Genomic DNA, 72,089 nt, shown 5'->3' with positions numbered 1-72,089 from the left:
TATTTTCACTGACCTCCCATCTATTCCAAGCAACCTCCTACCCTATTTCCCACTCCTCACCCTCCTCCTACCTCTTGTGCACCCTCTCTCTCCTTTTTCCCTCTTTGGTTTCCAGAAAGAAAGTTCTTCAAAAGGTGAGTTTCTTTCAACAATGTAGGTTGTTTGTTTGTTAGCTTTGGTTTTGTGAGTGTTTCTACTTGTATTGCTAAAGTTTTAAACTAGTTTTCATGCTTGATTAGAAAGGATTCAAACAAAAAACGAAATTTCAAGAAAGAAAGAAAGAAACTCACCTCTTCTTCCTGTATTTCTCTTCCTTCTCTTCTCCTCAATCTCCTCCTTTCCTTGTCTCCTCAATCTTCTCTTTCCTTGTCTCCTTTCAAGAAGTTGCTTTTGTGATCTCCTCTTTCCACTAACATCTTATTTGAAAAAATGGGTTGTTTTCTCTCTTTTGTAGGGCCAGTCCACTACACCGAGCGGGACATAGTCTCTCTTTTGTGGGCCCAGTCCACTACACCGAGCGGGACATACTTTTACAGGTAAGTGCTTCCTCTTCTTTCCATTTAAGCTTTTTGTTATTTGCATTGGCCTGCAGCTAGCGCGTTAAGCGCTAGCTGCAGTGATGGGCGTAGGAACCCTCTCTTCCCCCTTCTCTTTTTCTCATTTTCCCCCTTCTCTTTTTTCCCTCTTCTCTTATTCTCTCTTTCCCCCTTCTCTCTTTCCCCCTCTCTCTTTTCCCTTCTCTCTTTCCTTTCCCCCTTATTCTCTATTTCCGCATCCCTCTTATTCTCTTATGCTTATGCTTCTCTCATTCCCCCTTCTCTATTTCCCCCTTCTCTCATTCGCATAAGCTTCTCTCATTCTCTTTTTCCGCATGACCATAAGCATGAGCTTATGCTTATGCTTATGCATAAGCATAAGCATAAGCATAAGCATAAGCATAAGCTCATGCTTATGCTCATTCATGAGCATGAGCTTATGCGTAAGTTTCCGCATAAGCTCTTTCTCTCATTCCGCATAAGCTCCTTCTCTATTTTCGCATGAGCATAAGCTCATGCTTATGCTCATTCATGAGCATGAGCTTATGCGTAAGTTTCCGCAAGAGCTTATGCGGAAATAGAGAATGAGAGAAGCATATGCTTCTCTCATTCTCTTTTTCCGCATAAGCTCCTTCTCTCATTCCGCATAAGCTCCTTCTCTATTTTCGCATGGGCATAAGCATGAGCTTATGCTTATGCTTATGCTTATGCATAAGCATAAGCATAAGCTCATGCTTATGCTCATTCATGAGCATGAGCTTATGCGTAAGTTTCCGCAAGAGCTTATGCGGAAATAGAGAATGAGAGAAGCATATGCTTCTCTCATTCTCTTTTTCCGCATAAGCTCCTTCTCTCATTCCGCATAAGCTCCTTCTCTATTTCCGCATGAGCATAAGCATGAGCATATGCTTAAGCTTATGCTTAAGCATAAGCATAAGCATAAGCTCATGCTTATGCTCATTCATGAGCATGAGCTTATGCGTAAGTTTCCGCATAAGCTTATGCGGAAATAGAGAATGAGAGAAGCTTATGCTTCTCTCATTCTCTTTTTCCGCATAAGCTCCTTCTCTCATTCCGCATAAGCTCCTTCTCTATTTCCGCATGAGCATAAGCATGAGCTTATGCTTATGCTTATGCATAAGCATAAGCATAAGCTCATGCTTATGCTCATTCATGAGCATGAGCTTATGCGGAAGTTTCCGCAAGAGCTTATGCGGAAATAGAGAATGAGAGAAGCATATGCTTCTCTCATTCTCTTTTTCCGCATAAGCTCCTTCTCTCATTCCGCATAAGCTCCTTCTCTATTTCCGCATGAGCATAAGCATGAGCTTATGCTTATGCTCATGCGGAAATAGAGAAGGAGCTTATGCGGAATGAGAGAAGGAGCTTGTCATGAGCTTATGCGCAAGTTTCCGCAAGAGCTTATGCGCAAGTTTCCGCAAGAGCTTATGCGCAAGTTTCCGCAAGTTTCCGCATAAGCATAAGCATAAGCTCATGCTTATGCTCATGCAAGTTTCCGCAAGTTTCCGCATGAGCTCCTTCTCTTATTCCGCATAAGCTCCTTCTCTTTTTCCGCATAAGCTCCTTCTCTATTTTCGCATGAACATAAGCATAAGCATAAGCTCATGCTTATGCTCATGCATGAGCATGAGCTTATGCGCAAGTTTCCGCAAGAGCTTATGCGCAAGTTTCCGCAAGTTTGCGCAAGTTTCCGCAAGCATAAGCATAAGCATAAGCATAAGCATAAGCTCATGCTTATGCTCATGCATGAGCATGAGCTTATGCGCAAGTTTCCGCAAGAGCTTATGCGCAAGTTTCTGCAAGTTTCTGCAAGTTTCCGCAAGCATAAGCATAAGCATAAGCATAAGCTCATGCTTATGCTCATGCATGAGCATGAGCTTATGCGCAAGTTTCCGCAAGAGCTTATCCGCAAGTTTCCGCAAGTGCTCCTTCTCTTTTTCCGCATAAGCTCCTTCTCTTTTTCCGCATGAGCATAAGCATGAGCTTATGCTTATGCTTATGCATAAGCATAAGCATAAGCTCATGCTTATGCTCATTCATGAGCATGAGCTTATGCGTAAGTTTCCGCAAGAGCTTATGCGGAAATAGAGAATGAGAGAAGCATATGCTTCTCTCATTCTCTTTTTTCGCATAAGCTCCTTCTCTCATTCCGCATAAGCTCCTTCTCTATTTCCGCATGAGCATAAGCATGAGCTTATGCTTATGCTTATGCTTAACCATAAGCATAAGCATAAGCATAAGCTCATGCGGAAATAGAGAAGGAGCTTATGCGGAATGAGAGAAGGAGCTTGTCATGAGCTTATGCGCAAGTTTCCGCAAGAGCTTATGCGCAAGTTTCCGCAAGTTTCCGCAAGCATAAGCATAAGCTCATGCTTATGCTCATGCAAGTTTCCGCAAGTTTCCGCATGAGCTCCTTCTCTTATTCCGCATAAGCTCCTTCTCTTTTTCCGCATAAGCTCCTTCTCTATTTTCGCATGAGCATAAGCATAAGCATAAGCATAAGCATAAGCTCATGCTTATGCTCATTCATGAGCATGAGCTTATGCGCAAGTTTCCGCAAGAGCTTATGCGGAAATAGAGAATGAGAGAAGCATATGCTTCTCTCATTCTCTTTTTTCGCATAAGCTCCTTCTCTCATTCCGCATAAGCTCCTTCTCTATTTCCGCATGAGCATAAGCATGAGCTTATGCTTATGCTTATGCATGAGCATGAGCTTATGCTCATGCATGAGCATGAGCTTATGCTCATGCTTATGCTCATGCATGAGCATGAGCTTATGCGCAAGTTTCCGCAAGAGCTTATGCGTAAGTTTCCGCAAGAGCATGAGCTTATGCTTCTCTCCTTCTCTATTTCCGCATATGCGGAAACATGAGCATAAGCTCATGCTCACCCATGAGCATCCGCATAAGCTCATGCGGAAAAAGAGAAGGAGCTTATGCGGAAATAGAGAATGAGAGAACGCATAAGCTCTTTCTCTTTTTCCGCATAAGCTCTTTCTCTTTCTCTTTTGCATGAGCATATGCGGAAATAGAGAATGAGAGAAGCTTATGCTTCTCTCCTCCTCTATTTTCGCATATGCGGAAACATGAGCATAAGCTCATGCTCACCCATGAGCATAAGCATAAGCTCATGCGGAAAAAGAGAAGGAGCTTATGCGGAAATAGAGAATGAGAGATGCTTCTCTCCTTCTCTTTTTCTGCATAAGCTCCTTCTCTTTTTCCGCATGAGCATAAGCATGCGGAAACTCATCCTTCTCATGCTTATGCTCATGCATGTGCATGAGCTTATGCTTAAGTTTCCACATAAGCTCATGCTTATGCGTGAGCTTATGCGGAAATAGATAATGAGAGAAGCATAAGCTCATTCTCTATTTCTGCATAAGCTCATTCTCTATTTCCCACTCTATTTCCCCCTTCTCTCATTTCCCCCTTCTCTCATTCTCTATTTTCCCTCATCTCTTTCCCTTTCTCTCATTCTCTATTTCCTCATTCTCATTCTTTTCTTTCCTTTACATCTTCTTTCCCTCTTATCTTTCCCTCTTCTTTCCCTCTTTCCTTTCCCTCTTCTTTCCTTTCCCTCTTCTTTCTTCTTGCCTATGCCTATGCCTATGAGAATGCTCATGTTTGTTTATTTGTTTTCTGTTTTTGTGTTTGTGTCTATGTTAGACATGGGATCACGTCGCTCATCGGACGAGTACGGATAGCCTCGCAAGAGGAGAGCTCACGATCTATATGCTCCAGAGGACTTTGATTCCTCTCAGGCGACTACCCCGAGGACTACCCCTGGTCTGACTCCTCTCGGTCCTAGCACTGTGACTACCCCTGGTCCGACCCCTCTTCCACGTAGCACTGCGACTACCCCTCAGGGGACTCCTTTGCTAGCCGCGCATGGCTTTGTTGGGACTCCCGACGAGTTTGTAGCACAGATGAGCGATGAGGAGGCAGCGAGATTCTTCTCTCTGCTCTCTCAGAGGACCTCCGCAATTCCTTCCCCTACACCGACGGGTGGACGTACAGCCCAGCCATCCCCTCACGCCCCTTCGACCGCGGGATCATCACCTGCGCATGCCTCCCGCAAGGGAAGGAAGAGTAGGATGGGCGGCTCATGTTGTGCTGACTCAGGAGATGTAGACGAGTCAGCACACTCACGCTCCTTTAGGTCTCCACTTGGTCTGGAGACACAGTATCAGTCAGGTCCCTTTCCCTCTCCTACTCCCATAGCTACTCCTCGATCCGGAAGCGGTCGCGCAGCTTCCACTCCTTCAGACTCTGCTACCGTCAGTCCCCCTTACTCATCAGGGGATCTCTCCTATCAAATCACATCTACCGGAGAGATAATAGAAGACAAAAAGGGCAAAGCAGTGATGGCCGCCATGAGGCGGTTGATGAGTCATCACTTCAAGAGCGGCATAAATATCGATTGGCAGTATCAAGATGGCCAAAAGAAGCAGGTGGTGATCGATGAGTTAAAACAAAGATATCCTAATCCACCAAATGTGGAGTTTAATAACAGTTATATGCTCGAGCGCATGGGTTTGGTCCTAAAGCATCGCAGATCAACCATGCGTACTTCCATTACAAAGGGGTTGGCTAAACCCAGCTGGGCAGACAAAGCTGATTGGAAGTACTTCAAGAAGCAACATAGGGACCATCCTGAAATGTTCGAGGGTCAGAGGAGGGCTGCGAAGAGATGGCTGGATGTCGTAGGTACTTCGCACTTTGGTGCAGGCGGACGGTATGCGTTCGAGGCAACCGTGGTAAGTTTACTTCTTTCCATTTAATGTATTGTTCTATTTGTTTTACTTACATATTACATGCACTTTAGCTAACTCTAACTCTCGTAAATTGGATCCACAGCAAGCTGCGATGGGTCGTCTTCCTACGGATGCAGAGACGCGGCGCGCATTTCGGATAGGAACCAAGCCGTGGTTCATTGAGCAAGAGGCAATGGGAGCGACAGTCGATTGGGCTGAGGTGGCTGCTCGCACGGTATAAGTTTACTCCTACTTGTAATCTCACTTTTTAATTTAAGTTCCAATCTAATTTTCGATTTATATGGTTCACTCTCAGGGTCAAAGCTCAAGCGTCCCATCATTAGAGACGAGCGATCAACAGGGGCAAGGATCGGATGCAGGTGCCGATGACGAGGGAGAAGACGCAGGTGTCGGGGACGAGGGAGAAGATGCAGGTGCCGAGGACCAGGGAACAGCCCAACAAGACGATTCGGATTCGGATTCGGATTAGTAGTGGTAGTAGCATTTTTCATATCCGCTCGTTAGAGCCATTTTGTATCGCCCTTTCACAGGGTAATTTTGTTTCAAACACAGTTGTATATGTATATGCATTTCTTCCTCATCGTTCACAAGAACAATTTTGTATCACCCTGCAAGCAAGGGAAATTTTGTTATAAAAAACTTTCTTTTGTAATTACACAAAAAAAAAAAGGGTTAGTGGGGCTAAACAGGGCCAAAAGGAAGCCCTGTTTAGCCCCACTAACCATTTTTTTTAACTTCTGTTAATCATCGCTATATAGCAACGTTTACCAGTGTCGCTATATAGCGACGATTAACAGAGTCGCTATATAGCGACGTTTTTATCGTCGCTATATAGCGACGTTTACATCGTCGCTATATAGCGACGATTAACAGCGTCGCTATATAGCGACGGTTTATAGCGACGCTCCTTTTCCGACGATTTTAACGACTTTTATAGCGACCTTTGCGCCCGTGAAAAAAAGAAAATTTAATGTAAAAAGCGTCGGTATTTCCGTCGGAAAATGGCCTATGCCTTGTAGTGTTCATTCAAGAAAAGGGTATTTATCTTATTGTGGGGTTATGTTACCTTAGTTTCCTTACATTGACTACATGTATCGATATGCTTGTCTAGAAAAGACATGAGTTAAAATGAAAACTACCAGATAACGATGTTGAAAAAATGATAGACATAAGAGAAAGAAATAAAAATATATGGAAATAATAAAAGAACTTTTGAAAAGAAAGGCTGCACATTTCAATATGGAGTTCACTGACTCAACATTTTCTGCAATTGAGCTCAAGAGATGGTTCAAGATTTACACTTGGTCCTTTACAATAGAGTGACATGCTCTTCAAAGACAAGCTCCCACCAATGGGCATCCACAATATGTGATGATGCTAGGCATTCAAGCCTATTGACAACTAAGGCCTCGAATGGCAGCTACATTAACTGCCTAACTATTCCTACTTATAATGGTAATGCCATTCAAGGACTATCAGAGGTAAGTGTCGACTCGATGTTAGATATGGCCAAGTAGAAGTCGGCTAGGCTAGAGGTCTCACCTGCTATACTTTGGAACTTCCATGGATGAATGAAAATACATCAAACCAATAATGACTTGAATGATGCTCGTTTGAAGAAAGAATGCATTTAATGATGCTAACGTCATGCTAAAGATAATTAATAGGCCATATCTTCTAGGCAAAGATAGTAGCCCATTGGTATGGCGACTAATGGAGTCAAACGCATGAGTGTATCTGAGTGCCAACTTTGACTCCTGACTAGCTTGCTTCTCATAAGTGGTTTTGCAAATTTTGGAGGAAGAGGAGGAATTTCCTCCCACATGTATTAGAAGGTGTAATGGAGGGCTTGCTAGGCTAGGGCAATAGAGAACATTAATAGCTTGACTGATCATGCTTTCTAAAGATTGTAGTTGGAGGCAAAATCATGTTACCTATTATGGGATTACAAGAGATCTATAGGAGAAATTATGAGTACCCTAAAATCACTATTCATCTAGAGTTTTTGGTGCCCATGGATGATTTTTTCACATTAGTTTTGTTAAAAGACAAACTTTTAAATTGGCATCGAAAGTTTATATGCCCTAATAAAAATAAAATTTTGAAACATTCGCCAAGATTTGAAACTTTAATGCTAAAATTTTAAAAGTTTAATTAAGATTTACATATTTTACATAGAAATTCAAAATAAATAATATAAAATTGTACTATGTTTTGTCAATATTGTGAAACTTAAACAATTAGCTTGATAAACTTTTGCCAAGAACACCTATTTCATTAATTTTGTGTTGTTTCTCGACGAAGCCCAAAAATCCTTCCCAAATGAAAACTTTACTTTGTGAAAATATCCTTCCCAAATCAAAATTTTATGTTCTGAAAATATTCTTCCCAAATCAAAAGTTTACTTTTTGGTACTATCATATTCACATAGAAATATTGTTTTTTCAATCTATACTTTTGCACCAACATGCAAGAATTTGAAATAATCCTATATTAGAAATTCTAGCTATATCTAAGTGATAAATTTATAAATTCTCCTTGATGTGATAAATTTATAAATCCATGAAAGGAGACTTAAATATTTCATGAAAATAACATTGTCACTCGCAATATGCACAAAATTTTTAAAACTTTTAATAAATAGAAAAAAGACATGATGCCATAAGACCCAAGTTTTGTATTGAACCAAAGAGGTATAATACCAATTATAGCTATTATTATATGATTACATTGAGAGATGCTCTCAGCTAGAGTCTTTATATCCAAAATGATATAGATTGAACATATGTTTACAATTTAAATTGTTGCTCTTAAAGAGCTTCAATTCGTGCCATCTGCATAATTTGTCTCCCCATTGTCTTATTGCTCAATGTCATGACAGTCCCTTGCCAGGTGCCATCTGCATAATTTGACTCCCACTTGTCTTGCCAAGCCTTACCCCTTGGGTGCATTGACTCCATATTGTCTTATTGCTCAATACGATAGTCCCTTGCCAGGTGCCATCTGCATTAACTCCCTATTGTCTTACCAAGCCTTGACCCTTGGGTGACATCCAGTGCAAAATACAGGTGCCCTCTGCATTAACTCCCACAAGTTGTCTTGCCAAGCCTTGCCCCTTGGGTGCATTGACTCCCCATTGTCTTATTGCTCAATGTGATAGTCCCTTGCCAGGTGCCATTTGCATTAACTCCCTATTGTCTTGGCAAGCCTTGACCCTTGAGTGACATCCGGTGCATATTTTGACTCTCATTTGACATAGGAGGTGATGACTCTGATTATAATTGTCTTGGATTGGCTTCTTGCCTAGTATCCAAATAAAATCCTTCAATGGACTTCAATACAAAGATTTAATCATGGACATTCTTCATTTGCGCTATCTCCTTCTACTTCCTCCATGGCGAGCATCCTTAAAAATTCGTGTATATGCAAAATAGTTTGACGTGGTATTTTTATTTTTCCTTCTACCTCATATCCCATGCGCTTCCTTGATTTCTTTGCCCTTGAATGCCAAGACACTATGATTGTCTCGGTCGAAACTTGAGAGACCGCTTCATCATTTGGGACCCACTCCTTCATTATACAATTAGTTTACAATGTGTTGTTATCCATATTCTCCTTCCTGCCCTTTGGCTCATACCATACCGCTCTAAATGTTGCAGCTCTCCCTTGGTCATCTCTTTGCACATCAGCTACTTTTGCAACCCAAAACTTCACATTCTCATATTCATCATCCGATGGCCGAACCACAATAAAACAATCGACCTCTATATCTACTTGTGGCATAAACTCTCTCTTCTTCGGTCCACAATATGGACGTGGGAGTAATGATACAAATTCATTTCAAAGACTGGAGCTGGGCACAAATCGTTATGAACATTTGGCCAAAACATATTGCATTCTTCCTTGACATCCTTTGAGCCTCGCATTCTCTCAAGGTCCTTTATTAAATTTCGTGTCTTGTTAATTATAGTGGTAGTGTGTTCTCTCCAAGTAGGCTTCGAATCAGGATATCTCCAGAGCATTTCCTCTTTGTATGTAATAAATGCTTTTAATCCTTGTATTTCACAGTTAGACTTCTCATTGAATTCTTGTATAGGAGCCCATGTTGGATACCTTTCCTTGCTGGGAATTAAAGTTAAGAGACTGTAAGGTTCTTCAAGTTTCCATTTTGTATCATGAGAATACTGTTGCCATTGCATTACAGGTTTTTCATCTTTAAAAAAAAATGAAAGTAGTGTGGATTTGTATGACTTGTCAATGCATCACCACCCATTTGTATGAAAGGTAGAATGAAGCTCTTCCAATCATACATTCTTTTGAGCCTCTCACATACTGTACTTTTCTTACAACCACCAACTTGCCTGCCACATCTTCTTACCAAGTCATCTATTGTCTCCACATCCTTGCATTTACGCTCCCTCGAGACTGTGCTAAAAACCTGATCGATATCCTCATGTGTATGCCCAACATACAAAAATCAACATTCGACCTCATTGAAGATTCGATGAGCAACTAGCATGGAGCAGAATGCAAACATGAGTACATTCTTATTTTCTCACCAGCAATTATCAGCTTGTATTCTCAAAGTCGGTGGTAGGCGACCTTTTTCTGCATGTATATTGCGAATTGCCTTCATGATAGATGTTACAACTTGATTGCTATCATGTAGATGCAAGGAATCAATCCATATATCTGCAAAGAACGTAATTCCATGCACTAACACTCCACATAAATGTGTCTTTAGAAAGTTCTTTCCTTGTAATTTAGGTGGAGTGGCAACAAAACGAGGCAATGTTGTTGTATTCTCATCCATGCCATCTACAATAAGGCACATGTAGTCATCGGGATGCAAAATAGCTTGCTCCTTCCAAAATGCATATTTTTGTTTGGAATGTCGAATAAGGTCATGATGAAATTTTTGGTTTTTTTTGTATAATTTCCTTTGATTTGGACATGTTGCACTCTCAATCGATCGCTTTAAATCATCATAGACATTGCACTTTGACATTTTTTGCCCCCTTGGGATTTTAACATATCCAAAGTTCTTCTTCCAAAGAGTATACAAAGTATGAGAAGAAGCTACAGCATCCCCTCTTTGCCTTTGCTTTTCTGCAATAGAGTCAAATACTTCGAGCTTTGTCAAGCCCATTGGAAGGTGCATTTCAGTGATCACGTCACCGTTAGGGAGTTTGGTAGATATATGGGTTGAGGTAAAGCATTTTCATGTCTGAAGTCTTGCAAAATTGCTGCTGCCCTGACAGTTGAGATTCTTGATTTGGACCTTCCTCTATTATCGTGAATGCTAAATTTGTTACCACCCTTCGCTTGGTGACTGAATCCCAATATGTACCATGGGATAATCCAGTAATATTGCGATATGCCTTATTGCAAATCCTTTTTCCATTTATGAGACGTTTTACCTTTTGTCTTGAACTTAGCCTTTTATTGCCATTCTGAAGAAAGCAAGAGAGACTTGTGAGAAGGTATTCATTTCTTTCGCTTCCTCTTCTTTGCCACACGTGTCCTCTACATTCCCTGATGTCTGCAAGATCAATGAAGCGTATACATCTTTGCTTGCAACATAGATATCCCAATGCATTTAACATGTTCTCCTCCTTCATTACTCTCTTCCTCTTTGGTTGCTTTTGTGGATCTGCCTAGATTCGCTTTCTCTTCATGCATATGTATGACCGTTTTCGTTCCTCGTGTACGTCGTTATCTATATTTATGCACTTCTTCTCCTCACATTTGTTTGTAACCAAGCATCCATGATTGGTCGTTGACATCCTTGTCCATATCACAATCAAAGTTAAATATTGAATAATCCTCTGTTGATCTCATCCTCGTTTTTAACATACTCTTAGGACCATTCAATGAATTCAATATTCTACGTGAGTATTGAGAACCTTGAAACTCTTCCACTCCTAAGAGAACATTACTCATTGGGACATCTTGCATGGCTTTCACAAATCCACAAGCTTGATTGACACCAGGTTTGTTAATATGCATGAACTCATCCACTATTGAAACCTTTGCCCTTCTCACTGTGTAAGAATTCATCCACCCTAGATAAGGCTTCGCTTCTAAAATCATTTTGTTTCTCAGAACCAATGAACTCATCCACTCCAGATAAGATATTGAAATCATCCACATTTGAACTGATAGAGCCTGGCACATGGGCACACTTTTTAGGTCCTTTGATATTGTAGTATACCTTGTCTTTATCATTGAAAACCATGTGCCTCTTTCTCATGTTTAAAAATTGCATGCTCCATCTCATATTCTTGCCTACCTCATAGTAGGGATCACATAAGGATGTTATGTTATCAACCATACCATCATCAGTGACTTTTAGAATCCTCATATGTGCAAATGACCATTGCTCCACTTGTTCAAATCCCAATACTTCACCTTCTGCTACAGTCTTATTTGCAAATGATCTCATTTGTAAAATGTCCCCTATAGTAAAATCCAAGGTGGTGCACTTTGTATTCTTGATAATGTCTGTTGCATAAGTCTCATCTTTGTCCCATGCTATAAATGATTTGTTGGATGTATTGTAGGGCATAACATCTTCAAGTGTTTCCATATCTCCACATTTATACTTTAGCTCAACATGTGCGCTAAGAATCTTTGATACAGTAACTGCCACCTTATCTTCGCCAAGTCTTCGAAAGTGGCAAAGTGAATTGGAATCACTATCATGGATTGTAGCAAATGCAACTACTTCTCTTTTGCTACATAAAATCACATCCATCCCTAGAACAAAACCTATAGCCATCTCCTTTGTGAGAGTCCTTCGCAAGCAAGCTGCAGTAGCAACAATTACATAAATATTAGTCTCTTTTTAATAATCTACTCATTTATTATAATTTTTAATTAGTACTTAATTTATTGGTGGGAGAAGTTATCCGATCAAGTACTCATCAGATGGACACACCAAGTTATCCTTTGCATGGTCGATCGAGCATTAAATACTATTTTTGCTCTAGTGTCATGCACATCCGTAAAAAAACACGAGCCTACTAGGTATGTTATCCAATCAAGCACTTATGGGATGGGTGTGCCACTTTGCATGTAAGTCAATTCCACCTAGTTGAAGGTGTGTGCAAAGTATTGTGCCCATCGGATATGCTTTGCATTGTCAATCAAGCATAAAACACTGTTTTTGCCTTAGTGTCATGCACAACCATGAAAAAACATGGTCCTAAGTGTGTTAATCAAACAAGTACTTATTGGATGGGGGCTCCACTTTTCACGCAAGTCCGTTTAAACTAGGTTGAGATGCGTGCAAAGTATTGTCACCATCGGATATGCTTTGCATGGTCGATTATGCATTATACAACGTTCTTCTCGTAGTGATATGCACATCTGCAAAAAAACATGTCCTTAGGTATGTTATCTGACCAAGTACTTATCGGATGGGTGTACCTCTTTGACAAAATTTCAATACCACCTAGGTTAAGGCGTAGGAAAAGTATTATTCCCATCAGATATGCTTTGCATGGTCGATCGAGCATTAAATACTATTTTTGCTCTAGTGTCATGCACATCCATAAAAGAAATACGCTGCTAGGTGTGTTATCTGATCCAGTACTTATGTGATGGGAATGCCACTTTGCATGTAAGTCGATTCCACCTAGTTGAAGGTGTGTGCAAAGTATTGTGCCGATTGGATATGCTTTGCATTGTGGATCAAAAATAAAACACCGTTTTTGCCTCAATGTCATGCACAACCATATAAAAACACAGCCCTACGTGTGTTATTTAAACAAGTACTTATTGGATGGGGGCTCCACTTTGCATGCAAGTCCACTTCAACTATGTTGAGGTGCGTGCAAATTATTGTCACCATCGGATATGCTTTGCATGGTCGATCATGCATTATACACCATTTTTTCCCAAGTGGTATGCACATCCGCAAAAAAACACGCTATTAGGTGTGTTATCTAACCAAGTACTTATCGGATGGGTGTGCCTCTTTGAGAACATTCCAATACCACCTAGGTTGATGTGTACGAAAAGTGTTATGCCCATCGGATATCCTTTGCATGATCGATCGAGCAATAAATACTATTTTTGCTCGTGTCATGCACATCCGTAAAAAAACACGCTGCTAGGTATGTTATCCGATCAAGCACTTATGGGATGGGAGTGCCACTTTGCATGTAAGTCAAATCCACCTAGTTGAAGGTGTGTGCAAAGTATTGTGCCCATCGGATATGCTTTGCATTGTCGATCAAGCATAAAACAACGTTTTTGCCTTAGCGTCATGCACAACCATGAAAAAACACGGTCCTAGGTGTGTTAATCAAACAAGTACTTATCGGATGGGGGCTCCACTTTGCACTCAAGTCTGTTTCAACTATAAAAAGGTTTGTGCCCATTAGATATCCTTTGCATGGTCGATCAAGCATTAAATACTATTTTTACTCTAGTGTCATGCACATCCGTAAAAAAACACGCTGCTAGGTATGTTATCCGATCAAGCACTTATGGGATGGGCGTGCCACTTTGCATGTAAGTCAATTCCACCTAGCTGAAGGTGTGTGTAAAGTATTGTGCCCATCGGATATGCTTTGCATTGTCGATCAAGCATAAAACACCGTTTTTGCCTTAGTGTCATGCACAACCATGAAAAAACACGGTCCTAAGTGTGTTAATCAAACAAGTACTTATTGGATGGGGGCTCCACTTTTCACGCAAGTCCGTTTCAACTAGGTTGAGATGCGTGCAAAGTATTTTCACCATCGGATATGCTTTGCATGGTCGATTATGCATTATACAACGTTCTTCCCGTAGTGATATGCACATCTGCAAAAAAACATGCCCTTAGGTATGTTATCTGACCAAGTACTTATCGGATGGGTGTGCCTCTTTGACAAAATTTCAATACCACCTAGGTTAAGGCGTAGGAAAAGTATTATTCCCATCAGATATGCTTTGCATGGTCGATCGAGCATTAAATACTATTTTTGCTCTAGTGTCATGCACATCCGTAAAAAAAACACGCTGCTAGGTATGTTATCCGATCATGCACTTATGGGATGGGTGTGCCACTTTGCATGTAAGTCAATTCCACCTATTTGAAGGTGTGTGCAAAGTATTGTGTCCATCGAATATGCTTTGAATTGTCGATCAAGCATAAAACACCGTTTTTGCCTTACTGTCATGCACAAGCATGAAAAAACACGGTTCTAAGTGTGTTAATCAAACAAGTACTTATCGGATGGGGGCTCCACTTTGCACGCAAGTCCATTTAAGCTACAATGAGATGCATGCAAAGTATTGTCACCATCGGATATGCTCTGCATGGTCGATTACGCATTATACAACGTTTTTCCCGTAGTGATATGCACATCCATAAAAAAACATGCCCTTAGGTATGTTATCTGACCAAGTACTTATCGGATGGGTGTGCCTCTTTGAGAACATTTCAATACCACCTATGTTAAGGCATAGGAAAAGTATTTTGCCCATCGGATATGCTTTGCATGGTCGATCGAGCATTAAATACCATTTTTGCCTTAGTGTCATGCACATCCGTAAAAAAACATGTTGTAAGGTGTGTTATCCGATCAAGTACTTATGCGATAGGAATGCCACTTTGCATGTAAGTCAATTCCACCTAGTTGAAGGTGTGTGCAAAGTATTGTGCCCATCGAATATGCTTTGCATTGCCGATCAAGCATAAAACACTGTTTTTGCCTTAGTGTCATGCACAACCATATAAAAACACGGTCCTAGGTGTGTTATTCAAACAAGGATGGGGGCTCCACTTTGCACTCAAGTCCATTTAAACTACATTGAGGTGCGTGAAAAGTATTGTCACCATCGGATATGCTTTGCATGGTCGATCACGCATTATACACCATTTTTTCCCTAGTGATATGCACATCCGCAAAAAAACACGCCCTTAGGTGTATTATCTAACCAAGTACTTATCGGATGGATGTGTCTCTTTCAAAAAATTTCAATACCTCCTAGGTTGAGGTGTACGAAAAGTGTTGTGCCCATCGGATATCCTCTGCATGATCGATCGAGCATTAAATACTATTTTTGCTTGTGTCATGCACATCCGTAAAAAAACACGTTGCTAGGTATGTTATCCGATCAAGCACTTATGGGATGGGCGTGCCACTTTACATGTAAGTCAATTCCACCTAGTTGAAGGTATGTGCGAAGTATTGTGCCCATCAGATATGCTTTGCATTGTCGATCAAGCATAAAACACCGTTTTTGCCTTAGTGTCATGCACAACCATGAAAAAACACGGTCCTAAGTGTGTTAATTAAACAAGTACTTATCAGATGGGGGCTCCAGTTTGCACGCAAGTCTATTTCAACCACATTGAGGTGCACGCAAAGTATTGTCACCATCGGATATGATTTGCATGGTCGAGCACACATTATACACCGTTTTTTCCCTAGTAATATGCACATCCGTAAAAAAACACGCCCTTAGGTGTGTTATCTGACCAAGTACTTATCAGATGTGTGTGCCTCTTTGAGAACATTTCAATACCGCCTAGCTTGCGGTGTAGGGAAAGTTTTGTGTCTATCGGATATCCTTTGCATGGTCGATCACGCATTAAATACTATTTTTGCTCTAGTGTCATGCACATCCGTAAAAAAACACGCTGCTAGGTATGTTGTCCAATCAAGCACTTATGGATGGGTGTGCCACTTTTCATGTAAGTCAATTCCACCTAGTTGAAGGTGTGTGCAAAGTATTGTGCCCATTGGATATGCTTTGCATTGTTGATCAAGCATAAAACACTGTTTTTTCCTTAGTGTCATGCACAACCATGAAAAAACACGGTCCTAAGTGTGTTAATCAAACAAATACTTATCGGATGGGGGCTCCACTTTGCACGCAAGTCCATTTCAACTAGTTGAGATCCGTGAAAAGTATTGTCACCATCGGATATGCTTTGCATGGTCGATTACGCATTATACAATGTTTTTCCCGTAGTGATATGCACAGTTGCAAAAAAACATGCCCTTAGGTATGCTATCTGACCAAATACTTATCAGGTGGATGTGCCTCTTTGAGAACATTTCAATACCACCTAGGTTAAGGTGTAGGAAAATTATTGTGCCCATCGGATATGCTTTGCATGGTTGATCAAGCATTAAATACCATTTTTGCCTTAGTGTCATGCACATCCATAAAGAAACACGCTACTAGGTGTGTTATCTGATCAAGCACTTATGGGATGGGCGTGCCACTTTGCATGTAAGTCAATTCCACCTATTTGAAGGTGTGTGCAAAGTATTGTGCCCATCGGATATGCTTTGCATTGTCGATCAAGCGTAAAACACCGTTTTTGCCTTAGTGTCATGGACAACCATGAAAAAACACGGTCCTAGGTGTGTTATTCAAACAAGTACTTATCAGATGGGGGCTCCAGTTTGCACACAAGTCTATTTCAACCACATTGAGGTGCACACAAAGTATTGTCACCATCGGATACGATTTGCATGGTCGAGCACACATTATACACCGTTTTTTTCCTAGTGATATGCACATCCATAAAAAAACACGCCCTTAGGTGTGTTATCTGACCAAGTACTTATCAGATGCATGTGCCTCTTTGAGAACATTTCAATACCACCTAGCTTGCGGTGTAGGGAAAGTTTTGTGTCCATCGGATATCCTTTGCATGGTCGATCGAGCATTAAATACTATTTTTGCTCTAGTGTCATGCACATCCGTAAAAAAACACACTGCTAGGTATGTTATCCGATCAAGCACTTATGGGATGGGTGTTCCACTTTGCATGTAAGTCAATTCCACCTAGTTAAAGGTGTATGCAAAGTATTGTGCCCATTGGATATGCTTTGCATTGTCGATCAAGCATAAAACACCGTTTTTGCCTTAGTGTCATGCACAACCATGAAAAAACACGGTCCTAAGTGTGTTAATCATACAAGTACTTATCGGATGGGGGCTCCAGTTTGTACGCAAGTCTATTTCAACTAGGTTGATATGCGTGCAAAGTATTGTCACCATCGGATATGCTCTGCATGGTCGATTACGCATTATACAACGTTTTTCCTATACTGATATGCACATCCACAAAAAAACATGCCCTTAGGTATGTTATCTGACCAAGTACTTATCGGATGGGTGTGCTTCTTTGAGAACATTTCAATACCACCTAGGTTAAGGTATAGGAAAAGTATTGTGCCCATCGGATATGCTTTGCATGGTCGATCGAGCATTAAATACCATTTTTGCCTTAGTGTCATGCACATCCGTAAAAAAACACGCTGCAAGGTGTGTTATCCCATCAAGTACTTATGCGATGGGAATGCCACTTTGCATGTAAGTCAATTCAACCTAGTTGAAGGTGTGTGCAAAGTACTGTGCCCATTGGATATGCTTTGCATTGTCGATCAAGCATAAAACACCATTTTTGCCTTACTGTCATGCACAACCATGAAAAAACACGGTCCTAAGTGTGTTAATCAAACAAGTACTTATCGGATGGGGGCTCCACTTTGCACGCAAGTCTTTTTTGACTACGTTGAGGTGCATGCAAAGTATTATCACCATCGAATATGCTTTGCATGGTTGATCATGCATTATACACCATTTTTTCCCTAGTGATATGGACATCCGCAAAAAAACATGCCCTTAGGTGTGTTATCTGACCAAGTACTTATTGGATGGGTGTGCCTCTTTGAGAACATTTCAATACCACCTAGGTTGAGGCATATGAAAAGTGTTGTGCTCATCGGATATCCTTTGCATGGTTGATCGAGCATTAAATACTATTTTTGCTCTAGTGTCGTGCACATCCGTAAAAAAACACATTGCTAGGTATGTTATCCGATCAAGCACTTATGGGATGGGCATGCCACTTTGCATGTAAGTCAATTCCACCTAGTTGAAGGTGTGGTATTGTGCCCATCGGATATGCTTTGCATTGTCGAACAAGCATTAAATACTATTTTGGCCTTAGTGTCATGCACAACCGTCAAAAAACATGGTCCTAGATGTGTTATTCGACTAAGTACTTATGGGATGGGCACGCCACTTTGAATGTAAGTGAATAATACCTAGGTTGAGGTGTGTGCAAAGTATTGTGATGATTGCATATGCGTTGCATTGTCGATTAAGCCTAAATCAACGTTTTTGCCTTAGTGTCATGGACTCACAACCAATAAAAAACATGGTCCTAGGTGTGATATTCTAAAAAGTGTTGGTAAGCTGAAAGGAAAGGAAAGAGTGGACACAAACTCAGAATACTTGCATTATGGAATGAAGAAGAGTGAGGTCCTTAAGTAGGCACCTCATACATGCTCATTGACATCACTGATGACTTCAGAGCTCCACAATCATCTCCTCAATCTACTCCTAGATTCTCTCAATCATCCTATGTGGCTCTCCACCACCTAACTGTGCTTGTGGGCACCTAACTGTACCTCTAGCACTCACACATAGAAACCAAGGTGTGCCTGAGGCATACACCTTGAGATATCCCATCAAACCCCCCCTCAAGGGAATGCCTCAGGCTATGTCAAGGATACATCTAGTCTCATAGTTTCTCATGCCATCTCATGGTGGTCAAGGATTAATCTATGGCTAGGTTCTCATGCTAGCAAGGGTTCCCTTGGGTGTAAGGTAAACAAAAGGGATACAAAAAGACCTTCCATTGGTTATCTCCCCTGCATGTACATGCACACAATGTCTGCAGGAGGTACCATGGAGCAAAACATACACATGGCCTACATCATAAGGTGACAAGAGGTGTTTACAAAACACACAAAATACAATAGTTTATTTTCATTCATTTTGGAGGACTATCCAGGCTGAGTACCTTGACATAAAAGGAGAGATCTGGAGCATACATAGAGATGATTTAAAATGCATAATCTTCATGGGATGCCTCATCTTGTGGAGGCAAAATATCCATGTCAAGGCAAGGTCTTACCACATGGGTAGTGTCTAGTGCCTTATAAGATGGTACTATGATAGAACAAGTGGATCTGAAAATCATATCCTTCAAGAGAACAATTATCTTGTCATCTTCATAGTTGTGTAGAGAAGCATACCTTAAGTATCTGACCTTCATCTTTCTCTTGTACTTGGAGTCAAATAAAAGTGCCATGAGAGGGTAGATCTTTGGCTTTGTAGTTGCTTCCTTTTTGGCAACCATTGTTTTGGTAATCTTCAACAAGGAAGTCAAGTTGACATTTTCATCCTTTGTAGCATAACAAGACATTGCTTTATGTTTTGGCTTTTCACATATTTTGCATAAGCAAGCCATGAGAGGGTCTAACCCAGGTATTGGGCAGTGTCTTCTCTCTTACAGAGCTTAGAATAACAACTGAAATGCTTCAAAATATAAGCATTTAATGTAGCAAATTCTTGTGACCAAATTTTAAACAATGATGCTTCTTCTTACATGCTTCATAGAGGTGGCTAAAATGAATACTTTCCAATCAAAACCAGGTCTAGCAATTCAAAACAAAACTGAAGCCACACTTGTACTAAAGTTATCGAAAGTTTCAAAAGACCAAAAATGCTAGAATAGCATCTTATGTAGCATCTTCTTCAAAAACTTATCCAAAACTGTCAAAACCAAAAGGCTGAACTTGGAGGGCTTGTAGCTCACTCTTCAAAGCAAGGAAAAGAGGGCTTTCTGAATCAAAAGAAAGCGCATATACCAGAGAGGGTCCAGCATAGAGGTTGGACAAAATGGTATGCACTTTTGCCCGGGGGAGTTGCTACATGCTGAACCTGAGTTTTGGCGATTTCTCCCTTGTTACTGAACCAAATGAGCTGAAAAATGGCTCAAAATCTTCGTCTTGAAGTCGCCCATCTACTCCTAAGAGGGCTCAGGCAATGGCGGAGCAGGCAGGGAGTATTGAGCAATAGAAGAAATGGCAAAAAATGTGTTGTTTGGGGAATGGCAGCCAACAAAGACATTTTTTCTTCAATTGCTTGCAGGTGGAAGTTTGCCCATTCTAGAGGAGTTTCTAGCTCAAAGGGTTTGGGCAATGGTCGTTTGTAGGTGGAGAACCAAGCTCTCAAAGATTTTGGAAAGAAGGAGGAAAATGGAGAAGAAGAAGATGATGATGTGGCAGAAATGGGCTCAAGGGGGATCAAAGGGCTCTGATACCATGTTGGTAAGCTGAAAGGAAAGGAAAGAGTGGACACAAACTCAGAATACTTGCATTATGGAATGAAGAAGAGTGAGGTCCTTAAGTAGGCACCTCATACATGCTCACTGACATCACTGATGACTTCAGAGCTCCACAATCATCTCCTCAATCTGCTCCTAGATTCTCTCAATCATCCTATGTGGCTCTCCACCACCTAACTGTGCTTGTGGGCACCTAACTGTGCCTCTAGCACTCACACATAGAAACCAAGGTGTGCCTGAGGCATACACCTTGAGATATCCCATCAAAAAGTACTTATTTAATGGGTGTTCCACTTTGCATGGAATACCATAGCACCGCTTTTGAGGCACGTGCAAAGTATTATACCCATCGGATATGCTTTACATGGTAGATTGAGTATTAAATACCATTTTTGGCCTTGGTGTCATGTACAACCGTCAAAAAACACGATCGTAGGTGTATTTTTCAAACAAGTACTTATCGGATGGGGATGCCACTTTGCACACAAGTCAATACTGCCTAGGTTGAGGAACGTGCAAAGTCTTGTGTCCATTGGATATGCTTTGCATAGTTGATCTCACATTATACACCATTTTGTTCCTAGTGTTATGCACAATCGTCATAAAATGCATTTGGAGGTGTGTTATCCAAACAAGTACTTATGGGATGGGTGCACCACTTTGTATGAAAGTCAATATGACCTAGGTTGAGGTGTGTACAAAGTTTTGTGCCCATCGGAGAAATGTAGATGTGATAATATTAGAAAATTCTCGGTATGTGTATATGTGTGTGTGTGTGGCAAACAATTTTGATACAATAAACACCTAGTCCACAAATTATGCACTTCATACGTTGAGTAAATAAGCTTGTTGATGAGGATAAATACGCCCTTGAATAAAAGCACAGTTGTTATATGACCACAATAGGATCGCTTTGACACCTGTGATTTTGCCATGTAAGTTTGCAAATAGTATAAAAAATCATATAATAATATATTAATAGTTCTCAAATGGCAAGTGAGTAATGGGAAGTGGAAGTGAGAGTGGGAAGGGAAGAATGGAATGGGAGAGGGAAAGGTAACAGGGGAGTAGGATAATAAGGGAGTGAAATGAGTGAGGGGAGTTAATAGGGGATGAAAAAGAGGAGGGTGAGATGGGGAAATATGGGATTTTGGGAAATGGGAGGAGTATGGGACGTGGTGGAAATGTGGGATGGGAGTGGTGGCAATGGGGGAGGAAGAAGAAATGGATGGGGGGAGGGATAATGGAAGATTGGGATGAGGGATGGGGGTCCAATGGGAGAGGGGGAGTAATGGGAGCCAATGGGAGAGGGGATAAATGAAAAGCCAATAGGAGAGAGGGGAGGAATGGAAAGCCAATAGGAGAGGAGAAGGAAAACCTAATTTTTCTTATATATAGTCTTCCTTCTTCATTCATTCTCCCCTCATTTCATTCATTGAAGCAAGAAAGCAAGGACGATCAAGAAAGCAAGGAAAGAAGAGCAAGAAAGAGCAAACTTACAAACTTTTTCCAGGTAGTTGCAAATTTTTTTATTAATTCTTTATCTAGATTTTTTTTTTAAAATTTGAAGAGAGAGGAACTAGAGAGAGAAAGGTTCCTGCCAAGAAGGGAGGAGAAGGAGAGGATGGAGGGGCGGGAGGGAAGGGAGGAGGAGGGGAGGGAGAGGTGCAGGCGGGGTCGAGGGGAGGAGGGGGGAAGGGGGGCGGAGGGGAAGGGGGGGGCTGGGGCAGCCTCCCCTGGAGGGGGGAAGGGGAAGGGGGGGGCGCGGTCACCACCCACCTTGGAGGGGGGGAAGGGGGTGAGAGGGGGGCAGGGGGGGGAAGGGGGGCAGGGGGGTGGAGGGGGGGATGGGGGGGTGGAGGGGGAAGGGGGTGGGAGGGGGGCGGGGGGCTAGCGGGGGGGGGAGGGGGGCGGCTGGCAACCACCAGCCCGTGGAGGGGGGGAATGGGGGAGGGGGGGGTGGGGGGCTGGCGTGGGGGCGAAGGGGAAGGGGGTGGGAGGGGGGCTGGCGGGGGGGGAAGCGGGGAGGGGGGGCACGGGGGAGGGGGGGTGGGGGGCTGGCGCAGGGGGGAAGGGGAAGGGGGTGGGAGGGGGGGAAGGGTGGAGGGGGGGGGCTTGGCGGTCGCGGCCGCCAGCCCCATGGAGGGGGAAAAGGGGGGAGGGGGGGGGAAGGGTGGAGGGGGGAGGGGGCCTGGCGGCCGCGGCCGCCAGCCCCGTGGAGGGGGCGAGGGGGGAGGGGGAAGGGGGGCAGGGGGGAAGGGGGGAGGGGGGGAAGGGTGGAGGGGGAGGCCTGGCGGCCACGGCCGCCAGCCCCATGGAGGGGGGGGAGGGGGGGGCCTAGCGGCCGCGGCCACCAGCCCTGTGGAGGGGGGGAAGGGGGGAGGGGGGAGAGGGGAGGGGGGAAGGGGGGAAGGGGGGCGGGGGGTCTGGCGGCCGCGGCCGCCAAAGGGGGGATGGGGGGAATGGAGAGGGGGGGGGCTGGTGCGAGGGGGGGAAGGGGAGAGGGGGGGGCTGGCGAGAGGGGGGGGAAGGGGGGAGGGGGGGGCCTAGCGACCGCGACCGCCAGCCCCATGGAGGGGGGGAAGGGGGGGGGCTGGCAGCCGCAGCCGCTAGAGGGGGGATGGGGGGGTGGAGGGGGAAGGGGGTGGGAGGGGGGCGAGGGGCTAGCGGGGCGGGGGGGGGGGGAAGGGGGGAGGGGGGGAGGGGCGAAGGGGGGCGGGGGGGCTGGCGGTTGTGGCCGTTAGAGGGGGGATGGGGGGTGGAGGGGGAAGGGGGTGGGAGAGGGGGGGGGCTGGCGGGAGGGGGGAAAGGGGAGAGGGAGGGGGTGGCGAGAGGGGGGGGGAGGGGGGAGGGGCGGGGGCGAGAGGGGGGGGTTGGCAGGAGGGGGGGAAGGGGGGAGGGGTTGGCGGGAGGGGGAAGGGGGGGGGCTGGCAGCCGCGGCCGCCAGAGGGGGGATGGGGGGGTGGAGGGGGAAGGGGGTGGGAGGGGGGCGAGGGGCTGGCGGGGGGGGAAGGGGGGAGGGGGGGGCTAGCGAGAGGGGGGGAAGGGGGGAGGGGAGGGCCTGGCGCCTGGCGGCCCAGGCCCTCGGCCGCCAGCCCCATGGAGGGGGGAAGGGGGGAGGGGGGGGGATGGCGTCCCCCTCCAGGGGAAAGGGGGGCGGGGGGGAATGGGGGGGTTGGCAGTCGTAGCCGCCAAAGGGGGGATGGGGGGGGGTCGAGGGGGGGAGAGGGGCGGGCAGAGGGGGGGTGGCCCCCCTGGACGGGGGGAAGGGGGGGGCAAGGGGGGAAGGGGAGGGGGGGAGCAGGAGGGGAGGGGAGGGGGGGAGGGATCGAAGGGGGGTAGAGGGGGGGAGGGGTTCTGGTGGCAAAGGGAGGGGAGGGGAGGGGAGGAGGGGAGGACCGGCGGGTCGAGGGAGGGAGGGGGGGAGGGGAGCGGAAGGAGAGAGAGGAGAGAGAGAGGGAGAGAGAGAGAGAGGGAGAGGAGAGGAGGGACCCGAAGGAGAGAGAGGGGAGAGGAGGGAGGGGAGTGAGAGAGAGAGTGAGGGGAGGGAGAGAGAAAGAGAGAGAGAGAGTGAGGGAGAGAGAAACAAGGGAGTAGAGGGAGAGAGGTCGAATTCTTACAAGAGCGACAAATAAGATATGACTTAGGAAAAGAATGAAAGGGACTTACTAGAAGAAAGTATCAAGAAGAATGTTGAATACAAATTTGAATTCTTACAACTAAGAGTAGAACTATCACAAGCAAGAGCAACAAATAAGATTCTTGCTCAAATAAGATTACTATCACAAGCAAGAGCGACAAATAAGATTTGACTTACTATCACGAGCAAGAGCGACAAATAAGATTTGACTTACGAGAAGAATGAAAGGGACTTACGAGAAGAAAGTATCAAGAAGAATGTTGAGCACAAATTTGAATTCAAAAGGAACATACAAGAAGAAAGTATGAGAAGAATGTTGAACACAAATTTGAATTCAAATTTATAATGAATTCAAATTTCCCTCTCTTTTTTGAAAATTAAAATTTATGTGTAGGAGGAGTGGGCTAGTTTTTCTTATATATACTCTTCTTTCCATTCATTCATTCTTAGTCTCTCCTCATTTCATTGAAGCAACCAAGAGCTCAATAGAAAGGATAAGCGGAGCCTTACTTTTTTCACTTCTTCCAGGTACTTGCATTCTTTTTCATTCGTCTTGTAATTCTTTTTCTTTACTTACAATTCTTTTTCAATTAGTTTCTTGTTAAAGTTTTTGAGGAGGGGGTCTTTTAGAAGGCATTACAATTCCTTTTAAATTAGTTTCTTATTTGAGTTTTTGAGTTCTATTTTAATTAGTTTCTTATTTATATTTGAGTTTGTAAATTTGAGAAATGAGAGAATAGGGAGGGAGAGAAAGAGAGAGGAGAGAGGAGAGAGGGAAAGAGAGAAATTAAGAGAGAGAAGAGGGGCTCTTGGCAACCATGGCCGCCAAAGGGAGAGAGAGAATGAGAAATGAGAGGAGTAGGGAGGGAGAGAAAGAGAGAGAGGAGAGAGGGAGAGAGAGAGAGACATTCACAGAGAGAAGAGGGGCTCCTTAAATGAGAGAGAAGAGTAGGGAGGGAAAGAAAGAGAGAGGAGAGAGGGGGAGAAAGATTAAGAGAGAGAAGAGGGTCTCCTGGCGGCCGTGGCTGCTTGAGGGAGGGAGAGAGTAGGATGAGAGAGGGAGAGAGAGAGAAAGAGAGAGAGGGAGAGAGCGAGAAAGAGAGACAGAGGGAGAGAGAGAGAAAGGGAGAGAGGGAGAGAGAGGGAGAGAGAGAGATGTTTTTCAGAATGAAACGTGGTGAGAGGAGAGAGGAAAAGAGAGAAATTAAGAGAGCGAAAAGGGGCTCTTCAGGGCCATGGCCACCAAAGGGAGAAAGAAGAGTAGGCAAGGAGAGAGACAAGAGATTAAGAGAGAGAAGAGGGGCTCCTTAAATGAGAGAGAAGAGTAGGGAGGGAAAGAAAGAGAGAGCTGAGACGTGGCCGCCAATGGGAGAGTGAGAATGAGAAATGAGAGAGAAGAGTAGGGAGGGAGAGAAAGAGAGAGAGGGAGAGAGAGAATGAGAAATGAGAGAGAAGAGTAGGGAGGGAGAGAAAGAGAGAGGGAGAGAGACAAGAGATTAAGAGAGAGAAGAGGGGCTCCTTAAATGAGAGAGAAGAGTAGGGAGGGAAAGAAAGAGAGAGCTGAGAGAGGGAGAGAGAGCAGAGAGTCTCCTCGCAGCAATGAGAGAGAAGAGTAGGGAGGGAAAGAAATAGAGGGAGGGAGAGGGAGAGAGAGAGAGAGAAGAGAAGAGGGAGACTTAGGGAGAGAGAAAGAGAGAGAGGGAAGAGAGAGAAAGAGAGAGAGAGAGAGAGAGGGAATGAAACTTCTCTGCTAGAAGAGTAGGGAGGGAAAGAAAGAGAGGGAGGGAGAGGGAGAGAGAGAGAGAGAGAGAGAAGAGAAGAGGGAGACTTAGGGAGAGAGAAAGAGAGAGAGGGAGAGAGAGAGAGAGAGAGAGAGAGAGAGAGAGAGAGAGGGAGGAACGAAACTTCTGTGCTAGAGGGAGGGAGAGAGTAGGGAGGGAGAGGGAGAGAGAGAGAGAGAAGAGAGGAGGGAGACTTAGGGAGAGAGAAAGAGAGAGAGGGAGAGAGAGAGAGAGAGAGAGAGAGAGAGAGAGAAGAGAGGAGGGAGACTTAGGGAGAGAGAGATAAAGAGAGAGGGAGAGAGAATGAAAATTCTAGCGGCCGTGGCTGCCAAGAGAGGGAGGGAGAGAGAGAGAGAGAGAGAGAGAGACTTCTCGCGGCCATGGCCGCCAAGGAAGGGAGGGAGGGAGGGAGGGAGGGAGGAAGGCTGAGAGAGATTAAGAGAGAGAATTCAGAGAGAGAGAGAGAGAGACATAGAGAGGGAAAGAATGACAAATCCTAGCGGCCAAGAGGATAGAGGTAGGGAGGTAGAGAGGGTAAGAGAGAGAGAGGGAGAGAGAGAGAAGAGGAGAGAGAGAGAGAGAGGAGAGAGATGGAGAGAGAAAGAGAGAAATAATTACAAATCCTAGGGAGAGAGATATAGAGATAAAGAGAGAGAGTGAAAAATTTTAGCTGCCATGGGAGGGAGAGAAAGAGAGAGTTGAGATAAACTAAGAGAGAGAATGAGTGGGATGAGGACATAGAGGGAAACACATAAGAGTTGTCAGAGAGAGAGAGAGAGAGATTAAGAGAGAGAATGAGGTGTCTTGACTATGGCTACAGAGAGATTTAGGAGTCGAGAGAGAAAGAGAGAGAAAGTAAAGAGAGTTTTATATATTTACGTGTTTTATATTATACTTTTAAAAAATTATAAAAGAGTGAATTTATGGTTTGTTTTGAAGGTGAGATAATATTTTTAAAATATGGAGAGACGTAGCATGCTAGGTGGAGGTATTTAGATTTTTGGATCATGCCAAAGTCACTCCCAATCCTCTAACTTCATGATTGGAGGAATACGAGCTAATTCTAGCCCTCGAAAAGATGGATCCACACAATACATATGGTTCATAGGAAGAAATCACATATGCTTCTCATATGCCACCTTGTTTAGATCTTTGAGTGCTGAGTGCACAAATTGTCTCCACAAGATGGACAACGGTATTCAGAGACTTGGGGACTATTAAAATGCAAGGACACAAGTTACATCTTGTAGAAGTAAAAGATTATTGAGACAAAGAGCATTGGCAGAAGTTACATCTTGCATTTTAATAGGCAAAAGAGAATTGAGAGGAATAGAAGTTTGGTACCTGAGCAATCATGCAACCTAGGATAATCATGCATGATCCACATTAGAATGCCTTTCCATTGAAAATGATGTTGACCCAAAGGCTTTGAAATGTCATAAACTTGCATGCCATTCCATAATATTTGCAACTTGTCCACCAAAGGGGCTAGACACACATCCATGTTTTTCACCTTGTGCTTGCTTGGCACAATGAGTGCCATTATCAAATGCCCCTTCTTTATGGTCATCCAAGGAGGAATATTGTATATTGTGATGACTACTACTAGCCACATGGATCACGATGTGTATAGATGTCCAAAGGGATTAACACCGTCCACGACCAGCCCAAGATGCAAATGACAAGGCTCAAGCCCAAACTCTACCCACCTCTTCTCTATGTCTTATTTCCTTTTGGAAGTAGTGTTTGGAGTAACGTGGGACATTGATTAAAGCAACAATTTGGAGTCATGCATGAAATTATAGTTTAGACCACATCAAAACTCTTACCAAAGGAGGGACATAACGCTAGTGTTCGACCATCCATAAATTTCTTGTAAATTCAAGATCAGAAGAATGGAGGCAAGAATAGAATGGCTTGCCCCTTTGTACAACATGGTGCTTGCTTCATATCATAATCTCTCCTCTTCAGGACTCATGTTATCCTCCCTATTCACTTCACATCTTCATCTCTTTCATTTTGTGGTGAAGGAGCATCAAAGTAAGTGTTTATCATGTTATGCATTATTTTATCCTCATTTAGGGCATCTTCCTCTTCACTAAATCTATTATGTTTCTCTTCCAGCTCTCCATCTTTCCTTCTAGTGTTTTGATATCCTTGGGTCAACATCGACTCATGAGGAAGATAAAGCATGAGTTCTACCTCATCGTTCAACTATATCTCTGGTAAGGGTTAAAAGTGACCATATCTCTTTATGTGTGTTTTTTATATGTTGCATAATCTCCTTAATGATCATCACATAAATTTGGATGTTAAGTCACATAAATGCATCATGGTTGGCTATAGTGAAGAAATCAAAGCATACAAGCTGTATGATCCCATCAATCAAAAGGTCACAATGTTTAGAGATGTAACTTTTGATAAGGAATCAAAATCGAAGACATCAAGTACACAAGAGACTACCACACTGATTACTCAGCCACCTAATGAAAAGGTTGATGAGGAGGAGAAAGAATTGCCAGAGTCACCCCAAGAAGAGCACCAACAACTCAGACTATCTACCAAAGAAAGAAGACCACCAGCCAAATTGACATATGCTCAGAAAGGCAAAGAAATCTGAGATTGAAACCACCAATTATGCTCTTATGACTACCATCATGGCTGTGGAAGAGCCAGGGTGCTTCGAAGATGCGATTGATAAGCCAGAATGGCAAACAGCTATGAATGAAGAAATGGAAGGTTTGTACAAAAACAAAACTTGGGATTTATGCGACCTTCCACCAGGAAAGAAGGCCATTGCAAACAAATGGGTTTACAAAGTGAAGTACAATCCACATGGAAGCATTGAAAGATGCAAAGCCAGTCTAGTTGTTGCAAAAGGATTTGCCAACAGTATGTTCAAGATTATGATGAGACTTATGCTAAACGACAATCAACAGCCATACAAGGAGCATACAAGGATATGATGAGACTTATGATTTTTTACATCACTAGCAACACTCAGGAGATGGAATGTGTACCAGGTAGATGTCAAGAATGATTTTCTCAATGCAGGTTACCTAGATAAGGGAGTCTACATGCAGCAACCAACAAGCTATGTTGAACCAAGGAAAGAGCATCAGTTTTGCCATCTCAAGTAAGTCTCTATGGCTTAAATCGACACCTTGAAGTTGGTATAGGATAATTGACAATTATTTTGCTAATCTAGGATACATGAAGTCTAATGTATATCATACTCTCTACTACAAAGTTCAAGGGGAAGACATTACTATTGCACTTTTGTATGTAAATAATCTAATTGTGACAAGAAGCAATGATAGCTTCATCAACAAGTTGAAACAAGGCTTATCTGCAGAGTTCAACATGAAAGGTCTTGGAATTATGCACTATTGTCTTGGAATTGAGTTCCGGTGAGACTCAGACAACACCTTCATGAGACAGCATAAATATGGGGATAGTCTCCTAAAGAGGTTTCATATGGCATATTGCGAGATTGCAGCCACTCTGATGGACCAGAGTTTGAAACTTACCAAATATCCAAAAAAGCCTATGGTCAATGACAAGTACTATCAATAGCTCATCAAATCTCTTATATATCTGACTATCACAAGGCCAAATACTTGTTATGCAGTAAGTTCACTTGCACAATTTAAGTCAAATCCAAAGTAGTCTCATTGGAATGTAGCCAAGAGAGTCTTGAGGTACATCAGAGGTAATAAGACAGTTTGGAATAGAAGACAGAGGAAGTCATCCAAAGTTGCATGGATATTGTGACACCGTGACTATGTAGGAGATCATGAGACTAAGATATCCATACAAGGATATTATGAATTTTTCCTTGGTCAAGGTGTTATATCATGGTTGTCAATCAAGCAGCCAATTGGTTCTTTGTCTTCAACAAAAGCAGAATATAGGTCACTCACAACAAGTGCATGTGAGGCTATATGGTTCTAAAGACTATTGTCAGAAATAGATTATTTTGATGAGTCAAAGCCAACAACAATATGCTACATGATAATCAATCGGCTCAAGCATTAGCCAAGAATCAAGTATCTCACTCCAGGACAAAGCACATTGATGTCAGAAAGCACTTCTCAGAGAAAGAGAATTACTTAGCGATATCACATTGCAACATTATCACAGCAAAGATAATATTGTAGACATATTTACCAAACCACTTAGGAAAGAGCTTTTCGAGAAGCACCGACAAGCTCTTGGTTTGACTCAAAGGAAGGACATTCCCATTAAAGGAGTGTGATGGAATGTAATATCAGTCCTTTTTCGAATGTAATATCAGTCCTTTTTCGAGTCCCCATAATCATCATCTTGAGGGAACACCGACTTCATGATGTTGATCTTGAGGGAAAGTGTTGAGGATTCATCTCAACATCATGTGATCATATGTGCATAGCACTAATACAAAAGAGTGCTAAAAACAGAAGGGTTGGAAACCCTAGCCCTAACCCTAAAGGGGTTTGTATATATTTATAATCTCCAACTAAATCTAGCGTACAATTATTCATTTATTGTGTGCTCTCTAGCTATGCCCTCTCTCTTCATCTCCAATCTTCTCCTCTCGTACCTCCATATTTGTTCAAGGGAATTAAGCATAATGTAATCTATTCAAGCCTCAACTAACACTGATCCACCCAACCACGCCTATGACTACCACAAATAAAAAATCTTTGGAAAAACCAACCAACATTATGTGGCCCCCACCATCAATAATAATAAAATACATTTAGGATCTATTCTCCATTGAACAAATCAATAAAAAATAGTCAATAAAAATTGGGCAGACATGGAGAGGAGTAGTTTAAGGGGAAACATGACAACAAGGATGAGACATGAAACGAGGACCCGACCTAGAAGTAGCTTGTTGATTAGGCAATGACTCTAGCATGGACATAGAGGAAGGGGGAGATGACTTTGGTAAGGACAATGAGGAAGGGGAGATGACAACGGCTCTAGTAGCGAGTATCAAGGATGGCAAGCTGGTCGGTGGAGCCTTTTTAGAGTTGGGGAGCATATAGCCACTAGTAGGCTAGGCTGGCTTGTCCTCAAATATTTTTTGCATGAAAGTTTAACAATGTGCCTTTGAGCAATCCTTGTACACACACACACACACACACAAATAGTTTTAGGGCAACTTGGGGCTATTTTAGATCTAACCTTCCCTTATGCGAAAGAGGGGGGGGGGGGGTCACTTAAGAAATTATGTAGCTATCACATGAGTTCAACATAAGGACATTTTTTGAATTATTTTTAAACAAAATAATATTCATAGAGGGACTCATATAAGAAATTCTGAAAACAATTTACAGATTTATAATGAAAAAGGTATCTCTTAATCATACAATATTCACCGTTAAGGAATTTTATAAAATTAAGCCCTAGATGCACGTGATACATAGGGTTTACATTAGTGAGCCTCCCAAGCTATAGTTGTAAAAACAGTTTTTACAGTAACAACATCAATATAACTGTCTATATAAGCATCGATATATTAATAGATTGATGATTTTTCAATACTTCCTTAATGACACTTATATTGATGCTTTTGCTTTTTATTTTTAATAAAATGCAAGGTCTTATTGAACCAGCCATCACAAATTATGAAAATGTTTGTAGTGATAAGGTTATCTATTTGATGACATCGAATTCCTTCCCATTCAAAGGGCCAATCCATGTCAATTTTTGCATCATTATCCACACATGAGCATCTTGCATTTATGATTGTGCCAATTGGTATTAAAGCCAAATCATCCGCCCATGTAGACCCACCATGTGAAGGCTCTTCTAGACGTCGACATTAGTGTGACATCATTGAAGGCGGCAAAAAGGATCAAGGAGCTCCTTGTTTTCCTATTTCCTTGTGTTAATTCCAGTTTTTTTAAGAGAGAACACACACACACACACACACACACTTTTTGCTTTGTAAAAGAAATTTTGCATTAAGAAGGCATTTACATTCATTGCTATCCCAGAGTGGTGGGCAACTACTACTCATAACTAAAACAGTAATAAAAAACTTCCAGCTAGGAAGGTCTCCAAAGGAATGATCATCCTAAAGAGAGCAAAGCAAAGAAGCTCGAAAGTATGGGAAGACAGACACTAAAGAGAGAGATCGCGCATGCGTACACACGCGCACACACACATAGGGGAGCTTAATATAGGGTAAGAAGACGTACTGGCATCGGTGATTGATGAAAATACCAACATAAATTTTGAAAAAATGCCAACGGCTTCTTTAATTCATGAGTTTTGAAAGCACATCAAGTATTCTTCAATGCTTCCTCCTACTTCTCTTCACAGGGCTAGTGCACATGCGTAAGAAATACAAAGTTTGTGAATAACCTTCGTTTTGTTCACATGGCTAATTACAAAATTACATCAAGAATTGAATAGAGCATTTAATATAGGTTTGAGTACTTGCGGAGAGCTCTAGCTGTGGGAGCTAGAAGTTTTTGAATGGCTTACCCACCCAAGTTTGTACCTTTTTCAAAGCGTTGAAAGTAGTTCACCTCAGCGCTAGTGCTACATGTCAATTTCCTATTGGTTGATGAGGCAATGGCGCTCTAGTGCTTGACATGACACCTTCAAAATTTGAGGTGATAATTTGGACATCAAGGGTGCTTCGCTTTGATCTTAATTTTTATGCTAGCCTCAAAAGACAGCCACCAATGCTGCATTTTGGGCACCGTGTGCATTGAGCCTTATCCTCACCTTATCTTCCTCCCTCTGGAGTCCTCAATCCCCTTCCGCCTCACATCCACCTCCTCCCCACCCGCGTGTGTTGCCCTTTGGAAGATTGTGGATGGAGACTTCTCTTTTTTTAATATGTAACTTTTCTTTATTATTCATTATTTTATGCACGAACCTCTTGTGCTATTTCCCTTGTCCTTTGACATTATTTCATCCACCAAAAGGATGTGACATGTCCCCTACCATTGAGAACACATAAATGTGGATTCTCGAAAGGTGGCACATCCCCTACCATTGAGAACACATGGATCTCTCATTGATGTAACGAGTAGGTTGTCCTTACGACATTATTTCATGCACTTTTGACATAGTCTCATGCACCTAACCCTGTTGGAAATTCCCTTACCCTTCAGAATCATTGATGAATTCCAGGAGGACATCCAAAGAAACATCCTCTCTTTTGCTGGGTGTTTGTGGGAGTGAAACACAATTTCTCTTGCCCTTTCTCCCTTAGCTTCCGTAGTGCCACAAAATGGCAATGGCAAGTTCTTCTACCTGCAAGCCTAAATCAGCCCAGCCTACTGGCACGCATGCGGTGTTCATTAACCATCGTGGCCTGCGGATCAAGCGTGGATTTGCCAATCATCTCTACATGAGTCTCAAGCAACGTGGGATCACCGCATTTTTTGACGCCGTGGAGCTTCCCAAGGGAGTTAACGTTCGTCCTCAAATGCTGGAAGCCGCTCGTGCAGCAACTGTTTTTGTGGCCATATTGACTGAAGATTATAGTGCTTCTCATTGGTGTCTGGACGAGCTTGTGGAAGCCGTGGGAAGATGCACGTCCTCCAACGACCAGGTGATTATCCCGGTGTTTTTTGACGTGAAACCCGAAGATCTGCGCAGTGTCTCAGCAAAAGACCTGCAGAACGAAAATGGACCTCTTGCAATGGCGTTCAAGGCTCACGTAGATATTGATTGCAAAGGCAAGCACAGCCAAGATAGCATCGATCGGTGGAAACAAGCCTTGAGCTACGTCTCTTGGCTAGAAGGCTTCCGGCTCGAGACCTACAATGGGTAACAACTAATTCGTCGACTCTCATCCTATAATTATATGGTGGTCATTTCAAGTTTTCGTTTTGATCCATCAAACGCAACGCCAGATACAATCGAACTCATCGACTTGCTGGGTGTCAGAATTCGATAATGATATCGTGCTCATGTGCAGTTTCGAGGGCAACTTGCTGGAAGAGCTCGTAGCAACGATAGTACAAGAGATAGACGCCAGGTCCTGGACGTGGAACGATGTCGTGCCCCACCCAGTTGGTCTGGAAAGAAGGGTCCAACGAGTGGTCCGGCTGTTGTGTCTGGACGAAAAGAGAACTGTAAAGTTTGTTCTAATGTATGGTATGAGCGGCGTTGGCAAGACCGTCATTGCTCGAGCTGTTCACCAGACCCTTGCCAAGGAGTTTGATGGAGTAAGCTTTGTGAAAGATTGCGGGGACAAGGAATTGAGCCACATACAGCGTTCTTTGCGGCACGATTTGTTGCTGGACAAAGATCAAGACCCGAGGGACGACATTGAAAGAGGAAGAGCGCTCTTGCGAGTTCGCTTGAGGGAGAAGAAGGTTATGATTGTATTGGATGACGTAAAGGAGCTCACAGACATCACACAAACTATAGATCCAAAAGCCCTTTGTTTAGGTAGCCGCATCTTGGTCACAGCAAGGGATCGAGCAGTGTGTCCTCATGAGAAATACGTCTGTGATGCGTTCAAATGCGATTCGTATCATGTTGAACGGATGGATCCCCATGAGTCCCACCGGCTCTTTTGTCTACATGCTTTCGAACACTCTGATCCACTAACCGATTTTGAGGAGCATGGTCTCGTGGCAGCGGTTGTTGAAGAGTGCGATGGGCTCCCTCTTTCCCTGGTCGTGCTCGGAACTCACTTAGGTCATGTTACTTGTCCTGCGGAGAAGGGTGGCAAGCAAACGCAGTTAAAAATCTGGCAAGAGACAATCCAGAAGCTAAGGGATAGTGAATACACAGACGGAAAGATAGCAGGCAGACTCAAGATTAGTTATGATGCCCTGGAAGAAAATGAGAAAGAGATGTTTCTGGATGTGGCTTGCTTGATGATTGGAGAAGAACTGAGTTGTGCGCAATATTTCTGGGAAAGTTTGAAAATTTACCCTTCTAGTGGTATGAAGAAGTTGATGCGACGTTGTCTAATAGAGGTTGACGAAGGTTGCGGGACAATGACAATGCATAATCAGCTGAGAGATTTGGGCAGGGCAATTGTGAGGAGGGAATTCAAAGAGAGAGGCGAATGGAGTCGGATTTGGGCTGATGACGACTTGAAAAACTTAGCTAGAAGTGGAAAGGTATGTAAGTAGTATAATGGAGTTCTTCTCTTGCCATTCTTTCAGCACATCTAGACTGCTGCTTACGAGTAACGTGCTTTCTACAGATTGCGACTTACCTGTTGCTAGCACTACGTTAATGTGTGATGAGGGTATATTGTGATGAAATGTGGTTTTTTTGGCCGGTTGGTAATGGTTGCAGAGCCTTGCGAAAGTACGTGGGATTTCCACTTCCTTGCCTAAGCTGGATGCAGATCTCCTTTCTCGTATGGAGTCCTTACAACTGCTCTTCTTGAAGGGAACGCTCTTAGAGGGGAATCCTAACGGACTAACCGAGCTGCAAATTAGGTGGCTGAAATGGTCAGGCTTCCCCTCCAATCCTCTACCTAAACTGCAATTTCTTACGGTGCTGCAAATTCGCAACAGCAAATCCAAGTTTTGCAGCACAAGTGCGACAACTGGTCTAACAAGTCGTAGCGTTCCAGTAGCCATCCAACAATCAGGCCGGAAGCGAAAGCGGGGTGTTTTGACGTGGTTCTCGGAAGGGTGGGAATTTTTCACAGATTTGGGCTGGCTCCAACGTGACTTTATGCTAGTGAAGCCGCTTCCAAGGAGCTTGGGTTGTGCCACTCTGTTGAAGCACTTGACGTGTCCTGCGTTGGGCGGCTTACCACCATCTTTTGGAAATCTTCGAGCACTAGAGCATTTGCATCTCACCGATTGCAGTAGCCTCTCGCGACTGCCCTCAAGCTTTGGGAACCTGCAAGCCCTCGTTTACTTGCGAATGGATAATTGCACGCGCCTCTCTCAATTGCCCTCAACGTTTGGGGATTTGCAAGCCCTTAAAAGCTTGCATATGGGTAATTGCAAACGCCTCTCGGAGCTCCCGTTAACCTTTGGGAATCTGCAAGCCCTTATGTGCTTGCGTATGGACAATTGCACTAGCCTCTCCCAGCTGCCGTCAACCTTTGGGAATCTTCAAGCCCTTTGGGACTTGCAAATGGGTACCTGCACGCGTCTCTCCGTGTTGCCATCAACCTTTGGGAATTTGCAAGCCCTTGAGAGCCTGATTATGGATAGTTGCACAAGCCTCTCGCATTTACCGTCAGCCTTCACGAATCTACAAGCCCTTGAGATATTGTGTATGGATAATTGCGCAAGCCTCTCGGAACTCCCATCGAACTTTGCGAACCTACAAGCCCTTGCATACTTGTCTATGGATAATTGCACAAGCCTCTCGCAACTTCCGTCGACCTTTGGTAATCTACAAGCCCTTCGGCGCTTGTCTATGGCTAATTGCACAAGTCTCTTGCCACTTCCATCAACCTTTGGGAATTTGAAAGCCCTCCAACGTTTCCGTCTAGATAATTGGACAAGCCTCTCACAGCTGCCGTCAACGTTTGGGAATCTACAAGCCCTTGAGCACTTGCATATGGATAATTGCACAAGCCTCTCGGAGTTGCCCTTGACCTTTGGGAATTTGCAAGCCCTTGCTCACTTGGAAATGGATTATTGCCTAGGTCTCTTGCAACTACCCGCAACCTTCACAAATCTACAAGCCCTTCAGGACTTGCATATGGATAATTGCATTGGTATCTCACAATTGCCTACAAACTTTGGAAATCTCCAAGCCCTTCAACGCTTATATATGAGTAATTGCACAAGCCTCATGCAACTACCATCAACTTTTGGGAATCTCCAAGCTCTTCAGCACTTATACATGAGTAATTGCACAAGCCTCACACAACTCCCATCAACTTTTGGGAATCTGCAAGCCCTTAAGTACTTGCATATGGATAATTGCACAAGTCTTATGGAACTCCCGTCAACCTTTGGGAATTTGCAAGCCCTTCAAGAGTTAAGGATGGATGGTTGTATAGGCCTCTCGAAACTTCCATCGACCTTTGGAAATCTGCATGTGCTTGGGATTTTAAAATACGGATAGTTCGCCTTGCCTCTCCAAGTTTTTGCATCTCGTCAAGATGAATGTACATCGCAAAGGTAGGGACTAAAATAAATACTATTGCCTTCTAGTATTGTGCATAATAGGGAGATGCCGCAAGAGTCAAATTTGTTTAAAAAAGACAGAAAGATTAGCCATTTTTCTACTTGGGTTGGAAATTAGTCACTAGAATGTGGTACTTTTTAAGACACCTACTTTGACATAACAGCTAAAGAATTTGATTTTTTTCCAAGTTTGCAAATGTCGATACTCTACTATCTTTTTAAGAAATACACCTTTTTTTAGTATTTAAAAAGTTCTAAGTGCTGAGAACTTAGCAAATAAATAAAATGATTAGGTCCATGTGTAGTAGCATTTCTATTATTTTGTTTGTGTATTGCATCCTAGACTTTCTATAAAGAAATCATGAGTACAACATGCAAATTAATAAAACATAGTATGCAACCTAATGGATAGTCCATATGCATATTGTGGTTTAAAAAGTTGTATCTTTCATTTTGTCGCTTGTATCCTAAACATCAAAATTAATCAAACATAGTATGCAGCCAAATGGATAGATCCCATATGCATTTTATGATTTAGAAATTTTATATCTTTCATTTGTGGCTTGTATCCTAGACTTGAATCTATAAACCAATATTGAGTACGACATTAAATTAATAAAAGATAGTATGCAACCTAATGGATGGATACCATATGAATGCTATGATTCAAAAATTATAGATATTTCATTTTGTAATGACACCTTATCTTTACTAGTAGTCAAGTGGTAGCTTGGTGACATTTACTTTATTTTTCATTTTCAAAGATACTATAAGGGATTCAGGAGGGATTCAAAGGATCAATGGAATGGATCATTATGTAAATACCATGTGTATCAATTGTAAATACCTTGGTATTGGGTGAGAATTGATTTGAAACATAGGTGAAATTATAGATACTAGGGAGGATGAGTCATATACACGTCCATGTGTGCTCAATAAATAAGAGAGACCACACGTGAAGTAAATTAGAATTTAAGAAGATTGGGAGGATAATTATGACAGATGAAAAATAACATTTTCCATGGATACTTGAGAATATACACCAAGAAGCTGCAAGAAACTATTCCTCCAAGGAAATCATGAAAGAGGAGCACATATATGCTATAAAATGCACAACAAATAACAGTGATGGGGAGAGACAAATTTGCCAAGTATCCAAAAGCTACTTGAGGGGTCCCAAAGAGGGACTGGTGATCAAACTAGGTCTAATGTGGTTGCAATTTAAATAGCTAAAATATTTCATATAAATGGGTGGCACTCTAGCTCCACTTTAATCTGAGCACTACATATTAGGGGGTCTAAAATTTCTAAAGGAGGGAATGAGGGAGGGAAAGGTGATCAAAATGTGTGTTATGACATATGACTAACTGCTTGTACACTCTTAAGGTATCTTATAACTTAAGGCTCTCTTCGATGCCTAGATTGTGTATTTTGGGCCTAGGTGGTTCAATACGTTTCATTAGAAAAATGCAATCAAGAGGATCCAATCTATCTCCATTTTGGTGCACAATGTGTATGATGGAGTTCTTGCAAGTGATTGAAAAGTAGTAATCTTAGTATCCCTATAAATTATTACTACTTCGAATGCATGTGAGGTGAGACACACAATTCTATGGCTAGAACCTATGTTTTGAGTACCGCTAGTAAAGACATACTTTGCTAAATTTTTTATTCAAGGTTCAAATTCCCTCGTACACCTCGACTTTAACTATCACCACCATCATAGAGAAGGGAGGGAATCTTGATAGCCTTAAATCACTTGTATCTAGTCCAATGATCTACTTGTAACTACTCATATGCAATGATTTTGAACCCATCATTGTACACCGCTTAACAAAGTAGAAGAAAAGTCAACAATAGCAACTCAGTTGATTTGGATGTTGGCTCTCTTGAGTAGCTTTTCACCTATAAGTCCCCATAATGGATGACCTAGTTAAGTGTTGGGAGTCACTTGTATCTACTCATATGCAATGATTTTGAATCCATTTTTGTACACTGCTTAACAAAGTAAGAAGAAAAGTTGACAATAGCAACTTAGGTTATTTGAATATTGGCTCTCTTGAGTAGCTATCCACCTATAAATCCCCATAACGGATGACCTAGTTAAATGTTGTTTCTTGGGCTATGCCCGCACCCACCTTACCCCCCTATCCCTTGTATGAGTGTGATGTGTGTGAGTCTTTATTTTTAAAGGAAAACGGGGGGGGGGGGGGGGGGGGGACTACACTTTGAAATATTAGATTGGGGCATATATCCATTGGTTTTGAATGAGTTTTGAATTCTTTTCAATCCAAGATGACCTATTTGGATCTCACCTAATTCCTCCATTAGTTTCGAGATCTATCATTACCATATACCTATTCTAAAGGCCTTTAATCTCAATTTGTTATTCCATACATATAACTTGACCTAAGATGAAATCTAATTGAAAAGGCCTTTATTTTTTTAATTTAGAAACTCAATTGAATATTTTTTCAAGGGAGAGATTCAATTGATTTCTTAAGTGAAAGGTGGAGCTATGCCACTTAAATAAATTTCAAAATTAAACTTTTCATACAAATGGAGGTTTTCCACCAAGGACTTCCTCCAATTACTCATGGGGTCTTTCACTAGGCACATGAGATGTTGTAGAATAACTATTGCACATGGGTTTTTAATTCTTACCCACATAAATAGAAGGTGAGGGGTATCTTCCCCCATAAATTGAAGGAAGTCCTCAATATTCAATCTCTTCCTTAAAAACTCCCCTCCCCTTCCCCCCTTGCTTTGCCACCCATTTTTTGCTAGTTAATATATTTTTAAATTCTCTTTAGTTGGGGTCTAGTCAAGTAGCTCAAAATAAGATAGCATTGAGAGGCATACCCTAGAAATGACAAAATGTCAACAAGATGGTCACCCATACCTTATGAGTACATAATGTAAATTTTAGGATGTAGAAAACATGCTTTGTCTCATAATATCTAATGGAGAAGAAGATAAATCATCTCCATTATGGAGCCAATAATTATTGTGCATCAACATTTGTAGCTTTAGCACTCTATTATTTTTGTTATTTGAATGCTTGTAATGCTATGCCCATCATTTTCTTAATAAATATGCTTTTCTTTGAAAAAATAAAAAATATTAAGAGAGGTTCATGAGGTGGTAATGTGCCCATCATTAGGGAAAAAGGGAACTCATTTTGGGGCCCTGTAAGAAATTCACTATTTTTTGATTTATTTCTCTCCTAAAAGACCTCAAAAATAGTAAAATACGGAAACGTGGCTCAGATTTGTCAGTAAGGACTACAGAACTGTCAATTCAAAAAGGAATAAGATAATCTTTTGTCTGACTAACACGATTTTGTATTAAATATCCTCTTAGATTTTTTTTTGTTTACCAAAGATTCCGCATCTCTTTGGCCGACGTGTGCAGGTCTTTCATTAAGAGTCCATCACTGAACTTAGTGATTGCAAGTTTTCAAAATATTCACATGGATACCGCCACACTTCCACGATTCATGTTACAAAATGACTATGAGATTGAAAAACAAACTTCGCAACCTGAGGAGCACAAAAAATGGCCGATACTAGTGAGTCACTATCTGAGAAGAAGCGATTACACCATCTTCACATCGACTTGGAAGAACAATATGCTCCAGCACAAAAAAGACAAAAGGATACGGTGCTGAATGCTCAACAGCGGGAAAATATGAGAAGAGAAGGGCTTCAACATATTGACTTATGGTGCGATGGAAGCATATATCCAAAATGTCAAGTAAAAAACTCTACACCTCCATTTGTCAATCCCACCACATTACTGAGGTTTGCCGACGATGGACAAAATGGACTTCTTGGTTATATTTCAGCGCAGTCTGCATTTGCGGAAACGTATAAAATGATGTACCTACAAGAAAAGGGGGCCAAGATGGAGGAGATAGCCATTCGTGCAAAATTGGAGCAGCAGTTGCAGAATGAAATCGAGGAGCATTCAAAGAGTAAAAAAGAATTGACAAGAGCAAGAAAGAAGAGAACCGTGCTTGGAGACAGACAACGTAGCAGGAAGATTAAAAACATTGCAAATTTGAAGGCTGGGACTGGTGGATGCAAGCAACGAATTCAGGAAGCAAGGTTAGATTGAAATTTATCATTTTGTATACTCAAAAAGGCTCTCTTCCAGACTATATCTATTTCATTGATTGTCGCAAAATAAGAATGGAGGTGCTGAATAATATAGTCATATTGTGTTGTTATTACAGGAAATTATTGGAGCCTGCAAAAGAAAATATGGACCCGAACCTTCTTCCTGTTAAACAAATGAAAGGATTGCTTTCTTGCGGTGTAGCAAAAGGTTTGATTGAGGAAAAAAAATACAAAACAGTCAAACGCAATGTTGTAGAGGACTTTGTATCCAATAATCAAGTTGATGGCACTATAATCCAATAGGCTCTTGATGTTAGTGGAGTTAGCAGGAAGGGATATAGTTCGATTTTCCATGCGATATCCTCAACTTTGAAAAATCAAAGGATTAAACGAGTTTTACTGCCAAATCCAGCAACCGTGTGGAGGATAAGAGGTCATTTGAATGAAAGTATAGATGAATTTATTGGGCAATATATCCATATTGAAGAAATATTTCATGGTGTTAAAGGAACCACTGTGTATGATCCTTGGAACAATATATTTTTAGATCTGCAACAACTTCAAAAAAGAATGGTCGAGTTTTATGGAATAACATTTGAGGAGTGCAAAGGCATTTTGAAATTTGTTATCAAACTGGATGAGTGTGAGGTTGTAAAGGAAAAGAAAATGGAAAGAGTTACTATTACATTGATGAATGGAGCGATTGATACATCATTGACTGAAGCGAGTTCGAAGTATTTTAGTGTGCAGTCAGAGAAACACATATGGTGGTTAGGCTCGTTCCAGGTATGATCATGGGTTGTTTTATACTTGATTTTGGTCATTGTTTTCAAATCTGATATAGTAATACTTTTGTTTTCTATAATCTCACAGGTGAAGACCGAAGACCATGAAACACTAGATTGGGTGTTTCATCACACGGAAATACCAACAATAATCAAAAGACAAGTGCAAGGCGAGAATCTCCATGTTGCAGGAAAAGGTAATTTTCAAGTAGAGTGGCACATGGCCGGGGATCTTAAAACACTTAAGTGCATGTATAACATTAGTAAAGGAGGCAACTCAAAGTCTCCTTGTCTTTACTGCAAAGAATCAGCTCAAGTAATGGATTCAAAATGGTGGAAGAGAGCACCTAATAGAGATAAAGTTGACCCTGACTTCAAGGCCATTCTGGACATTCCACTATGTAATGTTCACATCTGCACATTGCATGGTCTATGTCGAATTATTGAGAAATTGGTATTTTTATATATTGGATTTGCTTGGAAACTCCGTCCCGAAAAAAATAGAAAGGATGCTCTTCAAGCATTGGAAAAAGTGTTATCCGATATAGGTCTGCATGGAGGAGATGTTCAAATCACAAAGGATTTTAAAAAGTCTACCAATGGCAAGGAGGTACCAATCAAGCCCTCTATTGGTGGTGTTAAGGCAAGAAGATTCTTGTCTCGACCCAAACACAGTAAGCAAGTAAGGCAAGGTAGAGCAGTTTCAAAGATTAATTATGGATTGTGGAAGCAAGTCCATAATGCTGTGAAAGATCATGAGGCAGATGGGGAAGCACGAAATAGGAAGGCAGAGGTGTGGAGGTCTCTTGATCAACTCTTCATGTTCTGTGACAAAGTAACATGGACAAAGAGTGATTACAAGAACTTTGAGGAGGCAATTAAACATTTTGGAAAGTCAATGAAAGATGCGTGGACAACCTGCAATATAACTCACTACATGGTAAGGTTATGTCTTTTTCTTTTACTTAAGTGTGATCTTCTTTTTTTTTATTACTTACTATGCATTCTTATGTCTTACAGCATATCATATACAACCACCTTCCCTATTTTGTCAAAAAGTATGGATGCCCAGCTATTTGGTCTACCCAAGGCATGGAGAAGTCTCACTACATGGCACGTAATGCATTTTTTAGACACACACAACACTATGGAGGGAGTCAGAAGGCGAATAGTCTGAAGGAAGTCTTCCAATGGTTTTACTGAGGCATACTACAAAGGTTGCATGCTAAAAGAAAAGTTGCTAGCTCCAAAATCAAGCTTGCTTTTCTTCTAGCCCAAAAGCAAAGACGAAGACAAGCTCTAGACAATTCAATTGCAGCAGAGAGACATAGACAGTGGAGGGAATCGAAGATATTTAGAAACCATAAATGGACAAGTAAACATGAATAGGACTCATTTGTAACTTATTGGTGTTATGTCCACATGTTTTCAAACTCATTCAATAGAAATTTTTTTAGTGGAACAAGTGACTCTTGGTGTTATGCATGAAAAAAATTTCAATGTGAAACATATGATCTGAACTTAATACAATTTGTTTACAATTTCAATATATTGTTCATTTAATATTTAACGACACCACTCTATGTAAATGTACAAATCATTTCATCATCAACTTATTAATCATTTATACAAGATCATACCAGATATCAAAGACTTTATACAAATCAGTTCAAATTTAATATAATGTTTGTGCTATATTCGATGACTAAATCCTTTTTCTCCCAGGGCCTGTTCATCGGAACTCTCTTTTTGATCTTGATTGGAGTCTTTTTCTTCTTTATTGGCTTGATGTCGACTGTCTCTTTATCCTTTTCTTCAGCTCTCTCCACCTGTTCCTCTTCTTGGACTGTGTGGCCTGATGCAATCATGGGTGGCTCTCGAAACCTTACGACCTGGTGTTTTCCATAGCCCTCCAGATATTTGGGGTCCTTAACACCACATGCTAATGCATAAGAAGTGTAAGACAAAAAGTAAGCGGCCCTAGAGGCCTGCTTATTCACATAATCTCCAAATATATCTATGGCAGACAACCTCTCTATCAAAATGATCTTTTCCTTTTGCCATGAAAGAGCATGTCCACCTAAAGCCCTGGACAAACATTTTAGGAAGTAAACAATGGCTTCTCCATTGTTGCTCAACTGCCTATGGTAAATCAAGATCTTGGCACTGCCTAGATCATGAATATAATGAGCTAGGCCTGACATTTTGCGAAACCCAACCTGCCTGCTTCCACTTGATCTCTGGAGGAATGTGTCATCCTCAATTTGTAGCTGCAACATATCAAAGGATTGGAGTGAGACAATACACAACCTACAAAACTAAAGTTAAGCAGAAGTCAAAGTATATGATTTGAAGTACCTTCTCATTTTCATCAGCAACAAGCAGTTCATCTTTCCAAAGATTTATCCCTCTCCCTTCTTGTTCAGCCTCTTCTCTAGTCTTTTCTGTGTATAGAGCTGAGAGATTCATAGCTTCCTGTGTGAGCTGGAAGGCAGCTTCATCTGGCTCTTGGAACTTTTCAGCCTCTTTGAAACAAAATGAAAGGGCCTCTATAGGATCAAACATTGTTTCCAAAGCCAGAAGTGAATGGTCATCCTCTATGCCAACCTCCTTGTCAAGCCTTGAAGCCTGGGCAATAAGGGAAATGGCATAGTCCTCCCTCAAATCAAACATACACTCTATATCATGGAGGAAAACATAATCCTTTCCACCAATCAACACACCTGGAAGCATGGGCACTGCATAGTTGCTGCTCTGAACATCAAAATCTTCAACTGGCTCTGCTCCCCTCAGAGTTTTTTTCCTCAGTTGAACAAGGTCAAGAGCAGCCACTTGCAGCCCCTCATCCTGAAGGTTGATATCTTCTTCTTGCTCTGCCATTTCAGAGCCCAAAGAAACATCCTCCTTTTCAGAAGCTTCAGATGTGTCTTCTTCTTCTGTTTCCTACCCTTGTTCATCCAAAGACTCCTGACTGAAGACAATGTACATAAGAAATGCCATGCTCTCCTCCAGCACTCTGCACTTTCTGGTGTGCAAAGTACAGTTGAATTTATAGTGATCAGGCAGGCTGTCAAATCTTCTGCTCACATGGTACCTCAGCCTGTCATTGGAGACAATATGATTAAGGTGTACAAAAACCTTTTCACCTCCCACAATTCTTCCTGCCTCTGTCAGTTCTTTGAAGGCATCCCAATAGTCTGAAAGAAAATCTTTGTGTTGCTCCAGTACAGAGCTCATTGAGAACTCCATGTTGAAAATACTGTGGTATAAATGGAAGTTACTCTGAGCCTTGCATTTGTGAAGAAACTCAAATAGGAGCAAATCTGGAGAACTGTCCTCTTCTGGTTCCATTTGTTTTTTGATGGAAGAATCAGCACTCTGCTCCAGCCTCTTCTTTTTGCCTGTTCAAAAACTTATATACTATGAATTCTATATGCTGACATATGCAATCAGTGAATGCATTGTATATCACCAGATAATTCCTTCATGACATCTCATCACTCACCTGGTGATTGCTGTGGTCTAATTATAGCAGCAGAAAAGTCCAGCTTCCTCTTGAAAGGTGGGGCCTGGGAGCCAGCTGTTCCAAAACAAAAACATTTCTCATCATCAAGGAAGATTTCCACAGGGCTAAAGATAGCAAATTAATGAGGTAGAGGTGAGAAACAAATAATACATAGGAATTTGCAGCAAAATGCGATATGGGATGTTTAGAGAATTGTAAACCACTCTCCTCGCATTTTGTTGCAAATTCTCAAATTCTGTTCATGTGCATGTCAAATCAAGAACTTGGTTCATCTCAGTGATTCCTGGACACTATGATCTCATATGCAAGAGAAATAATGGAATGAGTGAAACTATTCATGAGGAATGTGTCAACAACAGGAATTTGCAGCAAAATGCGATATGGGCTGTTTAGAGAACTATAAACCACTCTCCTCGCATTTTGTTGCAAATTCTCAAGTTCTATTCATGTGCATGTCAAATCAAGCACTTGGTTCATTTCAGTGATTCCTGGACACTATGATCTCATATGCAAGAGAAAAAATGGAATGAGTGAAACTTTTCATGAGCAAGGAGTCCACAACAGGAATTTGCAGCAAAATGCGATATGGGCTGTTTAGAGAATTCTAAACCACTCTCCTCGCATTTTGTTGCAAATTTCTTGTTTCTATTCATATCAACCTACAATCTAATTTCTGGGTGATTTACCACATTGTGGAAGAAGGATGGAGCTGAGTGAAGACATTGGGACATCAAAAATCCAATGGATGGAAGAAATAAATGTTGAAAAACATTGAAACCAAACTAGAACTCTGACCTTTTTTTTCCTTTTCCATGCTGATTGAGTTGCACTGGTAAATCTCCTGCTCTTTCTCTAGCTTGAACCTTGCACTCTAGGTAACTTGGAGATCTGGCAGTACTGTCTTCAGGCAGGTTGCAGTCTGGATGGAGTGTGCTGGGTAGGAAAGGATCAGAGAGAAAGGATCAGGAGAGAGTCGTGGCAGGGATGAGAGATTGGAATCCAGGGGAGGGAAAAGTGGTTGTGGTATTCATGATGAAATAATGAATGGCACAAGTTCCAAGGAATAAAGTGTACTTTCACACGTGCCAGATTTCAAACTCCAAGAGATCTGGGTCCCATCCACACGTGTGAAAAACGACTAGATTCCACACGTGTGGGATTTAGTGATTCTTTAATTCTATTTGCACTTCTTTGTGGTATCCTATTTTAGAAATCTTGCCCTCCAGTCTCTGCTCTCTTGCCTCCCTACCTCCATACTCTGCAGCATCAGCATCTTGTCCAGCAACACAGAATCATCCTCAGCACAGATTACTCCTCAGCAGCACAGCACATCCACAGATAGACTCCAGGTCAGTAACAATGGGTTCTCCCCTTAGTCTCTGCAATCTTTTTGCCTAAAATAGAAAAAATACATACTGTATGGAAATGCATAGACTCAAACCAAGACAGAGAAATCACTGTAGGAAAGCAGATCTTCAAGTGTGATATTTGCATGTGATCTTCTTGCATAACCTCCATTCATACTGTATTTGGTTGGAGAAACATAGAAATCACTGTAGGAGTGCACCAACATGTCATTTAAAAAATTTGCAGCAAAATGCGATGTGGACCTGTTTGAAATTCCAAACTGCTCATATCGCATTTTATTGCAAATTTCTCTATTTGGCTTCTTCCACCCCTGTGATTGCCTTCTCTTTGTGAGAACATGTTCTGGTTTTTTGACTTCCATAGCTGTAGTCTTCTTGCATAAACTCCATTCATACTGTATTTGGCTGGAGAGACAAAGAAATCACTGTAGAAGTTCACCAGCATGTCATTTCAGAAATTTGCAGCAAAATGCGATGTGGACCTGTTTGAAATTCCAAACTGCTCATATCGCATTTTATTGCAAATTTCTCTATTTGGCTTCTTCCACCTCTGTGATTGCCTTTTCTTTGTGAGAACATGTCTGGTTTTGTGACTCCCCTTAGTCTCTGCAATCTTCTTGCCTAAAATAGAAAAATTACATCCTGTATGGAAATGCATAGGCTCAAACCAAGATAGAGAAATCACTGAAGGAATGCAGATCTTCAAGTGTGATATTTGCATGTGATCTTCTTGCATGACCTCCATTCATACTGTATTTGGTTGGAGAAACATAGAAATCACTGTAGGAGTGCACCAGCATTTCATTTAAAAAATTTGCAGCAAAATGCGATGTGGACCTGTTTGAAATTCCAAACTGCTCATATCGCATTTTATTGCAAATTTCTCTATTTGGCTTCTACCACCCCTGTGATTGCCTTTTCTTTGTTAGAACATGTTCTTCATGTCTGTGATCTCTTTCCAATCCTTTGTATGCAGTTTTTCAGAGTGATGGCAAGAACCAAATCAACTGCAAGGCAAGTTGGCAAAGGACCAGGTCTTGCAGCAACAGCAGCTGGGACAGGTTCCAAGAAGTTTAGTGTGCCTCCAAAGGGAAGAGCTTCACATGGCAGGAAGGGTAAGCCAATGAGCTTGCTCAAGCAAAAGGCCAAAAGATTGAATAAGGGTGCAGGTGTGCTTAGGGAAATAAGGAGGCAACAGAAAGCCATAGGTTTTGCAATACCCAAAGCACCCTTTCAAAGACTGGTGAGAGAAATTTGTGACAGTTGGAACCTTGGGTTCAGGTGGAATAGAACTGCCATTCTTTCCTTGCAGGAAATGGCAGAGGATTACCTGGAGAAATATTTTGAGGATGCAATGCTTGTAGCAGCCCATGCTCACAGGGTGACTTTGATGGCCAAAGATTTCAACACTTTGTCCAGAGTGAGATGGAGATATGACAAGCTGGTTCATCCTGTGGAATGGCAGGACATCAAAATGAGAGATATATTGCTAATTCCACCTACAAGGAAGGTCAAGGTTGATGAGGTAAAGGTTGTTGAGGTAACACACTCAAAGAACACCAGAGGGAAGGCTGCTTATGAGGACTCACTGAAGCAGCAAGTAAAAGAAACAAAATCTGTTATAGATGTGGAGACTGGAAAGAAGGAGCTACACATACATAGAAGGTTGAAGGAGCTGGGCCCTGATGTAGTTGTACATATTGAGGATGAAGTTTCAGTCAATGATTTTGATTTGACAAAACAATGCTTAGCAGCATTGGCTAACAAGAATGAGTATTGCTCAGATACTATCATTCTTGCAATGCTCTAGTAAGTGTCTTTAAATTTTACATTTTTTGCAAATCAATCCTCCTTGTAACTCTTTTATAACCTACCCTAATTATGTTCTGATCCTATGCAGCATGATGAGAAGCTGGCTTCATCCCTCTGTACAACATATAGTCCATATTGTTGATCCAGCCATTTCTTCTAGATTAAGAGATGCAAAGGAGACTCCCATGAGTATTTCCAGCTGGTTCAAACACTACAATTTTGAAGTAATTGACATTTTGCTACTTCCATATCATAGCAGGTATGTGGGTGACTACTTCTTTTAAGATTCTTCTTTAATATTGGGAACTCTTGTAGCCTTTCATTTGCTTATGCTTTTTTCCTTATGCAGTGACCACTGGAGTTTTGTGTCTATTGACATCCAGCAGAAGCAATGCTTTCTATTCAACTCTCTAAAAAACACACACAGAGAGCTGAAATTGTAAGTATTGTGTGTGCTTTTTGAACTCAAAACGTCATTATTTTGATACCATACTAACTAAATTATACATATTGCAGTTGTATTAGAAGGCTATTAGATGCATTGGATCATTGTCCTCCAAATGTCTCTCTGTTGGATTCAATAGAGCCATTAAGTCTAGAGGTAAAAAGTCTATTAAATGCTATGTCTTTGAACTTATTGAATAATTTTGTTTTGTGCTGATGCTCACAGTTTCTAACATTTTTTTCTAACTGTACAGACACCACAACAAAATGATTCAAGTAGTTGTGGATGGAGGGTGCTGATCAATGCAAAATATATACTTTCAAGCTACTTTGAAAAGGAACAGCCAGATCTGGTAAGGAAAAATACTTTTCATTTAGCTTGAAGATAATTCATAATGATACAAAGTGTTCTAAATTATCCTCTGCCATTGCAGATGAAAGAGGATAGCTTCAGCCCCAACTATGTACATAATTTTAGAGCTCATACAATTTTGAGGTTTTTGAGCTATGCCTCCCCCAAACCTATTGTAGCAGCTACTGTGGAGCTGGCTGAAAGCTCTAAAGTACAAGAAGGTGTCATACACCTTGATCCCACATATGAAGCACCTAATGTTGAGGACCAGAAGCCACAGGAGCAATCACAGAGTGCTGAGGAGGAGCAGACACAGGAGCAAAGACCTGCTGCTGATGTTGAGGAGAAGGTGGAGAAGCAGCAAAGAGAGGCTTCTGGGGCAGTGGAGGAGACAGGATGGAGCATGGACAAGATGGAGCAGCAGAGAGAAGATCCTCCAGAAAATGTAGAGCAGCCTCTGGATGAAACTGTACATAAATAGAAAATGGATGTTAGAAATATGTTCTACAGATTCAGCTAAACAATTCTGTACAAAATCTTACTTGATTGAATACAAAACCTTTCTTTATGGAGTATGTGTGATCTCAATTTTAAAATTTTCTATGTCTTTGCATTTAACTGAGCTCTCTCTTCTTCTGAGTAACTGCAAAAAAGCAATATGAATTAGAGTGGTAAATTAAACTAATAGCAATGCTTATAGAGACTAGGATAAATCAGATGGTGTACCTTTCTGTTCTTGTAGATAAATAAAAAGTCGTTTGAGATAGAACCTTCAGTCTCAAACAGAATGTCACTGCGTAATTGAGCTAGGGAGCAACATTCTCTTAACGAGATATTGGCTACCACATCACCATTCTCAAGAACATCAATATCAATAAGTTTATTTTGTGCACCAAACGACTCTTCATCTTGGTCCATTGGGACAAGCTTTGAGCCTAGCATTTGACTGCGCTTGTAATAAAAAGAGAAAATAAAATTTTGTGATGCAACCATGTACTTCAGTTGCATAGAAGGTTGGACCACCTCACAAAACACTGAACTACATGTCTTCTTATCCCAACCTTTATCCAAAAATTGTGGCATGCATGCCGAATTTGTTGTTTTAACTATGAACATTGTTTTTGAAACCTTTACTGGAAAGGTATTAAACAAGTCTACAAAAACTGTGAGAGGCATGCACAAAGAAATTTTTACTATCCTAGTGGCAATATTGGGCCTCAGAGCTTTCTGTACTTCTGTAAAAAGCTTCGCCCTATATGCCTCTGTAACACTAGAATGTGGGTGAGGCCAATCCACCGAATTCCACGCCGGAAGGTCTTGTTTTATTAATACACCATGTGTGTTAGCTTTGTCCAGCAACTGATAAAAATGATCAGTAAAAAATATACCCGATTGAGCTAGCTCTGTTGCACATCGACCTTGGTATTGTTGTTCTCCTATCGATCCATGCAGAACATCTATAAATCCCAGAATACAATCGATGTTTTGCCATGTCTCATACGATGAAGGATATAAATCTGAAATAAAGCAACACAAGAATGTCAATAAGTTAAGAGAGAAAGCTTCATCTTAAAAATCCATACACCTCATGAAGGAAAAAACCACAATAGAAAAATATACAATTAGGCCTGTGTTGCGGAAGATTTTTTGGATAGTCTCGCAAGACAAGTTCTTTATGCATGTACACGTGCTGAATCAAAACTTCTTTCACGGATATCTTCCCTTTGGTGATTTTAAAATCTCGTACTCTTCCCTTCCACGATGCCAAGAAAATGTTTTTTGTCTGGGGTCTTTTTCTTTTGCTAGGTTGCATGAGCACCCATGCTCCTTTCGAAACACTAAACCTTTCCCAAGTTCCTTCTGTTTTGACTGTACTTGAATTCTCTACCGACGAAATAGAAGAAGCAGGTCGACGGGGTAAGGATGTTTGGTATAATTCTGCCTTCGTAGCATTATCATCCACAGAGCGTCTTGCACAAGAACGGCCGTGGTTTTGGTTCACCATGGAGATTTTCTGAATCTGTAACAATAGCAAAGTAATGTAACTAAGATAACAATTTGAAGTTTCAAGAAAGAGAAAGTGGGCAAACAGATAGTTGACGAGAAACATCTTACTCTACACCAAACAGGATCAAGGGAGCAGTTTTGGAAAAGGAAGGCTGTTGCACAATGAGGCAATGGTGTAGAATGGTAGACCTTTCGCACGAAAGGCGGCACAATATTTGAAAATTCAAAGGAAGGTGGAAGCGGGAAGGATCTTGTCAGATAAAATGTCAGTTTAGATTCTATCTTCTTGTCCAAAGATCTTCTACGAATAAAAAACCAATCTCCTCATTACTGTAGCACGCTTGTACTTACATAAAGTATTGTTTCTTTTTTCTATTTTCTCTTATTTTCGTGAATTTTCAACGTTATGTTGGCCTTCTATTGATTGGTTGAGAGCTTATTTTTCCAAACCGTAAAAGGCCCCAAAATGAGCTCCCTTTTTTCCTAATGAATGTGTTAACAACCATGCTCTTGTAGCTAAGCATCAATCAAGTGTTTAATAGCACACATCGAGGGGCATTAGTATCCATCATTATGTATTAGCACTATCTCCTTAGAGGAAGTATACAATCAAGTGTTTAATAACACACATGGAGGGGCATTAGTATTCAACATTATGTATTAGCACTCTCCTTAGAAGGAGTATTCAAATGGAGAGTTGGATTTTCCTTTTGTGAATTTCCAATTTTATTTTATTTTTTAAAGGTAAACCAAGCTTCATCTTATTCATCTTTCACCTTCAAACCGAAACTTCCTTTTAATAGCCTAGCCCACCAAAAACTCACTTGCTTTCTCCCTTACATCCAAAAGGACCCACCTACCAACTAAAAATTCAAGGATACTCTTCACAAATGGGTTCTCACTAAGCATTTTGAAAAGATTAGAATCGTGCTCTCCGTCCAACTATTGAAGGTAAAATTTCAAAAGGTGTTTCAAATCTCTCTTACTACTTCACTTGTACTTCCATATGTTGAGAAAGAGAATGATGTTGTGATCTTAGTAGACAACCAAGATTTGATAGATGATTGCCTTGCGCAACTCTTGAAACCCTTCCATTTATGTGAAGATGTGAAAGTTTGTGAGAAATTTCCATAATCATCTACTCGTTTGACTATAAGAGTATCTATGGATCTTCTACTAAGGTTTTCAATGTTTAAAACTTTTTGAAGTTTATCTTTCATGAAGTAATAGTAAGCATTGTCACATAGTTCTTGAGTAAATCTTCATAGCTTGTACTAGATTGGCTGTCAATGTATTGTTCATGTTGGAACAAGTTTTTGAAAACAAGGCTCTTGCACCATGGTTGAACAACAACACATGATAAGTCTTGTGCTACCCTTACAACATTTCAGAACACTCATTGGGATTCTTTTAAGCACTAGCAAGTTCTAAATTCCAAAAGTAGAGGGAACAAGGGCAGCTCAAACGACATGTTTCCTAGAGGTTTTCACGGGGGAACTACACTTTGAAATATTAGATTGGGGCATATATCCATTGGTTTTGAATGAGTTTTGAATTCTTTTCAATCCAGGATGACCTATTTGGATCTCACCTAATTCCTCCATTAGTTTCGAGATCTATCATTACCATATACCTATTCTAAAGGCCTTTAATCTTAGTTTGTTATTCCAAACATATAACTTGACCTAAGATGAAATCTAATTGAAAAGGCCTTTATTTTTTTAATTGAGAAACTCAATTGAATATTTTTTCAAGGGGGAAATTCAATTGATTTCTTAAGTGAAAGGTGGAGATATACCACTTAAATAAATTTCAAAATCAAACTTTCCATACAAATGGAGGTTTTCCACCAAGGACTTCCTCCAATTACTCATGGGGTCTTTCACTAGGTGTTGAGAGTTCACGCTCAACATCATGTGATCATGTGTGCATAGCACCATCACGTGATCATATGTGCATAGCACTAACCTTATAGAGTGCTATAAAGGAAAGGGTTAGATCCCCTAACCCTAACCCTAAAAGGGTTTGTATATATTCTATTTTTTCAACTAATTCTAGTGTACAGTTAGTCATTTGTGGTGTGCTCTCTAGCTGTGCCCTCTCTCCTCATCTCCACTCTTCTCCTCTCCCCTCTTCATATTTTGTCATGGTATCAGAGCTTCCTTGTCTTCCGCTGAGACATTGAGATTCTTAAGAGTGTGAGATTGAGAGATTGAGAGATTGAGAGGTAGTCTTTCATTCCGTTCACTTCCGTTGAGTGAAGATTTTTGTTCATTGAAAGAGAGAAATTTCCTTCTCATTGAGAAGAATTTCCGTCTATGGAGAGAGAGATTCTTGAATTCCTTGAGAGATTTCCGTTGAGAATGAAAGTGAGAGCTTCGTGAACACTGAGTTTTTTGAAGCATTCCAAAGGTTTCATTGTTCTTCACTTTGTGAGCGAGAGCTTTGCTTCCCTACAATACGGGCTACTCTAGACAAAGAAAGCCTTTTCTACTTCAACGACGACTAAGAAAGACTGCAAGTTCCTACAAGCATCAACTAAGAGAGCGGCTTCTAGGAGAGACAGCAGCAAACGACTGCAACTTCCTCTCCAATGCATACAAGCTTTCGAAGGTAATCCAGTGCTCCTCTGCATTCCAGCCTCTCCAACACGTTGCTTTTGCCTCCATTAGCCGCCAAGTTCTAAGGCAAACCCCTACAACGAGCTCAACACAGCTCTAACGAGCTCCTCCGAGTGCTACAAGAGGAAGCGCGTTCTTTGGAGGTAGAGCTTATCGTAAGGGCCTCGTTGTAGAGATCCCGAGCACGAACGAGCTTACTTCGCTTGGTTGACAAGTCACAACCGCCGCTGTTGTTCAGAGTATCGTGCAGAAGGCTGGTCTCAAGAGCACAGATGTTGTGCTGGAGATTGGGCCTGGTACCGGTAACCTTACGATGAAGCTTTTGGAGGTGGCTAAGAAGGTGATTGCCGTCGAGCTGGACCCTCGCATGGTCTTGGAGCTGCAACGGCGCGTCCAAGGCAAAACCTATGCCAACCAACTGCAACTACAACAAACTCCATCCGAACGACTACGTAGCTCCAAAGCCCAGTGTCTTCAATGGCCGCCCCCTACTCCAAGGCATCCTTCATAGCACCAAACGACTGCTCAGCAAACGAACAACTGCAACAAGCTCCTACGCACCCAGGCGACCTCTCTCCTCATCGACAGAAATCCGCAGGCGGACGGAATCTTCCTAGATTCTGTCAGAATCTCAAAAGATTTCGATCGCTCTCCTAGCACCACGTGGCAGCGAGGGAGGATATCTTATCCTCAACCTCACCACATTGAGGTGTGGTCAGCCAAGTGCCACTTGTCAATCCTATCTGCCACGTCATCAGCCTATCCACACTGCCACATCAGCATTGACACATCAGCAATCCACGTCAACACTGCCACATCATCACCGACTGCCATGTCACCACCGATTGCCATGTCACCACCGACTGCCACATCACCTACCACATCATCAGTGACATGTCATCAGCCACATCACCTACCACGTCATCAGCCATGTCACCTGTGTCACGTCATCAAGGACACGTCATCAGTGCCACATCAGCATTGCCATGTCACCCTGCTGACATCATCTGTGTCAACTCAGCACTGCCACCTCAACAGTCCAGTCAGCACTGACCCCTACAGGCACAATCCCTTGCCAGGCACACTGTACACACACTACATGTGCACACTCCTGCCACCTCAGCACAGAGCTTCACTGGCACACCTCTTGTTAAGCACAATGCCACATCATCACTGCATATGACTCATAGTGACACATCATCATTGAGCACCATTTGCACTCCTTTTGCCCCTCCACCTAGATCAAGTCGTATCTCTTGATCCAAGAAGAATTTAAGGGTGCTCCAAAAAGGAAAGTCGCTCGTTTTTTCGTGCTCTACGTGCTCATCACATCACGTGCACATTTCAGCACAAGTTACACTCACATTTGTGCCTCGCCGACAAAACCACTTCCTTCACGCACATTTGCCTCTACATCGACGCATCTGACCCAGCACTTAAAAAGAACAAAAGAAAAGGAATTATTTGCTGCTCTTTCATCGATCGACGGTTGGTTTAGATCTAAATCAGAGTAGACTAGATCGCCATAGAGGGGACGCTTTGAATTTCCCCAAGTTGCCAATCTAAGCCATGCCCGAAATTCCCGACTAGTACCTACTTGGAGTCCATACACTCACATCCGATTTCACATCATTACATTATCTGAAACCTTACGTTCATCAGTTCAGTGAGCATACTTCAGAGTTCAGAGGCATTGCAAATCGATTCAGTGGGCAGATAGCACTTGATTTCACACACACATGCCACCATTGTAAAGCCTATTCGGCTATCTCATGGCATTGTGCACATCATTTTCAGCCTTGTAAAGCCTCTTGGCTATTCCCGGCATCATTGCCACAAGCCTTGTAGCACAGATCAGATCTTATATACTGCAATTCTATCTTCACCGACGGTACAGAGATTTCACTTGGCATCTTCAGTGTATTTGCAGTTGATTCATACAGAGTTTTCCAGAACATTTTTTGAGTACATTGTTTGCACCATGTCGACTAGCAACCTCAATCTGGAGGCATCTGCTAAGTTAGACAACTCCAATTACGGTACATGGAAATACCGAATGGAGACCATTCTTGTGCTTCAGGACAAATGGGAGTATGTCGATGGATCTATACCTAGACCATTGGCCGATCCAGCCACCAATAGCTCTACTCCATCTGTTGTCACAGTACCAGCAACGGGATCTACATCGGGATCTACATCTACACAAATAGTTTCCGCACCAGTAGCAGATCCTGCCATTGCCTGAGCTCAAGTAGAATGGGATAAGAAAGACAAGTATGCCTATCACCTGATCAAGCAGAATGTGCAAGATGTCATGCTAGGACAGCTCAACACAGTCAAGACATCAAAAGAAGCATGGGATATGTTCGTAGCTCTCTACGAGTCCAAGAACACATCCACCCTGAGAAACCAGATCAACCAGAGTTTCTGCAATAGCAATGAAACCGGTCATGCTTATGTACTCCGCATCAAAGACTACAACAATCAACTTGCAGCAGCAGGAGAGACTATGAATCCTGCAGAAATGGTTCAAGTAATCCTGAATGGACTAGGAGAAGGATATGAGAATCTAGTCCAGAGTATTGCCATCCAATGGCAAATTCCAACGCTGGAAGAACTTCAGTCAGTTCTTCTTGGTGAAGAACTCAGGACTCAGGCCATTCAAGCACGTAAAGGTCATTCTAATGATCAGGCATTCACAGCTTCAGACAGAAGCAGAGGCAAAGGCAGAAATAGAGGTAGATCATATTAGAAAAGTGGTCATCATCAACAAAGTCAAAATCAGCATCAGCATCAGCATCATCCTCAGCAACATCAGAATCAGCAAAGAGGAAATCATTCCAACCGAGGAAGATTCCAAGGACGAGGGAATGCATCCACCAATGTGTCAAACATTCAATGCAACTACTGTCACAAGTTTGGACACTATGAAAGAGATTGCCACAAGAAGCAGTACGACCAAGGCGGTCAATCCAGCAGTAATCGAGGGAATTCCCGAGGAAGAGGAAATCATCGTGGTGGACATTCTAGTCACAGTCATTTTGCAAATGAACATGGAAATATGTTTCTTGCAAGTGAGGAATTGCATCAGACTTATACAATGCACCTAGACACTGATTTCAATCCCAAAGAGGATTTCAGCTATCAAGTCAACCAAGTGGAACAGGATCCTTGGTATATCGACAGTGGTGCATCATCTCATATGACAAATCATCAGGAATGGTTCACAAAAATGAAGCCATTAGAAGGACAAAAGAATGTCATCTACACAGTAGACAATACACCGAATCTGGTTCAAGGGACAGGGGTTATCCCTATGAACAATTTCACTGGTACAAAAGGATTAGTCAAAGATGTGCTCTATGTTCCGAAGCTCAGCAAGAACCTTTTGTCAGTAGGTCAAATGACGGAACACAACTACAAAGTCATCTTCGACGGTGATGAATGCACTATCAGAGACAAATCCAAAAGAGGTCAGCTAGTAGCAAAAGGTGTCAAGGAAGGACACTTATACAGGATGCTAGCTACAGTACCAGATAAGCATGCCATGTCACCTCAAATACAACAGATGCCACTATCTGCAAAATGGCACAAGAGATTTGGTCATGTCAACTTCAAGTATTTGTTAGATCTCAGGAATCAGAATATGGCAATTGGGATTCCGAAGCTACAGTTTCTTGGAAAAGTTTGTGAAGCATGCTGCTTCGGCAAACAAAAGCGAACCAACTTTGTCAGAAGTACCTCTCGTGCACGAGGTATTCTTGATTTGATTCATACAGATGTATGGGGTTATGCCCAAACCCGCAGCATCAATGGTTCACTTTATTACTTGACCTTCATCGATGACTACAGCAGATATTGTTGGGTGTACTTTCTGAAAGAGAAATCTGAAGTGTTTGCCAGATTTCAAGAATTCAAAGCCATGGTAGAAAACCAGACAGGCAGAAAGATCAACGTCATGAGATCAGACAGAGGAGGTGAATACATGTCTTCAGCATTCATGAACTTTTGCAAAAATCATGGCATTCGAAGACAATTCACATGTGCAGATACTCCTCAGCAAAATGCAAGAGCTGAAAGGAAGAATGGGACTTTAGCAGACAGTGCTAGAGCAATGCTTAGTGAAAAGCATCTTCCGAATCAATATTGGGCAGAAGCAATAGCTACAGCTAACTACTTGCTTAATCAGATTCCTACCGAACCGATACAAGGTATGACTCCTTATGAAGCATTCACTGGACACAAGCCACGCATTGGGCATCTCCGCATATTTGGTTGCATAGCATATGCCCACATACATGATGATCATCGCAGGAAATTGGATGCAAAGTCACGCAAATGCATCATGGTTGGCTACAGTGAAGAGAGCAAAGCATACAAATTGTATGATCCCATCAACCGCAAAGTCATTATCTCCAGAGATGTAATCTTCGATGAGGAATCAGAATGGAAAACCTCATCTACACAGGAGATAGAAGCATCGACTTCACAGTCATCTACAGAACAGGTTGATGAAGAAGAGCAAGAATTGCCACCAACACCCCAAGCAGCACCACAGCAGCTCAGACGGTCTACTAGGGAAAGCAGACCACTAGCCAGATTGACATATGCTCAGAAAGGCAAAGCAATTCAGGTGGAAACCACCAACTATGCTCTTATGACTACCATCATGGCTACAGAAGAGCCAGTGTACTTCGAAGACGCAGTAGACAAGCCAGAATGGCAAACTACTATGAATGAAGAAATGGATGCTTTGTATAAAAATAACACTTGGGAATTATGTGACCTTCCACCAGGAAAGAAGGCCATAGCCAACAAATGGGTATACAAAGTGAAGTACAATCCAGATGGCAGTATTCAGAGATACAAAGCCAGATTAGTTGCAAAAGGATTTGCACAACAATATGGCCAAGATTATGATGAGACTTATGCTCCAGTAGCAAAGATGGATTCCATACGGTTCTTGATATCACTAGCGACACTCAGTAAATGGAATGTGTATCAGCTCGATGTCAAGAATGCATTTCTCATGGTTATCTAGACGAGGAAGTCTACATGCAACAACTCGCAGGTTATGTTGAACCAGGAAAGGAGAACAAGGTTTGCCATCTCAAGAAAAGTCTTTACGGCTAAAAACAAGCACCCAGAAGTTGGTACAGCAGAATTGACAAGTATTTTGCTGATCTGGGATACATGAAGTCCAATGCAGATCATACTCTCTACTACAAAGTTCAAGGGGAAGATATCACTATTGCACTTTTGTACGTAGATGATCTGATTGTGACAGGAAGCAAGGATAGCTTCATCAGAAAATTAAAACAAGACTTATCTGCAGAGTTCGACATGAAAGATCTTGGACTTATGCACTATTGTCTTGGAATTGAGTTCTGGAGAGATTCAGATAGCACATTCATGAGTCAGCTCAAGTATGTTGACAGTCTCCTGAAGAAGTTTCATATGGCAGATTGCAAGATTGCAGCCACTCCCATGGAACAGAGTTTGAAACTTACTAAAGATTCAGAAAAGCCTACAGTCAATGACAGATACTACAGGCAACTCATTGGATCTCTTATATATCTGACAATAACACGGCCAAATATTTGTTATGCAGTAAGCTCACTAGCACAGTTTATGGCAAATCCAAAACAGTCTCATTGGAATGCAGCCAAAGAGTCTTGAGATACATCAGAGGTACAAGACAGTTTGGGATAGAATACAGAGGAAGTCATCCACGGTTGCATGGATACTGTGACAGTGACTATGCTGGAGATCATGAGACCAGGAGATCGACACAGGGATATGCATTTTTCCTTGGTCAAGGTGCTATATCATGGTTGTCAAACAAACAACCAACTGTTTCTTTGTCTTCGACTAAAGCAGAATATAGAGCACTCACTACAGGTGCATGTGAGGCTATATGGCTCCGAAGACTATTGTCAAAAATAGATTACTTTGATGAGTCAAAGCCAACAACAATATACTGTGATAATCAATCGGCTCAAGCATTGGCCAAAAATCCAGTATATCACTCCAGGACAAAGCACATTGATGTCAGAGAGCACTTGTGTTACTTGGTGACATCACACTGCAGCATTGTGATAGCAAAGAGAATGTTGCAGACATCTTTACCAAACCACTCGGTAAAGAGCTATTCGAGAAACACTGACTAGCTCTTGGTTTGATGCAGAGGAAGGACATTCCCATTAAAGGGGTGTGTGGAATGTAATGCTCAGTCCTTCTTCGATTCCCTAGAATCATCATCTTGAGGGAAGGCCTACTTCATGATGTTGATCTTGAGGGAAGGTGTTGAGAGTTCACGCTCAACATCATGTGATCATGTGTGCATAGCACCATCACGTGATCATATGTGCATAGCACTAACCTTATAGAGTGCTATAAAGGAAAGGGTTAGATCCCCTAACCCTAACCCTAAAAGGGTTTGTATATATTCTATTTTTTCAACTAATTCTAGTGTACAGTTAGTCATTTGTGGTGTTCTCTCTAGCTGTGCCCTCTCTCCTCATCTCCACTCTTCTCTCCCCTCTTCATATTTTGTCACTAGGCACATGAGATCTTGTAGAATAACTATTGCACATGGGTTTTTAATTCTTACCCACATAAATAAGAGGTGAGGGGCATCTTCCCCCATAAATTGAAGGAAGTCCTCAATATTCAATCTCTTCCTTAAAAACTCCCCTCCCCGTTCCTTCGTTGCTTTGCCACCCATTTTTTGCTAGTTAATATATTTTTAAATTCTCTTTAGTTGGGGTCTAGTCAAGTAGCTCAAAATAAGATAGCATTGAGAGGCTTACCCTAGAGATGACAAAATGTCAACAAGATGGTCACCCATACCTTATGAGCACATAATGTAAATTTTAGGATGTACAAAACATGCTTTGCCTCATAATATCTAATGGAGGAGAAGAGAAATCATCTCCATTATGGATCCAATAATTATTTTGCATCAACATTTGTAGCTAAATTAGCACTCTATTATTTTTGTTATTTGAATGCTTGTAATGCTATGCCCGTCACTTTCTTAATAAATATGCTTTTCTTTGAAAAAATAAAAAATATTAAGAGAGGTTCATGAGGTGGTAATGTGCCCATAATGTGTTAACAACCATGCTCTTGTAGCTGAGCATCAATCAAGTGTTTAATAACACACATGGAGGGGCATTAATATCCATCATTATGTATTAGCACTATCTCCTTAGAGGAAGTACTCAATCAAGTGTTTAATAACACACATGGAGGGGCATTAGTATTCAACATTATGTATTAGCACTCTCCTTAGAGGGAGTATTCAAATGGAGAGTTGGGTTTTCCTTTTGTGAATTTCCAATCTTATTTTATTTTTTAAAGGTAAACCAAGCTTCATCTTCTTCATCTTTCACCTTCAAACCGAAACTTCCTTTTAATAGCCTAGCCCACCAAAAACTCACTTGCTTTCTACCTTACATCCAAAAGGGCCCACCTATCAACTAAAAATTCAAGGATACTCTTCACAAATGGGTTCTCTCTAAGCATTTTGAAAAGATTAGAATTGTGCTCTCTGTCCAACTATTGAAGGTAAAATTATAAAAGGTGTTTCAAATCTCTCTTACTACTTCACTTGTACTTCCATATGTTGAGAAAGAGAATGACGTCGTGATCTTAGTGAACAACCAAGATTTGATAGATGATTGCCTTGTGCAACTCTTGAAACCCTTCCATGTATGTTAAGATGTGAAAGTTTGTGCAGAATTTCCACAATCATCTACTCGTTTGATTATAAGAGTATCTATGGATCTTCTACTAAGGTTTTCAATGTTTAAAACTTTTTGAAGTTGATCTTTCATGAAGTAATAGTAGGCATTATCACATATTTCTTGAGTAAATCTTCATAGCTCATACTAGATTGGTTGTCAATGTATTGTTCATGTTGGAACAAGTTCTTGAAAACAAGGCTCTTGCACCATGGTTGAACAACAACACATGACAAGTCTTGTGCTACCCTTACAACATTTGAGAACACTCATTGGGATTCTTTTAAGCACTAGCAAGTTCTAAATCCCAAAAGTAGAGGGAACAAGGGCAGCTCCAATGACATCTTTCCTAGAGGTTTTCACAGTGATGGTTGTGGACTGAGTCCAATCGAAGGGCATCGTTTCAAGTCTTTTCACTACAAGGCATAGGCTCTTTTTCGACAGAAATACCGATGTTTTTTACACTAATTTTTTTTTAAATGGGTGCAAAGGTCGTTATAAGCGTCAGAAAAGAACGGTCACTATGTAAGCGTCGCTATATAGCGACACTAGTAAACGTTGCTATATAGCAACACAAGTAAACATCACTATATAGTGACACTGGTAAACGTCGCTATATAGCGACGATTAATAGAACTTAAAAAAAAGCATTAGTGGGGCTAAACAGGGCCATAGCAAGCCCTGTTTTGCCCCACTAATGTTTTTTTTTTGTAATTACAAAAAGAAGTTTTTTATTACAAAATTTCCCTTGCAAAAAGGGTAATACAAAATCACTCAAATGAAATGATCGAGCAACAAAAGCATATACATGTCGAAGATATACAACATTGTTTGTTACAAAATTACCCTTTCAAAAAGGGTGATACAAAATCGCTCAAACGAGCCGATATACAAAATGATATACATGGCGAAGTATATGCAAACTACTACTACTACTACTACTCATTTGAATCATCGTCGTCCTCCTCATCCTCATCTTGCTGGCTTGATCCTTGGTCCTCGCGAGCTGCGCTTGCTCCTTGACCCTCGTGAGCTGTGCCTAATCCGTGGCCCTTGTGATTGCTCGCCTCCAGTGATGGGACACTCGAGCTTCGACCCTAAGAGTGAAACCATATTAGTTGAAAATTAGATTGGAAATTAAAGAATAAAACAAATTAAAAAGTGAGATTATAAGTAGGAGTAGACTTATACCATGCAAGCAGCCACCTCAGCCCAATTGACTGTCGCTCCCATTGCCTCTAGCTCAATAAACCACGGCTTTGTTCCTATGCGAAACACACGTCACGTCTCTACATCTGTAGGAAGACGACCCATCGCAGCTTATTGTGGATCCAATTTGTGAGAGTTAGATAAAGTGCATGTAATATGTAGTAAAACAAATAGAACAATACATTAAATGAGAAGAAGTAGACTTACCACGGTTGCCTCAAATGGCAACGTCCGCCTCTACCAAAGTGTGAAGTACCTACGGCATCTAGCCGTCTCCTCGCAGCCCTCCTCTGACCCTCGAACATTTCGGGATGGTCCCTATTCTACTTCTTGAAGAACTTCCAATCAGCTTTGTCTGCCCAGCTGGGTTTAGCCATCCCCTTTGCGATGGAAGTATGCAAGGTTGATCTACGATGCTTCAAGACCAAACCCATGTGCTCTCGCATGTAATTCTCATTGAACTCCCAATTTGGCGGGTTAGGGTATTTTTCTTTTAATTCATCAATGACCGCCTGCTTCTTTTGGTCAGCTTGATACCGCCAATCAGTAGCAATCCCACTCTTGAAGTGGTGGCTCATCAACCGCCTCATGGTGGCCATCACTGTGATTTGATAGGAGAGGTCCTTGATTGGGTAAGGAGGACTCATGGTAGTGGCAACGCCAGAGCGAGTGGAAGCTGTGCGAGTGCTTTCGGAGCGTTCGGAGCGAGGAGTAGCAATGGGAGTAAGTGGAGACTTGTAGGGATGTGAGTGTGCTGACTCATCTACATCTCCCAAGTCAGCACAACATAGGCAGCCCCTCCTACTCTTCCTTCCCTTACGATAGGCACACACAGGTGATGACCCCTCAGTCGAAGGGGCATGAGGGGATGGCTGGGCAGTAGGTCCAGCCGTCAGTGTAGGAGAGGGAATTGCTAAGGTCCTCTGAGATAGCAGAGAGAAGAATCTCGCTACCTCCTCATCCATCATCTGTGCTAAAAACTCGTTGGGACTCTCGACAAAGCCATGGGTTGCGAGCAAAGGAGTTTCCCGAGGGATAGTCACAGTGCTATGTCCGAGAGGAGTCAGTAGTCATAGTGCTACATTCGAGAGGAGTCGAGCGATGATCAAGTACTTTTAGGTGAACGTACGATGATGATATAGGAGATCAACTCGGTATAGAGTTAGAGATAGACTTATTTGGCATGTTAGACTTGGCTCAAGATGAAACTGTTGATGTAAATGCTCTTCATTGATTTTTTTCATCTCAAACTTGGACATGAATATATGAGCTTTAAAGGCTTGATGTACATGCTCTTGTACTTTTATTCTCTCAAAAGATCAAACATGTATGAAAATTTTAAAAAAATTGCCATTGGAGAAAACTAACTTTTAAGGTCGATATGAGAAAAAAAACTCTCTGTACAACTTCGCTATAAAAAAGTATCTCAGTGTCGCTATATAACGACACTTACAATTTTGATAAAAGTCACTATATAGCAACCCTTGACGAGGCATGCTTCCAATACCGATGATTAGCACCCCGCGTGCACTAAACATCGGTACTTAAACATCGCAATAGGATCTGTGTGTAGTAGTGTTTCAAATGAGTTTATCTTTTAGTTTCCAATCATGAGCATTAATGTTTGTACTTGGTAGAGTCAATAGAAAAATGTGATTTTCAAGTGCATTCAACAAATGGATATTTATAAAGCATGATTTTAACAAAAATATAATTATAGAGGACTATTATAAAGAAAATTTGGGAAAAAATTCATAGACTTAAATAGAAAAAGGGTGGCTTTTAATCATGAAATATTCACAAGTAAGGGATTTAAAAAATAGTTCTTGAATGTGTGTGATCTATAGGGTTTACATATAGTAACTTTATTGAGTGCTTTGCCTATTACAACTTCGTGTTGAAGGTGTGTATGTTTTCAACATATGCTTTCTTTGATTGCAAGATGTCTAAGCACAACATCTACTTAAGTTGTTTCAAAGCCATCAGAATTGCAGCAAGTTATGAGAAAATAGAGCATCCTATCCATCCATATTTCATAGCTTTCATCATCCTTTATACCTTGCAAAAGAGGGGTGAGTAGAATTCCTTTCCATTCTTGTAGGGGTAACTCTTTATAGAAAGTAGAATATTTTTGGGACATTAATATTTCTTTTGAAATCTTTATTTTTTCAATATCTTGGATCCATATCATGTTTAGCTATAATTTGGATCAAGATCTAGGTTTGTTGTAGATGAGACACCATATGGATCCCACACCACCTAGACCTTCCTTTGCTCAACATGTAGCCTATGGCTCAAAACCTGAATGTCCTTTTCGCATGCAGCTTCTATTCTCCATTCAAGCGAGTCAAATGTTCAAGAATCTTGATAATTAATTTATGAGTGATATGACTGGAATAGAGCTAGCTCCTAACACTAAACTTACAAAGATTTGGTATTTGAGGAATACCATCACGATTCCACAACCTTGGAGCACTTAGCTTGTTTTTATTGGAGGAGATGAGTTAAGCTCTCAAGGCAATAGGTATATGCAAAATTCGTTGTTTTTATTGTTTTCTAGATGGAATGGCAATTAATATATATGTGTATTTCAAATTATGTATCAAGTAGAGTGAATAGTAACTATTAGGTGCACATGTATCAAGTAGAGTGGAAGTAATAGCTATTAATATGTACACATGTATCAAGTAGAGTGATAGTAGTGGCTATTATGTACATCTAGCTATGTAAGATGAGTTCCAAACTATACGTAGATATATTCATCCTTTGCTTAATGTACTTCTCAATATTCAACTCATCAATTACTTCTAAACTTTGATGTGTTCAATCACTATTTGGTTTTAACATGGTTCTTTGTATTTCTAGCATATAGCTCTTGAACATGGCCTTCACTCTAAGGATGTTTTTTATGTATCTGGTGGCCTTGCTGCATCTGAAAGAACTAGATGCTAGCTATCACTTTGGCACTTAGTTTCACCTTCAAGACAAAAGATTGGCCGTAGAGTAGGGGTAGTGATACAGGTCCCACCCCAACATAAACAATTTCCACAATGGCAAGAGTCTCTCAAAGGAGGGGAAGAAATTGGAGGAGCTAAGAAAGTTGTGATTCTTGGTATAGCCTGCCTCACATATTCTAACTCCAGGATCACCAAGGATGACATTGCTTCCTTCCCAAAGCAGGGGAAGAAATTGAAGGAGCTAACAAAGTTATGATTCTTGGTAGAACCAGCCTCACATCTTCTAACTCCGGGATCACCAAGGATGGCATGACTTCCTCCCCTCTTGTTTTGGCTCATGGATGATAAATGATAAAAGGTTAGTAGTGATTTTGTACCTCCTTTTTTTTCAATAGCCCCAACTCCATTTTCTATATTTTGGTTTGGCTATGAACTAGTAGCATGTAGCTTAGCATTCCTTTTATCTACAATTACCAGAGAATCTAGCTACCAATCTCTTTTGTACGAGTTCTATTACCCTATGCATCATCTTATCAGTGCACCACCTTTGCTAAGGTCTTCCAGTTAAGTTTAACCCTTCATCGCCTCGTTTCTACATGTCAATCAAGTTTTGTCATTAAGCATATTTCTTTCACACATTATTTCATGATGCTCTCATCACATCATGTTACTCTACATCTTCTCTACTTCCTCTATTCATTCTTGCTTCTTTTTTAAAAGAAAATATTTATAGATATCTAAGTTACCTTATCTTTTATACTACATTGCCTTGGTAAGTGTTCAATTGCACATTTTTTTCCTACCCCAAGAGGGGAAGGGATTAGTGACGATGTTCTCCTAAAAGGGAATTGCATCCATTGGTCCACGATTCACTTACTATTTCACATCCCATGTATTTTGCAAAATTTAGCATGTCTCTCTCTCTCTCTTTCTCTCTCTCTCTCTATATATATATGAGTTTCCTACTCTTAGAGTAAGAATTCGGGATAGAATTATTTGCAATGGAGCCTGTAGTCACGGCTTGAACATAGGTAGCATTGGTTATATTTGCAGTAGGGTGATTCATGGGTAGTGATGAGGAAGGCACCTTGTATCTCAGTGAGGAGGTTCGGGTTGCAGTATTTGCAGACTATCATGTCTTCTATCATAGCTTGAAGGAGACACACTTCTCCAGTAGGGAGTTGAGCATCACCTATAGATCTGACTTTGGAAGCTTTAACAGATGTATTAGAAGAGATAGAGATGTGTCCAAATGGGGATGTGGGAAGTCTTGAAATTTTTCAAGAATCAAGATAAGCTACATGTGACGTGTCATGTGAGTTATCTTTAGCCATCCATATGAAACTTTACCCCTATGAAGTCTTCAAATGCTTTGGAAGTTGAGTTCACCTAGGTTTATTAAGAGGCCTTAAGAGGGTTCTATTATCTGACCATCTAATCATAGGATTAGTATGTGTCATGCCATTGGATATGTCATCTTACAATTTCCTCAATACATACTGCGGTGTCATCCTTCCATGGATGGTGAAATCTTTGTGGTAGATTCCATGGGACCATTGCGGTTGAGGTCTTGTAAGAAGCAGCATATGTGAAGTGGCACAACTTACATCAGAGCTCAAAGGAGACGCCCTTCTCTAGGGAGTTGTATAGATCCACTTTGATAGTCTTCAATAAACTGTATCATTCTTGATTTGTTGTAGTCTTTACAGACTAGATTCTTATGCAGTTTAGACAATTGAGTCAAGGTATCCTATTGGACCACTAGGTCCATACGTACCATGGTGTCATGCTTCCATGGATGGCAAAATCTTTGTGAATCAATGAAACAAGTTGCAAAGGGGAGGACGTCGACCCTTCAGCACATCAAGTACCTATGTGCCCTTCATTTTTAAGATAAACATGGCATTGCTACATCTTGTTCTTGCTTCTCTATGTCCTCTTCCTCTTATATCCTTAAATTTTATCATACTTGATTTGTCCTAATCTTTGTAGCCTCGACTCTTATGGCATTGGACAATTGATCCAATACAAGTATCCTCCAAAAGGTTTTTGTATTTTGTTTTGGATGCAATTGCAAAGATGTCTTCTGTCACCATTCCACGTGTTAAAGAGGTGATTTTTGGCATTATGGCACCATCCTTTCATCGATGATGAAACCTTTATGCAATGAAGCAAGTTGCCAGAGTGAAGACTTCCACAATTTCAAACATTGTGATGCCAACCTTTTGTGAATGACGAAGCCTTCATGCAACGAAACAAGTTGCAAGGATGGCGATATTTGTGATATGGTTCAAACTAATGACATCAATGTACATTCTTTTTGGCAACCCAGTGCTTTCCTTTGATGGTTATTTTCTTTGGACGACTTTGGAAATATTTTATTAAGGGGATACATTTCTCAAAAGGTTTATCATGGCCATTTAAAACATTAACTATGTATAAAAGACTTTTTAGAGTGAAAGCTCTATCAATATCTTAGTGTACGTTCTCTCCTTTACTAAAACTTCCATATCTTTCTTGGGATTAAAACTCCCATCTCTTCTTCCATATCTCCTTCTACATCTCCTCCTCTCACACTAACGTGATGAAAACAAAGAAAACTAGTAGAGTAGTGGACAAGTGGACAAGGAAATTGATTCCCACAACATCATATAATAGAGTTCTTGAAGTGCATCGAAAACAGCTGAATGACAAGTTTGAAGACCAAAAAATAGAGATATATTCCAATGCTGAAGAAGAGAAATGATGTCAAAGAGAAGAACATAGAGATGAAGGTACACTATAAGAGTAAGAAGAAGAGAGGCAAAAAGATGAGGATGAAGATGAAGAAGAAAGATCGTAGGATGAATATGAAAGACAACAAGAAGCCCTAAGGCCATGACATCCCAAATAGGAATGGAAATCATCAAGAAAAGGCAATCCTAGGATGATGAGCAATGGAGGAAGTAGCTATAGGAGCATTTAATATGGGTGAGGATTCTTGCAGCTTAATAGACTACATTTTTCCCTATAGAGTTTACTAAGATATATGTAAGATAGCATAGTCATTCAAGAAACGGTATTTATCTTATTGTGGGGTTATGTTACCTTAGTTTCCTTACATTGACTACATGTATCGATATGCTTGTCTAGAGAAGACATGAGTTAAAATGAAAACTACTAGATAATGATGTTGAAAAAATGATAGACATAAGAGGAAGAAATAAAAATATATGGAAATAACAAAAGAACTTTTGAAAACAATACTACTCATTTCAATATGGAGTTCACTGACTCAACATTTTATGCAATTGAGCTCAAGAGATGGTTCAAGATTTACAATTGGTCCTTTACAATAGAGTGACATGCTCTTTAAAGACAAGCTCCCACCAATGGGCATCCACAATGTGTGATAATGCTAGGCATTCAAACCTATTGACAACTAAGGCCTTGAATGGTAGCTACATTAACTGCCTAACTATTCCTACTTATAATGGTAATGCCATTCAAGGACTATCAGAGGTATGTGTCGACTCGATGTTAGATATGGCCAAGTAGAAGTCGACTAGGCTAGAGGTCTCACTTGCTATACTTTGGAACTTCCATGGATGAATGAAAATACATCAAACCAATAATGACTCGAATGATGCTCGTTTGAAGAAAGAATGCATTTAATGATGCTAACGTCATGCTAATAATAATTAATAGGCCATATCTTCTGGGCAAAGATAGTAGCCCATTGGTATGGCAACTAATGGAGTCAGAGGCATGAGTGTATCTGAGTGCCAACTTTGACTCCTAACTAGCTTGCTTCTCATAAGTGGTTTTGCAAATTTTGGAGGAAGAGGAGGAATTTCCTCCCACATGTATTAGAAGGTGTAATGGATGGCTTGCTAGGCTAGGGCAACAGAGAACATTGATAGCTTGACTGATCATGCTTTCTAAAGATTGTAGTTGGACGCAAAATCATGTTACTTATTGTGGGATTGCAAGAGATCTATAGGAGAAATCATGACTACCCCAAAATCGCTATCCATCTAGAGTTTCTAGTGCCCATGGATGATTTTTTACGTTAGTTTTGTTAAAAGACAAACTTTTAAATTGGCATCAAAAGTTTATATGCCCTAATAAAAATAAAATTTTGAAACATTCACCAAGATTCAAAACTTTAATGCTAAAATTTTAAAAGTTTAATTAAGATTTACATATTTTACATAGAAATTCAAAATAAACTATATAAAATTGTACTATGTTTTGTCAATATTATGAAACTTAAAGAATTAGCTTGATAAACTTTTTCCAAGATTTAATATTAATATAAAAGTATGGCAAAAACATCACTCTTTACATGTGTCCCATCAAAAGATGCTCATGAGCCTTAAAATATTGACAAAGTCAAGGGTCTTCCCGCATGGAGCCCATAGGGACCCTCTCTTTTCCATATGTTCACATCCTCCTTATTCCACATAGGAATTCTAGAAGGATTTCTCTTGACTCTACACTCTTCCACTCTCCTTCAAATTATCCTCCATAGCAACGACCAAATTTTAAGTGACTACATTAAGAATTCATACTCCATAATCAGAGAATTTATGGTTTATTTTTGAACCTCAATGTTCATTTTTTATTTTCACATATATATCCTTCATCTTATAAATAGTGGCAGCCTACTAAATGCATTTTAGGATTCATGGATGTGTTACACAGGTCCATTGGACAATTGCAATATCAAGGTGGATCTACAACACAATTAGGTCAGTCAGGAGTCTTTTTCTATTATCATTTTTACCAACTATTGTATAAAGCCAACACACATGGTGTGTTGAAGAAACTAGCTCTCCCAGCATGGAATACCATTGATTGGCCAATTCCTCATGGTAGTGTAATAGAGTCGTATAGAGCCAGGGATTGCTAGTAGAATTAAAAAAATAACTATTTGTATGCCAATAATGGTATTAGTAGAGATATTCAATAAATTTTCTATCAAGATTTGCAAGACAATGCTCACTTATAATGCAAATGAAGTTCTGCACAACTCCATTAAACTTAAGTACATGATTGCCACTCACATTTTTATATTCTCCTTTTACTATAGATGCAATAGAGTGATTGGGAACCAATTGGTTCCAATGGATCAAGATTTCAACACTTTTGGTTTGGAGAATGAAGCACTTGATATTACTGTTAACGAGAATAAAATTTACTGGGAATTATATCACTCAGACAATGTTGTACACTCACCCAATTCTCTCTCTCTCTCTCTCTCTCTCTCTCTCTCTCTAGCCATAGTCTCATACATAGATGAATATTAGAAGATGTCATTATGTATTACATACTTTCAAGAGAGTACAATCTACCTCAACTCATAACTTCCAATTGGATTCAAAAGTCTCAAATGGAATGAATAGGTTGCATGAGTGCTCACCATTCATAACTACTATTTCGCACTGAGATTGCTTATTTAATTAATTTTGTCTTTGTGTAGTGTACTATGTTCAATGCTATATGGTGTGAGGGCAAGCATTTTCAAACACAACGAATTGATGATAAGAGAAATAAACAAGATTATGGCATCATTGCTAGCTTTGAGGGAGCAAATGGAGCCATGGATGATTATTGTGGCATAATCCAAGATATTATTAAGCTTGACTTTCGTACTTCTTTGTGTATGTTTTGGATGTAAAGTGGTTTAAGGACGTGGTGGAAAGAGGCCCTAATGCAACAATCAAATGCCATGCAAGTGGCTTTGTAACTATTGACTCCACAAAGTTTTGGCAAAGTAAGAAGGACACACTAGTACTACCACAACAATGTGAATTACATTGTCTACCAACCAATGGTGGATAATAATAGGTGGTGGCATATCATGCCTATTACACCACAGTCCAAAGTGATGTATAGTACATTTACTAATATGGAGCGTATGGAGGATGATCATGGCCATGGAGGTGATGATGACTATGATACAAGAGAGGAGGAGGATCATGAGATAGGAGATACAAATATTGAGGGCATTACCCATGAGGATAAGCCTACCATTGGTGATGTTGATTTCGACGAGCACATGAGTAGCACAAGTAGTAGTGGATTTAATGTATTTGTAGATCTCAACACTGGTTTGGATTTTGAAGTAGATAGTTTGGCAAGGGTTGATCTCATTGAGGATGAGATTGAACC

At 41.2% G+C, this 72,089-nt stretch overlaps 1 protein-coding gene across 1 annotated transcript; it reads left to right on the top strand.

Annotated features, from left to right (window-relative positions):
* Positions 1-33,099: 33,099 nt before the first annotated feature.
* Positions 33,100-36,922, top strand: LOC147888917 (disease resistance protein L6-like). Its single transcript, XM_087392390.1, has 3 exons — positions 33,100-33,688; positions 33,840-34,998; positions 35,180-36,922. Exons 1-3 carry the CDS (start codon positions 33,147-33,149, stop codon positions 36,920-36,922), a joined length of 3,444 nt encoding a protein of 1,147 aa, XP_087248516.1. The 5' UTR covers positions 33,100-33,146.
* The last annotated feature ends 35,167 nt before the right edge of the window (positions 36,923-72,089 follow it).

This window comes from Dipteris shenzhenensis, chromosome 21, assembly GCF_047967505.1.
Source record: "Dipteris shenzhenensis isolate YYH24624 ecotype China chromosome 21, Dip_SZ_1.0, whole genome shotgun sequence".
Taxonomy (NCBI): Eukaryota; Viridiplantae; Streptophyta; class Polypodiopsida; order Gleicheniales; family Dipteridaceae; genus Dipteris; species Dipteris shenzhenensis.
The sequence above is the reverse complement of the archived record's forward strand: the minus strand, read 5'-3'. Positions and strand labels throughout refer to the sequence as shown.

Coding starts and splice junctions, on each gene's coding strand:
- LOC147888917 (XM_087392390.1), top strand. CDS start 33,147: ATGGCAATGGCAAGTTCTTCTACCTGCAAGCCTAAATCAGCCCAGCCT. Junction 33,689..33,839: donor CGGCTCGAGACCTACAATGG/GTAACAACTAAT, acceptor GCTCATGTGCAG/TTTCGAGGGCAACTTGCTGG. Junction 34,999..35,179: donor ACTTAGCTAGAAGTGGAAAG/GTATGTAAGTAG, acceptor TAATGGTTGCAG/AGCCTTGCGAAAGTACGTGG.